The sequence below is a fragment of the Silurus aristotelis genome, assembly GCF_946808225.1.
Source record: "Silurus aristotelis genome assembly, chromosome: 14".
NCBI classification, from domain to species: Eukaryota; Metazoa; Chordata; class Actinopteri; order Siluriformes; family Siluridae; genus Silurus; species Silurus aristotelis.
Window position 1 is genome coordinate 20,852,300 of NC_139587.1, and position 72,089 is coordinate 20,924,388.

At 38.3% G+C, this 72,089-nt stretch overlaps 1 protein-coding gene across 1 annotated transcript; it reads right to left on the minus strand.

Annotated features, from left to right (window-relative positions):
- Positions 1-1,005: 1,005 nt before the first annotated feature.
- ppargc1b (peroxisome proliferator-activated receptor gamma, coactivator 1 beta) lies at positions 1,006-42,250 on the minus strand. Its single transcript, XM_083560726.1, is given in 13 exon segments — positions 1,006-3,056; positions 6,239-6,372; positions 6,466-6,584; positions 6,754-6,814; positions 6,899-7,391; positions 7,966-7,993; positions 7,996-8,029; positions 8,404-8,449; positions 8,544-9,465; positions 10,076-10,189; positions 12,718-12,918; positions 13,676-13,861; positions 42,123-42,250. Coding segments are annotated over 13 exon segments (2,511 nt in total). The 5' UTR covers positions 42,204-42,250; the 3' UTR covers positions 1,006-2,964.
- Positions 42,251-72,089: the final 29,839 nt, after the last annotated feature.

Below are 72,089 nucleotides of genomic sequence, written 5' to 3' on the forward strand. Positions count from 1 at the left end.
TTCACTCATGGAACAGATTTTATGTGGTACTGCACTTTTCCTATATATATATATATATATATATATATATATATATATATATATATATATATATATATATATATATATATATATATATATATATATATATATATATATATATATATATATATATATATATAAATAATTAAGTATACTTTTTGGTCAAACAGTGATTGCTAACATGGAGATGTATTGCATTTAAAGAGGGTTCCCTTTGGGAGGTGGGTTTTTACTTTCCTTTCATTTGGATTATCTCAGTCTGTACATTCGAGGTTGAAACCATACGTTGAAATGTATTGAAGTGCTTTCAAACGCTGAATAAATGGTCAAAATTCTATACGAAATTATATCTTCTATATTTATATATATATATTTATATTTATCTACACCAACACAAATACATAGATTCATATATATGTACTCTATATATCTTTTTTTGTATGGCTGCATCGAAAAAGTTCACTTAAGAAAACAGATTAGACTTTTAAAGGACAGCAGAGGTTATTAATAAAAGCTGAATAGTTCTTTTCTCCCCTGTTGGTTTAAGGCTCTCCTGATGGGACTGTCTGCAAGACCTTCATTTGACCCGTTAGAGTGTCCGAGTACTGACCAACAATCCCCTAATCCAGCAGTCGTATTACATACACTTGCACATTCACATACACACAGATCCAAAAATCCATACAAGTTGTACACGTTCATAACTGCGTCAGAAAGATTTGGTGGCGAAATTATAAATGCCTGAAGGTAATGGAACTACATCTTGTGGATTTTTTGAGTATTTCATTGCGACATACAGGACAGGATCACATTTCGACGATCTCCAAAACATTTCTGGAATAAATCCTTTTCATTAAGGAGAGTGACTATCTCCAATATCATGTATTGCATCTCAAATCTGTTTTAAAAAATATATTACAATAATTGAAAAAGAAACAAATTAAACCCCCCAAAAATTGCTCATTATTGTCTTCTAAAGGGATGTTTTTGTTTTTTTACAACCGAGTTTGACTTTTGAAGCCACGTCCCTTTTTTCGTGCTTCCCTGTATTGCTCAAACTTCAAACCTCACCACGCGCTTACATTCCATTTATACACTTTTTGCTCTAGTAGACACCCTGACACGCCTGGTTTTTTTTTTTTTTTTTTTTTACACACACCGCTGTACAACACGCAATCGTACAATTCATGTTTACATGAGACACAGGGCTTTGTACAGATTATATACCTATGTATATATAGATCTATATATATATATATATATAGTCATGTAAACAGAACATTATCCTCCTTCAGTAGTATATGTACTAAGAACAAACACTCATTTGTAGGTTCATGAAGTCAAATGGTGTGGATATTACGTAAAAAAAAAAAAAAAAAAAAAAACAATAGGAAAAATAGTGTGTACGAATGATTATCTACTGTAGGGTCGGCCGAAAAGGCACATCCTGATAGAGTAGCCTTAACGCTGAATAAGGCGTGTTGTACTTAGTGTGCGATCCATTAAAGTCAAAGGAGGAGTCAAATGATGTAAACATTCAGTTTCCTGGTGTGTACTTAGGAGGTGATTGGTTAAAACAGGTAAGGAAGGTAAGGGATCATGCATAAAAAACTCATTCACGCGCACACACGCAAATTAAAGCACATGGCTTCACTATACAGGGTCTCCGGGATACAGACGCAACCCCAAAAAAACAATTACAAAGCGGAGAGTGTCTGCCCGCTTCACAAACATGAGGGACGAGGTCATCCCGGGACCCGAGGAAACACAGACGGTACACTCAGATACACTTGGGTACACGTTTACACTCCAAACACGGACAGAGAACGATTAAGAGTTTAAAGTACGAGGCAAGAGCTAGAAAAACCCGAAGACCTTCCCCTATTAAACAAGAGAGTAGAAAAACTGAGTATGTGAGGGAGATGTAAACAATATAGAGATACGCCGGTACCTCTCGGGAGACTGAGCTTTTTAAATGACTTTCTCCCGGATTATCCATGGCCCTTCTTTCTACCCGTAGACACTCATCTGATTCTGATGGCTATTGAGTTGCTTTACTAGCGGATGCTAATCAACATTCATATCCTCGATGGGATACATTCTACTGAGAGTTTGCTAACGTGACAGGCGTTTTTGTTTCAAAACAGGACACTACGCATCCAAGTGCATTGATTGCATACCTAGAACCTGACATACTGAGAGCATTAAGGACATGACGGGTAAATGTGAACGGTGCACTTGTACAGTAGTAGTACAGTAAAGTTGGTCAGGTCTTCGGGCTCCATTGCTTGTTATATGTGGCAGCCAGCAGCAAGAACCCAGCCATAGAAGGAGGGGGAGAGGCAAAAAAACCACACGCGCTACCTCGTTTGAGTGCATAGATGAAATAAGGAAGCACTAAAATGACAAAAATTAAAAGACAGATTTTCTTTTTACGTTCCTTTTTGATTTGTAAACTCTACGTTGTACGTTTTTTTTTTGTTTGTTCGCCCCCCCCAACATTTTTGTCAATGTAACACGTTTGAACATCCACAAAGTTTTGCTAATATAAAGCAATTATCATTTATATACTTGTACGACAAAATGGTGAAAGCTGCAGTTCCACCAAAAAAGTGACCAAAAAGGTTACAAAAAAAAAAAACAAAGCGAAAAAAGCAACACGCATACAGATGTCACGGCGACCATACGGAGAGAGAAAGGGTTTGCTACAGAAAGCCAGGGCCGCTCAGAGGCTGCTAGTGTTTAACGTCCACACACTTCTTTCTGTTGTTTCATTTCGTCCACCTTTTCGACTTCCGGCCTCAATAAGAAGGTCCAATTTTTATTTTTTATATATTTTTTACCAATTTCAATGTTCAAAAACATGTAAACATGAGGTGGAGTCTGGGCTGAGGTTGCGAGGTGGCTCAGGAGTGGGGATCACTGAGCTGTCAGTAAGGCGTCTCAGCGGTGCAGACTCCTCTGGGCCTCCTTAAGCAAAGTGTCAAAGTCCAGAGCGTCATACTTGCTCTTCACTGGGCCTGGTCCTGCCTCATCTGAAGAGCAAAGAACAAAGCCTAGTTACAGCAGAACATTTACTTCAGAAACATTTATAAAGATATTGATTCAAACAGGTCATTGTGTAATTATAAAATGGCCATACTTGTGGTTTAATTGATTAAATAATTACTAAAGAAGCCCTTTGGATAAGTTACTTGGAAATACACCTGGAACAGTTAAAATTTAACAATCAAAATGTATGACAACATACATTTAGAGCTCAATCCCTATAGCAAAAATTAGTCCAGCACAGCAAAATATAGTATAGTTTAACTCAGTACTATATTACTGTTTAGTATATTATTGTATAGTGCAGTAATATAGTATAGCATAGCATAGTATGTTATTGTATAGCATAGTATAGTATGTTATTGTATAGTATAGTATAGCATAGTATAGTATGTTATAGCATAGTATAGTATGTTATTGTATAGTATAGTATTGTATAATATAGTATGTTATTGTATAGTATAGCATAGTATAGTATTGTATAGTATGTTATTGTATAGTATAGTATAGTATAGTATGTTATAGCATAGTATAGTATTGTATAGTATGTTATTGTATAGTATAGTATGTTATAGTATAGTATGTTATTGTATAGTATAGTATGTTATAGCATAGTATGTTATAGTATAGTATGTTATTGTATAGTATAGTATGTTATAGCATAGTATGTTATAGTATAGTATGTTATTGTATAGTATAGTATTGTATAATATAGTATGTTATTGTATAGTATGTTATAGCATAGCATAGTATGTTATAGTATAGTATGTTATTGTATAGTATAGTATAGTATAATATAGTATGTTATTGTATAGTATAGCATAGTATAGTATTTTATTGTATAGTATAGTATTGTATAGTATAGTATGTTATTGTATAGTATAGTATTGTATAGTATGTTATTGTATAGTACAGTATTGTATAGTATGTTATTGTATAGTATAGTATAGCATAGTATGTTATAGCATAGTATAGTATGTTATTGTATAGTATAGTATTGTATAATATAGTATGTTATTGTATAGTATAGCATAGTATAGTATTGTATAGTATGTTATTGTATAGTATAGTATAGTATAGTATGTTATAGCATAGTATAGTATTGTATAGTATGTTATTGTATAGTATGTTATAGTATAGTATGTTATTGTATAGTATAGTATGTTATAGCATAGTATGTTATAGTATAGTATGTTATTGTATAGTATAGTATGTTATAGCATAGTATGTTATAGTATAGTATGTTATTGTATAGTATAGTATTGTATAATATAGTATGTTATTGTATAGTATGTTATAGCATAGCATAGTATGTTATAGTATAGTATGTTATTGTATAGTATAGTATAGTATAATATAGTATGTTATTGTATAGTATAGCATAGTATAGTATTTTATTGTATAGTATAGTATTGTATAGTATAGTATTGTATAGTATGTTATTGTATAGTACAGTATTGTATAGTATGTTATTGTATAGTATAGTATAGCATAGTATGTTATAGCATAGTATAGTATGTTATTGTATAGTATAGTATTGTATAATATAGTATGTTATTGTATAGTATAGCATAGTATAGTATGTTATTGTATAGTATAGTATGTTATTGTATAGTATAGTATAGTATTGTATAATATAGTATGTTGTAGTATAGTATAGCATAGTATGTTATAGCATAGTATAGTATGTTATTGTATAGTATAGTATTGTATAATATAGTATGTTATTGTATAGTATAGCATAGTATAGTATTGTATAGTATGTTATTGTATAGTATAGTATTGTATAGTATAGTATGTTATTGTATAGTATAGTATTGTATATAGTATGTTATTGTATAGTATAGTATAGCATAGTATAGTATGTTATAGCATAGTATAGTATTGTATGTTATAGCATAGTATGTTCTTGTATAGTATAGTATGTTATTGTATAGTATAGTATAGCATAGTATAGTATGTTATAGCATAGTATAGTATTGTATAGTATAGTATTGTATAGTATAGTATGTTATAGCATAGTATGTTATTGTATAGTATAGTATGTTATTGTATAGTATTGCATAGTATAGTATGGTATAGTATAGTATGTTATAGCATAGTATGTTATTGTATAGTATAGTATGTTATAGCATAGTATGTTATTGTATAGTATGTTATTGTATAGTATAGTATGTTATTGTATAGTATAGTATTGTATAGTATAGCATAGTATGTTATTGTATAGTATAGTATTGTATAGTATAGCATAGTATAGTATGTTATAGCATAGTATGTTATTGTATAGTATAGTATGTTATTGTATAGTATAGTATGTTATTGTATAGTATAGATTAGTATAGTATGGTATGGTGCTGTGCAGTATAGTAGAGTATGTATGGAATTGTATAGTATATTATAGTATAAGATAAGATAGTAAAATATAATATGATATAGTATAGTAAAGTATAGTGTAGGATAAGATAGTATAATATAGTATAGGATAAGATAGTATAATATAGTATAGGATAGTATAGGATAAGATAAAATAATATAGTATAGGATAAGATAGTATAATATAGTATAGGATAAGATAGTATAATATAGTATAGGATAAGATAGTATAATATAGTATAGGATAAGATAGTATAATATAGTATAGGATAAGATAGTATAATATAGTATAGGATAAGATAGTATAATATAGTATAGGATAAGATAGTATAATATAGTATAGGATAAGATAGTATAATATAGTATAGGATAAGATAGTATAATATAGTATAGGATAAGATAGTATAATATAGTATAGGATAAGATAGTATAATATAGTATAGGATAAGATAGTATAATATAGTATAGGATAAGATAGTATAATATAGTATAGGATAAGATAAAATAATATAGTATAGGATAAGATAGTATAATATAGTATAGGATAAGATAGTATAATATAGTTTAGGATAGTATAGTATAGTGCAGTAAGCCTTAGTTTAGCCCAAAGTAGTATATTACTGTAAATTATTTTGTGTAATAGTTATATTATATGCCTTACATGATAACTGCATTTATTAACAGTTTTACAAATGTTTCTTATATAGTGGTTAGTACGTGCTTATTATCTAATAAACTACTTATTGTTAGCTTATTTTATATCAGAATTAATTCCCAGCTCATCCCCCCATCTTACCCAGGTCTATGTAGCGTTTCCTGCTGAACCTCCGGTTGCCATTTCCAGCGTACTGACCCACAGAGTCAAGTTGTCTGTGCTTCTGACTCAGCTCGTTCTGATTCTGCCTAAAAGTGATGACTCCACAGCGCTCCCTAAACACGCAGACACACCAGTTAGAGTCGTACTTCTTGCACATAGCATGGCTACTAATCCAGGCAAAGAAAATGAGCAGGATTTGAACCTACTCTTTTTTAACGAGCACCCGGCAGTCCTCTGGGTCGCCAAAGGCCCTGAAGCGTTTGCGCAGGACGGCCTGTGTGACGCTGCTCGGCAGATTGTGAATGTAAAATACTTGGCACTTGTCCTGAAACCCCAAAAGGATTACAAGTTGTCATAGACATAGAGGTATTTAGACACACTTTGTGCTTAAATAAGAGTGGGAAGACAATAAACATCGACTGCAACTGGAATAGTATGTTTACAAAAACTAAAATCCCCAAAAGACCCAGTAATGTAGCCTGAACAATAATTACCCCATCCTCTTCTTGTCCATGTGTAGTGTTATTGCTTTGCTTGTCACAGTGGCTCTCACAGCTACAACAAATCGAAAAGAGGAGAATTAAAGAAAGACCAACCTTCACAGAGAACAGATGGAGTATGAGTGAGCTCCTGAACTACCTGCGGTTGATCTGATGGCAGGGAGAGGGGGGCTGGCATGAGTCTGGGCACTCAGAATCAGCCTCAGGAGTGGGTGAGCGGGCAGGTGAGGGCTGTCCTGTCTCTGCAGGTTGGTTTGGGAAAAAGTCAGAGGGGAAATCAGTTTGCTGGGCCTCTGTCTCCTCCTGCCTGGTTTTCTCCTCCATCTTGTCTTCCTCGCCTTCCTGGCCCTTAGCGTAGCAGACAGACACTGGGAGGATGGCAGCAATCCTTTTGTGACTCTCCCCTATGTTTAGCATGCAATAGTCATGGTCTCTGTAGGCACCCTTGTTTTGGCTCTCGCCCGCCGGGCCCATGCGCCGCAGCTGGGCATATAGCTCGGTCTGCTCCGGAAGCTTCCGCAAGTGTGTCCGCACTGGGCACAATCCCTTTCCAGGCGGTTCGGCTTTGCCCTCAGGTTTGAAGAGCTCCTCGTCAACAGGTTTGTGGGGTGGCGTTGTGGGCGGGGTGAGTCCTGGAAAATAAGACACACTTGTAAGCCACATAATAAAAAATACGAATTAATAAAAAAAAAAGATAAAAAAAAGGAGCGCCTGTATTTATTTACTTTCAATAAATTTTTTTGCCGGATGTCCCTTGTCCATGTCACTCATGCATTTCTGCTTTTTTAAAGAATCTAGATTTTCTCTCTGAGCAAATCTGTATGGGTCAGAATGATATTGTAATGTAATTTTATTTACAGTATATACATTAATTTGTAGATAGATAGATAGATAGATAGATAGATAGATAGATAGATAGATAGATAGATAGATAGATAGATAGATAGATAGATAGATAGATAGATAGATAGATAACTTCAAGACAAGTCTACAGTAATTCTGACTGTCAGGTGTACACCAACGCCATGCTGTTCAATAGGTAAATGTCACAGCCAGACTAACCCAGTGGCTCTGATGTAACGGAACACTCTGCTTCATTATTCATTTAGTCATCCACCTTCCCAAACACACGGTTAATCCTGTGAGTACATGGTTTCCCGTGGCACGGGTTTGAATTTACAAGATGGTGTAAGAGAGTGACATTACCTGCAGTGCCACACAGCTCCACACAGAGAGTCTGCTCGACTGCTCGAAGGGCCGGCTTGGATCTCTGATCATGATAAAGACAGAGTAAAGAGTCAGTGGCTTTATGTCCTTATAACAAAGTCTAAACAAAAACATTACACAAAATAAATGTTAATTAACTATAGGAATAGATGTAGCGGATGTAACAGTTCTACAAGTGCCACTTCCTTTCATATCAAATAACTTGTGACACTTCGTATTAAAACAATATGCTATAATTAGCTAAATAAACTGCCTCTGAATCTAGCATTGTGCTTCTGGATTGCTTTAGGGTAAGGTGTAGCATCACTAGGTGTCTCCCAAAAGTTACTTGGGAGGCGTCCAGAGCCATTTAAAAGCCTTCAGACCTGGACCAGCTCCAATTCTAGAGCAGAGTAGGAGGTAGGGGAATACACACACCCTGAGGATTTAGGAGTCAGCGGCAGGCAAAGGCAGGCACGCTTCTCTGCAATCATAAAAACAGAACAGAAAGACATCCTCAGTCATTCCCAAGTTATTATGACGTTAGTCGGGTGTCAAGGTTCCTGTTTGTCTCCTACCGTCATTACAGCAGAGGTCTGGGGTTTCAGGGCTCTTCTGGGAGTCCGCTTTAAGCTCAGTGTTGACGTCAGCGGGGGGATCCATGGCAGCGTGGTGGACTGAGCTCTCCTCCTCACTGGAGTGTCTAATCGAACGTTGTCTTTTTGCAAACCGACTCGGGAATGTGGCTAAGCGACGAGAGCGGCGCACCGAAAACGAGCCCTTGTCTATTTCGGGGCATTTAGGTCGCTTGACAGCCACCTGAGAGCCTTCGTTGACACCAGTGTCTTTGTGCTCAGCTTTGGGTCGAGCTGTGGCTGGCCTGCTGTGGCTATACGGGGGGCTGTGCAGTCTGTAAGGCTTGCTCACATCGAAGGAAGCGACCGCTTCCAGCAGCTCCTTAAGCAGAGAGTGCGCTTTAGCTTCCCGGGGGCGTACAAAAGGAAGCCTAGGTTTAGCTCCTCTACTGGTGCTGATGTTGGACAGAGTGGTGGGTTGGGTAGCAGGTTTAGGACAGCAGGGGGTGGCATTACGAGGAAATGCAGGGGTTTCAGTCTTGGTCTTCCGTGTCACGTTTTCACGCTCTTTGCGGTCCCAGCTGGCCTGCTTGCGTGACGGGACACAGTATGTGTGCATGTAACGGATCAGCTCCACCACAGAGTGGCGCTCCTTCTCTGAAGGGAACTGAGGCTCAAGTGGCTCAGTGCACACGCTGCTCTCCACTTCACTGCTGGACGAAGACTCCTCTTCCTCTTCGTCCTCCCCTTCTCCATCCTCCGAGTCACTGTCCTCATCCTCTTCTTCTTCCTCTTCCTCGGTATCAGCTGCAGGTGTGTCCTCGGTGTTGGCCTCCTGCGTGAGGTGGCGGTGCAGCTCGGTGCAGAGATGACCCGGAGGCCTGAAGGCTCGTGGCTTCCGCTCCACTGTGCATGCTTTGTCCCTCTGTAAAGAGACCAAATGAGAGTATAGAAGATTTGACCAACAAGCAAGCTACGGTAAAAAAAACCCTGTATGACTTGCATATCAATATTTATAATAAATATCCTGTCTCTACCTAAAAATTGCTATGCAGCTTTTTAGTCCTTTAATCTGTCCAGCTCTCTCTCCAGCCAACAAATTAGTACTCACAGATTTAGTGTTTCCGGGTGGAGTCGTACTCCAGTGAACCACAAATATTTCACTCTTCGAAACAATTCATTTACTAAGACGTTTTTGTCCACCGCATGCTCTGTGATTATGGACTAAAGTCGGAAGCATGCTATGAGAACCTAGATGGTGATTCAGGCTTTATGTAAGCTCTTAGTCTGTAGCAGGGCTGCCCTTTACCCCTACGGTAGCCATGGTTTTGCTATGACAGATGGCCACAGTCAGTGCTAATTCTGCTCTCTGGCAGAGCTACAACACATCAAAGCACAAGTCACGCAACGCAATGTGGCCTGCTAATATTTAGTTCTTTCCTCACAGAGGTAATGCATTAGTGTGGTGGCAGAAACAGGCTATTATGGCGCTGCGTAATGGACGGTGTCTTTACCGCAAAACAGACTCTGCTCACCTTCAGAAGAGGACGGCAGGACTTGAGTTGCTGAGTCTTACTAAGCGTGCTGCTCAATCTGTTTAAATCCAGACTCACAGGCACATTCGGGGGGGAAAGCAGGAGCTTTTTCAGCTGTACACAGGAAAGAAGAGAAGGAGAAATAGAAAGAGAGAGAGAGAGAGAGAGAGAGAGAGAGAGAGAGAGAGAGAGAGAGAGAGAGAGAGAGAGAGAGAGAGAGAGAAGAGAGAGAGAAAGAAAGAGAGAAAAGAACAACTAATTAGCAGGCAAGGCACTCAATTCATCTACACAGCAAAACATCATTACAAGAAACGTTCACTGCTTTGATTCCTGTCAAAAAAAAATCACAAACACAATATTAAAATGCAGGTGGCATCTAGACAGGAAAATGTCAAACTGCAATGCTAATTTCAAGCTGTACTTATCATCGCTGCTGTGTTGGAAGACTTTTTCCCCCCTTTTCCGTTTCATCACTAAAACACAACACTGAATAAGAATGAACAGCTGACACGAATTTGCTTGTGGCACTAATTCCCCCCCATGAGATGCCCTGCTGGTAGAGCCAAGGGAGAAATACACATGAGAGAAAAAGACGTAGAGGTAGGAGACCTTTCCTTGTGCTTTCTGAGGCAGTAATCTGGGATCTGGGATGTGCGTCAATGATGAGACCAGCAGGGAAAATAGCCCTCAGCTCACTCAGTTGCTGTATCTTGAGGTAGTGTGTTAGTTTGGCAGATACTCAGTGTCCAATGAAGGAAGTGAAGGGGCACCGGGTGCTTCCAATACACTATACAAAACGCCACCGGCATGACAGGGCCATCTACTCCATGAGAACATGTGCTTGGCTCTCTCCTTCCTCACGGTGCCCAAAGGTCCTCAATGCGCCCCTTGTCTCCTACACAGACGGGCCTCATTGAGGGGGCTGAGACAGGCTGAGAGCACAGACCACCAGATGGCGCTTTAAAACTTTCCAGGATTATGGCTGCCTAGACATAATAAGCCATAAAGCTGTCTGAGGAGGCGCAAGAAGAAGGAGGAAGCCTGCATTAGCTATATGTCTGACTAAACAGAAATACATCTGTCTAGACCATAATGTCAGGAAAGAGCTGTTTTCTTCTGTTTTTTGTTTTGAATAATTTTATGGTGTAGACATGTGCAGAGGAGGGACATGGTGTATATCGGTAGGAGAATGCTGAGGATGGAGTCACCAGGAGGGAGAAAAAGAGGAAGGCCAAGGAGGAGGTTTATGGATGTGGTGAGGGAAGACATGCAGGTAGTTGGTTTGAAAGAGGCAGATGTAGAGGACAGAGGGGTGTGGAGTCGGATGATCCGCTGCGGCGACCCCTAATGGGAGAAGCCGAAAGAAGAAAAAGAAGATCCTTATGATATAAACAAAAATATCCTCCAACATTCAAGCCACAAATGAAACCGTAAGAGCAAATATACGGTGTTCATGCCTACGAAGTGTCTCTTTTTACTTAGTAATATCGCTGCTGCAAGCATAAAGTTCATAATAACCATATTTAAAGGTGAATTCTACTTCCATATATTCTTCATAATCTTTCGGCGAGAGATTTCATATCTCAAAGGTTAGTTCATTTAACCTCTTTTATGTATTCTGAAATCAATCTGCAATTTTCGAGATGCCAGAACTCCTTTTTTTCTTTGTAGAAAGGCAAGACTAAGCCATCGTGCTTGAAGCGTTGCATCCAATACGTTGTTCTTTTGCAATATGCTTTAAATTAAAAATGAATACCATTTGGAGGAACATTCTGACCCATTAAGACATTGATCTGAACATATTTAATCAGTTTAAAAACAAGCCGCTCCTCCCCGAAGCATCTATTGCTTCAGGTTGTTTACCATTTTCTAATTTAGCCCAATTTCATTCAAGCACGAATAAAAGCCAAGGTAGCAGGCATTCAGCTTGCTGCTTTCATTGAGGTAACAATAAGACCCTTTATAACCTTTAACAAAGTGATCTCTTTTTTGCCCTTTTAATAAAAGCCTGAATTTGGACTTTGTGTACTTTTTTTTGCAATAAGACAAATATATAGCCTCTAACATATATTACGCCTGTAACCCATAATTCATTTCATAGACTGAAAAGAAATGCATTCGAGTTGCTCATCATAGTGTAGCACCCTGCTGATTCAAAAGCATCAACAGAATAAAATTAAATGTGTCCAGAATGCTAGGTTCTTAATGCACTCTAAGCAAACAGACAGGCTGTAATAGACTGCAGGGAGCAGGAGAAAGAAAAACATCTGGGTTTTTTTTTTTTTTTTCTTTTTTTTTTTTTTTTCAGCAGAGATCTGCAGACCCTCTCATAAACAGGTGTGAAAACTGCAAAATGGGACTGAACAAGCAAGAAAAAGAGGTCATGGAAAAAGAAAAAAAAAAAAAAAAAGACAGAGGGACAGAGGAGAGAAATCAGGGTGAGAGTCTAAATCCTAAAGTGTAGCTTGTGTTGTGCTCCAACTCCCCGCCTGTGAAAAGGATTCTTATTAGTGTGCTTGCTAAAGAGAATTGAAAAGCCCAAAATGAGAAAAATTCAGACCTGTTTTGCCTATCATACCCATGCTGTGGGGTAGACAGAGGCCCATCCAAATCCACCTTAAACAGGAAGGAAGGGTTCTTACTAGAGACGGGTCTTCTGTCTCTGGGCTCAGCGAGCCTTGGACAGGCTCACTTTCCAAAAGGAGTTCGTCTTCCTCCTCCTCCTCCTCCTCGGGCTCTTCACCCAGCGAGGGGAACACAGACAGACCCCCCACCCCGTCCTCCACAATGCCATCCAGGCTGTCTGTGAGAGCAGCGAGTAGTGCCGCATTCTCCTCTTCTGTCTGTACAGAGACAGAGAGAGATAGAAAGAGAGAGAGAGAGAGAGAGAGAGAGAGAGAGAGAGAGAGAGAGAGAGAGAAAACAGAGGGGGATAAGACAGGTGATGACCTCCAAATGAAGGGCCAGACACTTTTCCATCTGCACATTCTGCTCTTGGGACAGTGCGGCTATCTGATTACTGTGCAAAGATTGATCCGGGGCTTACGTGACCCCATGCCTGTTAAACCGTAGAAGAAAAAAAAATCCTTTTTCAGTTCAACTGTCATGTACATCTATTTATCTATCTCTAAACTTGTCCCATGTTACCATACTCTCATAATGTGTGGAGCTCTAGGAAGTTACGTAGCACTATCTTAAAGAATTTGGTGGCACCTGAAGGTTAATTGAACTTGACGTAATGATCAATGGCTTTCCTGGCACCTAAAATAGAGCAGTGGCTAAAAAAAAATAATCAATGATAGTCCAGAGTTACATGAGAGGAAGAGTGAATTAGCATTATATAAAACAACTCTATTTGATCAGTCATTTTTGACAAAAACAAACACGCTTTTAAACCTGAACTTCAGGATAATATTCTTGACAAGCTGGCACATTGTTTTTTCTTTTAGTTTTTTTTTTTCGAACCACTGGGTTCGGTTGTCATTTTAGTTCCATTAAAGCCAATTACGATCCTCTCGGTGGGAATAGCTACGTAATGCTCTAAGATTAGATCAGAGCTGGAGATTGTTGGCCCAAGGATTGCAGAATGTGGGGTCTGACCTCAAAGAGCTCGACGTCCCCTGTGCTGTACTGTATGGAGGCGGGGGAGCTGTCTGAGTGGTCATTGCACCAGTGTAGCTCGCTGAGGCAGTTCACTGAGTCAAAGTCGCTGGTGTCCAGCTGAGAGAGGTCGAAGTCGGGGAAATCAGTGTCCAGGCGGTCTGAGCACACCTCCTCTTCCCCATACTGCAAAAAAAAAGAGAATAACAAAGTTACAGGCTGACAAGCTAACATCAAAAAGACATTTCCCCTAAAGACTATATCTAATAATATACTTCCTTCTTGAGGAATCAATAAGCAGGCCTGTGGTTAGGCAACTGTATCGTTGTGTCTAGAGCAACGGATATGCGGTAGGTATCACAGGAACAAGTAATAAGTAATAAGAGTCAGCCTGCCCGATCAGCAAAACATCATTACCAATAATTAAACAAAAATTACAACTGAAATTAGGCATGTGGCATATTTCAATAAGAAAATGACACCATGTGTGGGACAGGGAAAAACAAAAAAAAAACATTGGTGAATACAACTATGAGAATGTGTGTTTGCACATGAGAGATTAAGTACTGTGAGAAGGGAAGTGATTTAACCCCCAAGGGAGTGCAACAGAAGAAAAAAAAATAATCCACATAACTTCTTGATGTGTGCAAGCGTGCTATGCAGTCCCCATTTAAATATCTAGAGCTTTTGCTCTTGCTGTCCATGCTGAGGCAGTAAACCTAGGCCCACTTTACTTTCACAGAGGTCAAAGCATGAATATTCTATACAACCACTCAAATGCATTCTTGATGAGCTCTTCCGAAACAAACACCCCCCCCCCCCCCCAATCCTGTCTCTGTTTCACGATGCTGACTACGGCGCCAGTCCAATTTTGATCCGATTCGCTAAATTATATGTAGTCAAGTGGATATGAGGTCTGAGCTTTTTTTTTACTGTTCACTTAGCTTCCTCAATAACACGATCAACAATGTAGAATCACGTATGTTATGCTGTTATTTTTAAAGAAAGTCTCACATGCATGACTAGCTCTTACTCCAGGAATGAATTTTGCGGTAATCTGCTAGCTGAGCATTGCTCCGATTGATCCAGACAAAAAAAAAAAATGAGACTGAGGTGGTTAATGATATTTCGAAATAATCTGGAGATGCTGTTATAGCATCTTCAGATTATTACTTGCTGTGACTAACTGTCGTTAATGGAAATCATTTAAAGATATAAGCCTGCTGCCCTAGTACATGTAGATTGATAAGTGTTGTGGAAGCCCTGGGTGGGTAAATCATTGGGTACATTCGCTGCACTAATGCAGGTGTTCATCCTGTATCCAGAGGCTTCATGAACACACAGACACCCTGATGTTGCTGCTGCTCTTTTTAGCACTCTCCTCACATCCTCCTCACGTGCCCCTGAGTCATCTCGCTCTTCTCCTCCTCCTACAGCTTACCCCATCCTCAGCTCTCAGAAGCAGCCAAGCGACCGCAGCTAATCAATCTCAACATATGCTTGGCGTCTCACATATCCACACGTCCTTTTCTTTCTTTTTTCTTTGACCTTTTTTGGTCCTGCCTTCCGCTTTTCCCCCTCTTTCCCGTCTCTTCTTCCTTTCCTCTATGTTATAGAGAGCCTTGATATCAATCAATAAAATCCTCCTTGGTGCTGGAGGTTTAAGGTCACTCGCTAGGCCTGCACACACATAGCAACACACCTATATTTGTGCATCTTTGCAAGAATATACTGAACATATAGAGCAGATCAGCTCTTATCGCTGTAGAGCTGGCTCTGGTCATGGAGGAGCTAGTTACTGAAGTGTGACTCACATATTAACACTGGTCTTATTTATAGTAGCTCTGGTTTCTCTACCATTTTGCCCATTACTGAAACATTTAGTTAACAACAAGCCAGTTATCTATCACCCTACTAACCTAAATGCCTATATATAGAACATTAATCTCATTTAAAACTCATAACAATCCATATAATGTTATATGCAGCATTCATAGCCTACATATAGCAACATACTATATAGTAGATCATTTTTATTAAACACCCAACCTTCTTGGCCTTGTCGTACCATTAACTGGTGAAAACATGAAACAAGTCCCAATCAACGAGCATCAAGGAACACAAAACACACATTCCTGACCACCTTCTCAATCATGACTGCTTTATTGCTTCTTACATGCAGTCATGTGCAGCAAAGTGACCAAAGAGGTCTACTCATAAACACAGCCATACAAGGTCAGACCACAGGAGGGAAATGCAGAAGGGCAGCTGGCATGTAGCAAGGTCAATGGATAGCCAAAGAACAATATCAGGAGTCAGAAATGTCCTGAATTATTAAACACTCTAACCAACATATAAATGTAAAAACCACGATTTTAGCCTTTAATACTATAGTGAATTAAATGATTAAAGCTTGCTAGCTAGCTAAGATTACACTATTATAAGATATTAGTGCTCTCTTCCGCAGTAGCATGCAAACTTTAGAAGTTGCAGTATGAGAAGATTATCTTGCTGTCTGGCAGAAAGAGTTTAGCTAATAGAATTAAAATGAATTCAGTTTAGGATTTTTTGATTGTCAGATCGCCAGGTGAATGCCTAGCTTGCTAGATTTCACATTTGTAGGATAATAGTGACCTCCTTTTTGGCATTGCTCAGTCTAAACATAAACAAATCTTTTAATTATTCCTCATGAAACAGACTTGCAAACATTAGCAGTTGTGAGTAGCTTGGCATTAGACAGGAAGTGTAGTGGGTAGCCACACTGATACATGTCACACTCATATGAAGTGGTGTTTCAACTGCTGAATTCAGAAGTTGTGATCAAATGTTGATGTTTGTAAATATGGCACAGCCAATGGAAGCCGACACTGAGTGAAATTTTTACTCAACCAAAGACCTTTTCCTAGGTGCTATTCCCAATAGATTTGTTTTAGGGTGCATTTGCATTGTCTGTTTGAAAGACTGAACAGCTATGTGCAAGCATACTTAGTGCTTGTACACAGCTTTTCTTTTAATAATAAAAGGCTTAAGTACCTCTTGCTTTGGCGATTCCTGTCACCAAGTGACTAAATTTGTAAACTGTTCATCCTTCTCCTTCACCCAGTAGCTAATAGGCTCTTATCTGGGTGTCCTGCACCCTTTTAAAATGCAGCTATCTAAGGTACGTTATATATAGCCGTTATCCTTGGTCTTATGACTGGCTTACACAAGCTGCTTGTGACGGGCCAGGCATTAAACACTGCCGATGCCAAATGCAGATGGGAAAGGGCTGAGTGCTTTTCCTAGCCCTTTCTTGCTCTTTCATACACAGACACACTCACACACCACCCACAAGCACATAACCCTTCGGCGTACTCCTAGAGGGAGCCTGATGCTACTACTAAATGGATTCCCTCACAGACTGCTTTACCAGAGGCGAGTCCACAGCATCAAGTTAGACTGGGAAGGAAAAGTTTTTCAGGCTTATTCATGAAATCTTACCGATATATTAGCCTTTGCCAGAGGCACTATTTGTCAGGATCTTCATGCGGCGTGTACTTCCAGTTTTGTGGCACCCACTTCCGGTTCCGCTGCGCATACTTCCGTGTCAGCGGTCATCTTGCCGTTTTTTCCCGCACCTCCCTGTATTTAAGGACACCCAAGACTTTAGCTCGGGGCCAGATTATTTTACCAGCTCCCTAGCCCCTGAGATTATTCTTGCCACCCTGCCTGTTCCTTTTCCTGATCCTGTTCCTGACCCCTGTTCTGCTCTGCTTCTGGTTTGGACTCTGGACTGTTTTTGGGTTTTGTTTTTGTTCTACCTATGTTGCTCTGTTTGCCAGCTCTCTGAATCTTGGACTGTTTTTGGTTTTTGTCTTCCCTGCATCGCCCTGTTTGCCCATGTTTCTGACCCTGGACTGTTTTTGAACTATGTTTTTGCAACGGGTCCAGACCTCCGCAGAGGGCGTCGCTCCACCTCAGACCTCCACAGAGGGCGTCGCTCCGCCTCAGACCTCCGCAGAGTGCGTCGCTCTGACTCAGACCTCTGCAAAGGGAGTCACTCCAACTCAGACCTCCGCATAGGGCGTCGCTCCGCCTCATCACATCGGCCAGAAAGTGCTTGGGGCAGCCACCTGGAGGCTCGTCCCACGCTTCATCCGACCTTTCCCGACCTCCCGCTCTACCCTGTGGCAGTTCGCCTCAAGTCCCGCTGTGTCCGCCGCTGGCACCCAACATTCCTCGTGCCACAGGATTTTCGTATCTGTCCAGTATTGGGACTGTTTTTGGACTGTGTTTTTGCCTTGCCCCATTTCTCAATTTGTCCTTTAAATTAAAGCCTGTTTTCTCTGTACCCCTGTGTGCATCCTGCATTTGGGTCATACCCTCCCATTCACTCAACCAGTCACACCCAAGCTCATTTCTGACATTACTGATTAATTTGATTTTGTTAGATGAACCCCCAAATAGTTGGCACAACCCATTACCTGCTTTAAGCACTACTTTAATGTGCTGTTATCTTATAGTTTTTTTGACCAAGCTTTTTTTTTCCGCAGTCTTGCAAGAATTCTAAAATAACTGCAGACAGATATAGTAGAACAGCTAAATGAAGATCTGGGGCAGCATTTTACGGTGCAAAAGCCATCCTCCACTCTGTCACAAGTTGAAGTATGAGCCATAAAAGCCTTTATTCCAGAGCTGCAGATAGAAAACACCATTTTAACAGTAAATCTTAAAAAATTATTTATCTAATATTAAACCTGGGCTTTCATTTGTGTTTAATATTGGCATGTAAATAGTTACAACGTAGTATATTTCCTAGGAAAAGTTTTTCATTAACAAAACATTGTGACATCTGAGCCCAGCAGGTGGTGGAGTTAAGATGGAAAATGGCCGAGTCCTACTGCCCTTAAACACACCAGGACAGTAATAGGATCATCGTGAACTGGATTCAATTCTTAGAAAAAAAGGACTTGTGATTCTCTGACTGTTCATGTTAGGGATCAAGAGTGGATAAACAAATTCAGAAACTGTACTGTAAGAACATGAATGGCGGCCTTCAAATTTTTGATTTTACTTTTTTTATTCCCTTCGTAGATCACTGCAAAGCTTTACCCAGTAACACTAATGATCACTGCTCAAACTCTGATCAGTTCAAGGCTGTGGTTTTTCAGTGGCGTCTGCTCCCCAAGTGGAAAGTCAGGGCCAACTTTAGCCAAAAACTAGAAATGATCCAAACTGGCTTAGTTTTATTCCAATATCAATTTCTAAGCTCTTCTCTACTCTACATAAGTGCAGCCACTACATCCTTCCTGATGCATCTCATCTCTACATACAATCTAAACAAATTCATCAAATTACAGAAAGGTCAGCCATGACTTAGAGAAAAAATAAAAGTAATTAAAAAAAATGCAAAAGAAACCTTTAGAAAAAGGTCTTGTAAAGCTGTTATATATCATTAAAAGCTGCTAAGAATATAATTTATTAGGTTACTTTCAGTGACTCCCAACATGTTCTGACATAACTGACATTAAATTTAACTTGTGTTTTCACAGTCTTTTTTTTTCACTTTGAGTGCTTGAGTTAGCCATAACAGTTCAGCTCACCCAGATATAATATGGTCCACTTGCTGTTGTTAGAGATAGTAATACTAGAAATACAATGCTGTAGCACCATATGGAGGTTTGTTTGGACACCATGACCACCGCTATTGATGCTTGCAGCTTGAGGAAGACTAAGATTAGAAACCCTAGTTTCCATCTGTTGCCAATGGCAGCCATGACAATGCTGCAGAGTTTTTTTTCTTTTACAATGATATCAGCCTCCTTTGATATATTCACAACAGCCAACTATTTTGAAGCCATTAATTCAACCTGAACCACCTTTCAGGGTGTAAAGATCAGGAGAAATACTGTATATCATTAAATTTTTTTTGAGACAGGACACAGAAAACTTAATGTTACAAGTATAAATGGAAGTAGTACACCATCTAGGGTTAACCCTAACCCTGAGCCTCTAATGCATAGAGCATAAAAAAGTAAGGCAAAAGTGAATATTCATTGGCACTGTATTTCAAATCTAAAGAATTTAGGATTGACTGCATATTTGAAATGGTGTCCTTTATTTTGGACAATGTCAAGCATGTTGCTCACACAGAAGCTCATTCAATGACTTTACGCTAAAGCTAATAATTACCTGCCAAGACTATCAGGAGAATAAAATGGAGAACATGCCAGGAACTGCTATTATTGAGTAATTCCTATCATGCTCTGCAAGAACATGATTCTGAACACATTTATGCAGCAGTGTCTTGGCCTGTCAGTGTCCTCTTAGGGGGAAAATGTTCTGATAGAAACAGCAAAAGAGCAAGCTAGACATTCCAGCTAATGAGATGTACCACAAAAAAACAGACAACCAATTTTTTTTTAGAACCAATTACAGTCGAAGTTCCATTCGTGTTGGCTGTGTCTGAGCTATGAGTGAAAATAATAGTCTGTGTATGAAATACATCACAAGTTTAAATTACTTCAAAGACAGATTGGGTTACCAAACTGCTGTCAATGTCTGAACCTGTAGCCAAAAAACAATGCCATGTTATTCCCACTGAATCTGGCACCATTACGAGGAATCGTATCATCTTTTTAAAGGATGTACACTTTAAAACTTCACACAGTTTACAGAACTAGAGCACAGCAGAAACATAAGCTTGTCTGGCAATGAGGCATAAGACCCCTGATCCAAGTCAGCTTGTATATTACACAAAGATGTAGGAGAGGAAGAAGCAGCAGATTGGACAGATCTTTTCCCCATAGTGAAGCGAGTAGCCGGCTCCAGTTTCAGATCCTTGTATACGACCGTTAGCAGTGTGGCATTAGAGCTACAGCTCAAGCTCAAATTAACACCACTGGGGGCATGTGGCACCTAGGAAATGCTGAGGTAATTGTACCTGCTGCAGTCACGACTATTGCTAGGGAGGTTGGGGGTGGGGTGTTGAGGACAATGCAGGTACTATTTCTAGGCTGACACAAAGACACCGTCTCTGAGGAAACTCAAAAAAGCATAAAAACAATGACTCAGACACTCCAATCTGTAATGACAAGGCAAATGTTATAAATGAGACTAAATGTGGCAAACAATTTATATTGGTCACTGTGGTTCTCTATCAGTTTTCTAGACAGTTCTGGTATGGATGATTGAAGTTACTTGGACAATGAAGGAAAAGACAGAGAGGGTCTGGGATGTGAATTGAGCCGTATCAGTGTGATAGTTGCAAACGGATCCTGAGTCACGACAGCCAAGGAAGATGGCACCAGCCCAGCTCGGACTAATTCACATGCTGGAGTCAGCATCCGTCTGTGCCCTCGCTCTTAGACATCATGGAATGCAGTAATTAAATCAAAACGCTTTTGTAGACAGCTCTCCTCGAGCAGGACAGAAGACAGTGTTAGGAATATTAAATTGTTTTTTTTTTTTTGGAGTAACCATTCTTCTGAGAAACTGCGTTATAATACACTCTGAATTTGCAGTGTCCTTGAGCTGCCTGAACCCTCAGATGAATGGTTGGATATGGGCTTCATTATATGCACAACCCTCATAGCCATAATATTTGAAGGTGGGCTGGGATACGTTGACTTCTAAAGCCTACATATTTCACTTATAGCTTGTAAGGTGTACAGTAATCCCCTGTTTTACAGCAGTTTTAAATTCAGAATTTCAGAGTTGCGTTTGCCACATAACTAGTTTTGCTGATTTTCCCGGTCTCTCGCGGATAGCGCAATAGACCAAAAAACATATATATATATATATCTGTTTATTGGCGGAGGTTTTGGAACGTAACCGGAGCGATAAACGGAAGATTAGTGTATTTACATTGATGGCATCTGTCAGACATCCACTTGACTTACAATGATCTCATTTACACTACTGAGTTACTACTCAGTTAAGGATTAGGGGCCTCGCCCAAGTCGGCTCGGTGGTGCTGGGATTTAAAACGATGATCTTCTTCAAAATCCAAAATGTTAACCAATGAGCGACCACGTCCCAGTCTATATTCTGAGAACCAATAAACACAGGTCACACTTATGTCATACGTTCATTGACTTGAGCTAAACATGTTCGAAGTATTCATTTCATAACATTTCATAAGGTGGAACCATGGCCTAAGTCACATTTGAACCCTCTTTGTCATCAGTCTAGACATCAGTAATCACTAGAAATAATACAAAACATTTATATGAATTTGATATTGATAATTTGATTCTTTTTAAATTCAATTCCTTTTTTTAACATCCCGCTCCAGGTAGCCCTTCTACCTATTTAGTTAATTCACGTCTAAAGTTCTAACATCAGGGATGCTAATTATTTATTACATCCTTCAAGTTTGCCCCGCATTCAGTAATGCAACCTAATAAACATGAACATTTCGATACGAATATTTAACCCTTAAAAAGAGCACATTCTTCCTTGTACTTTTGTCTAAATATGGAAAAAGCTTCTACAGCTGCGGTGTCTTCGCATGCAGCTGTAACAAAAGAGAAAGTTAAAAAGATGCAAAAGGAACACTGGTGGCCAGTTGCAGTGGTGTTAAACACTGCGTTTCACTCCACAAAAGAAAGTGTTTAAATTAAAAGACTGCCTGCAAGGGTGAGATTTTGGCAGAACAAACGCAGTCACGCTGAGTGCCGCCAACATCATCACAAGTTGCTCTTTCGACTGTTAACAGCTGCCAAGAAATCAAGGCACACTATATTCCCATTTCTATTTTAGGGGTGCACTCGGAGAAGAGGGTTTGTTTTGAAACCCAAGAATTGACTGAAGTGCCGAACTGACCTTTGCTTCCCAAAAGGTTGAAAGGACGCCGCTCAGACACAGCTGTTCGACTCACATGCGCAGTTAAATGGCAGTGTTCTACTGCAGGAGACATTAAAAAGTACAAATGCTAAGTTACTACGAGGATTATAAGTTAAATTTTAAAACCAAATATTGAATCATAACACTGTATACCGTATTACTTTATCTGTTTAATGAAAGGTAAGAAGTCTAATGATTGTAATTCTTCACAGAATTTAGCCAGAACTACAGTCAAAGGCACATCTCCACTTTCCCCACAAGTATCTGATGATGAAACTATGTCCTGTTTAAACGTTTTGCTTACAACTCTTACCTTTTCCCATACAGGCCTAACTCTTAATACACACCCAAGCCTTATTACCTTAGCACTATTCAGTTCTATCCAGGTTAAGAATGAATGAAAGAACATCCTAATACTATGGTTGCATTAGGTCAGAATCGGAAAATCATGATTAGTCCAAAGGACTTTTGTGGATGAGCTTTGGACAGGAGGCATCATAAATTCCAGAAGAAACAAAAAGTTGTGCAATCTACTATTTGGATTGCAAAGTGTAACTCCCAGATCTGCTAAAATAAAATGTAACCTTTACAGCCTTGAAATTTCCAGCTGCCTTTGTCGCCTGTTTGTGACCTACACTGTTAATAATTAGATTCAAATAACCCATGTTATCTGCTATGCCCAGTGTTATTTTAAGAGAACGTACCCGGTTAAGAATGACAATGATTTGCCACTTGGGGAGAAGGTTAGAAGGCAAAACAAACGATGTGTGGCTCTTAATGAATCTGTCAGAATACAATAATTAGGGTTATTAGGTTAAGGTCATAAATAGTCTTTAAAGCAAGAGGGATTTTGTTTTCTCTGTCAGTCCCCCATCTCGGTTGTCATGTCAAGAACATTACAGCAGCTTAGATCATGTGCTGATCAGAAAGCCCAGATATCTAAAAGGAACGGAAAGTCCTGTCAGAGTAGCATGTGAATATCACAGTCTGTGTCCCATTTATGCCTTAGTCGGCAAAAATCTCCCACCCAAAATCCTGATGGAAGTACCAGATTAACTGCTTTCTTAAAGTCATCACAAGTCTATTTGCAGGGTGTGGGCACATTCCAGTTATGATAACGGTACGTTCTCAGGCCTTGCGAAGTCATTAGTGTTTCTAAAAACAAAAGATAACCAAATTTCTGGCTATTTATCCTTACATTCCTTTATCTAGTACTCACACATTAGAGCAAGTACAGCTTTCGTTTACAATCAGGAAGGGATGAGAATAGAGTGCGAATAAAGCAAGAATAAACAACACATAAGATGAAAGTATTCAATCTGAGTTCTTAAGTCAATTAAAAACACGTGGCAAACATCTCTCAGAGCGAGGCAGCCGCATACACTCCTTAGATATATTTGAGTCTCCCATACGTACTGGAGCTGTAATAGATGATGGATATTGACACTGTCTGCCCCCCAGCGTTCAAAATGTAGCTTATTAGACAAGCAGTGCCGTTAGCATAAAGCCTGATCAGATGCTTTTACAGCCTCGGAGCCCTACTATGCCATTTCAAAGTCAAGCTCACCCCAATTTCTCTTGACAAATTGCGATTAATTCCCTTTCGGCAGCCCAGCGAGAATGTTTCTTTACATGGACCACTGTATTTCTATTTCTTTGAGTGTGTCATTAATTTACTGCATTCTTGCTGATGTATGGTTGTTATTACTATACAGTTGGCTATTTCATTCCTCTACCATCTTAATAAGTCTCTAATGTATTTCAGCAAGGCAAATGCAATAACTTTAGTGTTAATTCGTTTCAGTAAACCACTCTGCAGCATTTAGTTACCAGACTCCGACACAGCTCTGCCACCCACACCTCCTCCTTGGTGTGCATGGGTGAAGATGTGTGTCCCACAACCGGGGACTACCTGCAGAGTAAATCTCTGCAAAAGGTCAGGCCTTTTTAATGCAAATATCAGGCTCACCACACGGGACACCAGAACAGGACATACTGGGTAACAAAACTCCTCGAATCTCCCTGCATGGCCCTGAGATCAATTGATGCACTGGAGAACCAGTTCCGGCCTTCCAGTCGATTCACCTTTTTTTTTTTTTTTTTTTTACGTCTGTCTTGGCTGGGGATCGAATTAACGTTATCTCATACTCTAGTAGAAGCCATTAATAATACAGACTTGTCCAAGACGGAATCGGCTGCATGGGTTAAAATTATGTTTAGCTGCTCTTTCAGCTCTTATTACCTACATGCACATGCTAGCCAATTAGGACAGTACAAGTTTCCTCAAGCATTGTACTGTTAGAATCATGTTAATTGATCCAAAAAGTGTTCCTGAGATACTGAGCAGAAAAAAAATGTTGTTAAATCTCAATTTCGATTGGATTGGTGAAGAAATAGGATGATGTTTTCATTACAATATCCCTGTTTCTTTGTGATTTTACTCTTGCCTCAATTCAAATTCTGATAATTGTATACCTTCTTTAAATTGGCCGGTAGAAATAACCCCAGGTGGGTCTGTCCCACCTGGGGTCAAACCCAAGCCAGATTTTGGCTGAGCTTCATACACTGAACAACAAAACATATGCCACATTTTAAAGGATTTGCCCTAGCATAGGTATTAGAGGTTGACCGATTAATCGGTTTTGGCAGTTAACCGGCAACAGTAGTTTGATTGCTGAAACACGCAAGGTGCACAGAGAGCGCTATATTATATTTATTTATAATTTATTCATTACAAGTTTATTTATTAATTAATACATTCATATTGTTCCTTTAGCACATTTTCATGATTCAGTACTGTTTTTATTGTTTATTTTTGTAATAAAGTTCAGTACTATTTTTGATCGAGTGTCTGTTTTTTTTTATCAAGTATCCAGCTTAAAATCTCAGTCAAATAATCGGTTTTTGGAAAGTACGATCCAACATGGCCATTCGATATCAGTAAAATCCAATGGGCGATGGGGCAAAAATATCACATTAGGATACTTGTGATACAACTTACAACTTAATCACCAATTACATTAGCTTTGTGTTTTCAATATAAAAAAACATTAGGCACTTTTAAACATAAAAAGAGTCAAATATAATGAATTCCCATCATTTTAATACAATGTTTTATTGCAAAACAGTTTCACTTTTTTGCAATCAATTCAAAATGTTTCCACCAGAGTTTTTCCCTATTGAAAAAATATTTTCGCATCGAATCAGGAAAATGAACATAATCTGACCGAAAACCATTATTATACTGATCAAAACTTTGTCTAGCACCAGTCCATAAATGTGATGCTTACAATTACTCAAGCAAGGATGCACATACTAATACAAGCACTTACAATAAAGTGGATAGGAATTAGTTTGTAGAAAAGCTACATCAATTTCTGTAAGGCTTATTAAGTTTATTTCTATTAAGTTTATTTCTTCTTGGATGTAAAAAAAAAAAAGAACACATTGTGCAGACAATCTCCTCTCTGCAATTTACATGGAGATTGTTTTATCCTGTGTGAAACAGACATAATCATTACATCTGGCTGCATTACTTGACAGACACGTGTCCAGAAATCTAATCCACCCGAAGCTTAGAGCTCGTTTTATATAATATAATCCTATATATCCTTTTTTTTTAATAGTCCTCCAGTTTCCATGTTTCACCATTCACAGTGCACGTCAAGGTTGAAATGTTACTGCACAGCAACCCCTAAGACTCAGTGACGAATCCTGGTCACACAACAACATCTTCTGTCTTCCCTTCATCGGTAGGAGAGATTTAATTAGATGCTGTGTGAATCATTAGCTTCGTTCTCTCCTGCAGAGTTGTTCTCTGACTAGTTTAATAAGCTTGTGTGTGATGAGCCAAGCAAAAAACAAACAAATAAATAAACAAAAAAAAAATCTAGGAGCAACCTGTTTATCTGTGACTCTAAACACCAATAAAATACAAGTAGAAAATAATAGTAAAGTGAAGAAAAACTTGTAATGGACTTTGAGCTTCTTTAACAGCCTTTCAAATTGAATGGCTTGGCTGTGCTGTAGTGTTGAATGTTACTAAAAACTCAAATTTAACACACCCTCAATTTGCCAGACGGGCGGGTCTCGTTCATTGTCTGATCGTTTTTCAATGAGGTTTTGTGCATGTGGAGATAGAAACGCTTCTGCTCGTTGCCGAGAAACTGAAACCCCACAGCAATCAGAATGACAGATTAACTAGGTCAGTCAATAAAGATTATAATTGAGGGCAACTGAGTGTAAAATAATTACAGCTACAACTAGCTGTGGGTAGGTCATGGATCAAAACCATAATAAACGAGCGAGTGGTATAAGTGGGTTCATCGTGGATTTCATTTGTCTTTGTGTTCGTGAATTCTCACTAAGAAACTTTATTGTGTTACCAACCTTTCAGAGCAACAATGCGATACAGAAGCACTGCCTGCTTCGGTTCCCACATGCATACTGTACTCAAAAAACTGCACTGCCCCGAAACAATAATTCCCAAGGTCTCACAATGACCTCACCCGCATGCTGTAAATTTTAACCTGAGAATTGCTGCTATAATCATAAAGATTCTGATGCACACACTTCAACACACTTAGTCCTGTGCTATTTTATTGCACAATTGTGGAAGATTCATGATTTATAATCCTACTAATCCAACGTTTCCTTTGAGTCTGGTTCTTCTCAAGGATTGTTCCTCATGCAACCTCAGGAAGTTATTTTTTTTCCTTTCCTGTCACCTCAGGCTTGCTTATTAGGAATCTAAATCGACTGCTGTAGAGATCCTTTGTGCCAATCTCAGTCTCTTAAAATACTACTGTACTTTATTCAATTGCTGAAAACAGATGCGATGTCCTCAGGCAAGTCATTTCAGCATGAAAGGGGGAAAATTAAAGTTGGTATCAACAGCAAAATAGAAACAACAACACAGCAAAACGTTCACTACCCTATGGAGACGAGACCTATGATTATTAAGACAGTTATATCGCTAAAACCTTTGCCTCTGTGCTGTTCTGCTGAGCACCATTGGAAGGTGCGTCACGTTTGTTTTGCCACAGCACCCAGCTTTTGCCGCTTAACTTTTCCTCCTTCCGCGGCACTGCTTTTACTGATATTTCCCTCTGAAAAAAAGCTCATGTTCAACAGGCAGCTATGTCCTCAGACACACCTGCATAAACCAGGCCCCATGCACATCTCCCACTGCAAAAAAATAAAATAAAAATGTGCTGACATGCACAAGGGCACCCCAGGCCAGGACGTGAGGACACTGACGGCGCCGCAGGGAGGCCAGGCAGAAATGCGCTTCCTGTGCGAAGAGCCGTCTTCTGGGAAATGAAATTCTAGAAAAGTGGTTCTTGTCCCAGGGGTCCCTTATACTTTGTACGGCCTAGATTCTCCAAACGGGAAACCTATAGATGAGGTTCGGAGTATGTGAAGCTTCAGTCATTTCATGACAGCTAGCACATGCAGATTAACATTCACACAGTGTTTTACCTGAAACAAGTATAGAAGGAGAGGGCCCAGGGTTGATTCCAAGGCATCCAGTATTGCAGAAAAAAAAAAGTCTGTCGGATCATTTTCTGAGTCTGAATTACAGCAATATCATGCATAAGGAGTCTCTAGTGACAACAAATACATTAGACAACTTGTCATTAACTTGAGATAATTTGCTATATTAAAAATGGTCTAATTGAATTCTTTGCTCTGCGTATCTACGCTCGCGCATTACACCTCCCTCCCCAACACAATTATAATTTCTTTACTGAGGCAATTAATTAGCTGAAGTGCTCTTCCAAGCCCTGAGGCAAGTGGCTCTCTCTGGTCTTCCATCTCCACTGCCATTTTACGGCACATTCATGACCACATCCACAAAGCAGCAGGGGTGAAGCAGTATCGACCTTTAGCAGATTTTTCTCAAATATCTTATTGGGAAACGTCTTGCATGTAAGTAAAGGAAAGACAAATGTGGGCAAACGCATAAACTTGCATAATATAGTATTCTTTGGATACTGCAATCTCAGGAGAACGAGAATTGAACTTTACAGCTCCTTTTCACCTCTTGTACATTTTGTGTACATTTAGTGTGTACTTGTTTTTAAACCTGCAAACATTCATGTAATGTACCTTTCATTTATTATTCGGTAAGTTACAAGAATGGACGTCCATTAACATACAATGTATGTAAGCAACATTCACATTAGCACGTGAATAGGCACGAAAGGGTAGTACACTTTTTCTGAGGAGGTTGTGGAAGGTTTTCTTTTTGACAGTCTGCACTTTGTAGTACATCGTGTGCAGGCAAATTATTGATTGCGGTCAATTATTCCTCAATTTGTTCCTTTCACTATCTCCTTTGAGAACTTTGTCAGAAGCATCAGCCAATGCATGAGCATCAGCACTTTCACCAAAGTTTATAATAGCACACTTGTTTACATATAACACTTTACTGATAATAATGGTGCAGAGTACACACATACAAACACACCCTTATACACATACACATTCACTCTCAACTTGGTCCCACCCACACAAACAGCGGTGAGCGGGAGCTGCTCCTAGTCGTCTCTGAAGGCTTGAGAAGTCAGAGCAAATGCCGTTCCCACTTCCTGAGTGCTTCGTTTTTTAATAAATGTCAAGGTCTGCTTAGCTCTTCTGCCAGGCAGGAGCCATAACTCTGCCTTACCCACCACCCACCATTCACCACAAGTTCTGTCACTCACACAATGACAGTCTGCGTGACTAATCCCGAACGATCTATAACTGCCGTTTTGGGGATCCCAGGGTCTCAAATCAGTACTTATTAGACGAGAGCTGTAATTACTAACATTTCATTCTCCGTGAAGTAAGACTTCAGTCTCATAATTATGCGGCTCCTTGGTTTTCGTGTGGGAAACAATTAAATGTGTCTACCCCCTAACCCTTTCAGTCATGTATCCCCCCTATAGCTATAAGTCGGCGTCACTCTTGCTGTGGAGAGCTATATATATATATATATTTCCAATGGAAGAAACACAAAATGGATTTATGCCCTACATGAACATCATACAACATCTCAGATTACCCAGCGAATGGCTGATGTCTGTCTGGGCTTCAGCCAATCCAATCAGTACATGGATGTCCTTGAGAGTCTAACAGCATCGCCAGGGCTACCTTTGTGACACATGAACCATCACTCACCTCACCCACTGTTACACTCATCATCCAATCGATGCTAAATCACCAGCTGCTCAGCTCCCAACACCACATCACAGCCTATGCCTCCCACATCAGTCTACCACAACCTCCTGCCGGTTTGAGTCCAACATGTAAATACATCCGCTGAAGATTTATCATTGCTTAGTGTGACTGACTTACAGGCTGAGAGACTCCACTCTCAGGCTACGACGTCTCATGCCTGCGCTGTCTGAGGTGACCGATAAGGGAGACGCAGGAATGTGCAGAGCCAATCTGCCAGCTTCAGACAGCCATCAAGGCTGCGTTCCCTCGTTTCTACTCTGCAACGTAGATGGCATTTGTGCTCTTTTTATTACAAAGATGTAGAGTGATGTGCGTCGAACACTGCACATGCGCGTGAGCAGGACAAACCATCTGACTCAGCTGGCTCAAGGACGTGTAGCAACATCCGCATACAAATTTGACTTTTAAGGAGTTGCCATTGTTCTCTTTTAGCTTAGAAATGCTATTTTGCTTCAATAAATGTATAGAAAATAAATAAAATGCACAAAATGTATTAAGGGACATGATGCTGGATGTTCAACGGAGAGTTTTACTTTACGTTTGACGGTTTGAAGGCACTGAAAGTGCAGGTGGGGCAGTCAGTAAGAAAGATTACACAAATGTGAGGAGACAGCTTAAGACATAAGCCTATAAGGAATTACGAATCTCCGTTTACCTAACTAGGCTTCCATTGTGTCAATATCCTCTCAGGAGACAGAAACAGCAGCACAACCTTCCACAAATTTACTTAATGGAAGAAAAGTTGCTCAATTTTGATATCCTATTACAATACGACGATATGATGTTTCTCTCAGACCGAAAATGAAATCTAGGAAGCTAAAGAAGGATCTGTCCGTCTATACTTGTGTGTAGAAATAAATGTCCGCAGAACTGATGAGAAGAACACATTTGTTTACACAGCAGAATAATCCACTGAACTGCAGCAACTATGAGAACCACGACACAAATCTGTGCAGTCGTGCCGCACGTGACCCGTTCGCTTCAGACACAACCGAAGCCATATTTGGAATACAAGCTGGACTGAGATGAATGGAAACAAACAGAGAATTAGGACAAGCGTTCTTTACAGAAGAAAACGGCAGAGGGGGAAATGTACACTTTAACAAATATTGTCAGTCTGACTAAAGAGAACACGGACGATAAGCAGGGTATGACATCATGGCAGATATCTGATACAACTGAAATAGATCAAGACAAGCATGTGTGCTCCTCTGAACATGCAGGGCTACTTTGAACTTCACAGCTGTCAGATCAAAGGGGCGTGTTCCTTTGAGTTACACATAAAAAAAAAATAATAATACAATCCAGTTCTGTCTTCCTGATACCTGCCACGTTTAAATTCAATTAAGCTGATGTTACATCTTCACATTGGGACACCAAATATATGTACATTTTAAGCTGGTAAACAAAGCTGTATGAAACACCTGGTCTTCCTGATCAATCTCGGCTCGATTAACAGAGGACATACAAAAGGTATTCTTATTTTAGATTTTCAAATTAGGGATGTAAGCGAATGGAAATTTGGATTGAAGAGATAATGTGCTCTAAAAAAAATGTAAACAGAGATACAAAAAAGACACAAGTCCTTTGTTAATTTGTTCGAAAATATTGCAGGCAGATAAAAGTAACCAAGGGAATTTTAAAGGTGGAATCTCAGTGGTTAGTGGACCATGGATCAGAAGAGCATGAGTTCAAATCCCAGCATCACCAAGCTACCATTGCTGAGCTCTTGAGCAAGGCATTTAACCTTCAACTATGCAGTAAGTCACTCTGGATAAGGGTGTCTTCCAAAATGCAATAAATGTAAAAAAAAAAAAAAAAAATTAAGAACTCTGAGATGAAGTTGAGGAACTGTCAGAGCAAGAATTCACATTTCTTGTAAATACCATTTCTATTTTCCTTTCAAGGTTTCCATGAGCAATAAATACATTTATAAATAATTCTGGCTTAGGCCACACCCTCTTCGGGTGTAAATCTGAATGCCGGTACTATGCATACCAAACTAGATTCTCCAAACGGTATCTAGTATCTAGAACTAAACAGATATACATAATAGTAGTGCTTTACACCCCTACTCGAAATGAACTGGACAAATAATATTTCAGTCCTTCAATAAAACTAACCCTGAGGTAAACGGATAATGCCTGCTACTGGGTTTGGTTTCCATTCATCTCCTCCGCTTGAAACCATAAACGCATGTAAAAACTGTTTCACGTCCAGTTGTTCTGCAGTAAATCTCAGTCAGTGGGGTTAAAAGTGGATCCAGCTGCCCCCAGCCAAAGGTGGTTTTCTGGCCGCAGTAAATAATATATGGCTGTGAAGCGTGGCCACTCTATCACACAAGTGACCTTGCATCTCTACACTGAAAGCCACCACCTCCAGAGTCACCCGATGGGTCTCTGTGCACTGCCGGTGTCTTTTTTCACAAGAGACTTAATCTGCAGAGGGAGTAGACCAACCGCTAGGCCAATCAAGCAACCAGTATGTGGGAACGTCACAAACCCGAGTGACCCAGCAGCCTGGATAGTCACATTGAAATTTTTCCCTGTAAACATCTTTCCTTGAAAAGGCTTTTGTGTGTGATCTTGGGCAATGTGCAACTGTGTTGCTTTTCTTTGGTGGGTTTTTTTTTTTTTTTTTTTTTTTTAACTATGTACTAGTTCAGAGATAAGGACAGTTGCACAAAGTTGTGAAAGTCCTTTTGGACTTTGTGCCAAGCACAAGAGAATGGAAAGGGGATGGCAGGTAATCCATCTCTGTCCCTTCTCACCCCAGTCATCAGCAGATTAGCAAACCCAGCTGGAGGTCTCTGTGTCACTGCCTGTCGTCTGGACGCAACTCTTATTCCAGGCAGCTTCTGTTCTTAGCAGAGAAGAAAGCCTGCAGGGGGTAAAGTAACTCCTCTGGCACCAAAAGGCAACCATTCCACTAATAGCAGCTTTGGGGTACTATTAAGGGTCAGTTCCTTACATTCCACAAAAGATGAATTTAACTAAATTATAGTTGTTTAACAACTTATTTATTAATAGTACATATGTAGAAACTTAACTAGTAACTCTCTCTGTTTAATGTAAAAAAATATGTATAATATATGTTACCATAAGAGCAGTATATTTTAAGAATAGAGTGGGAATTTACACCTATAGGGCTCCTGTCAGTGTGAATTAGTGGGTGTTTGCCAGGAGATGAGGGATCCATTTATGCATGTACCAAGCTATTGGAGAACATGATGGCTTAGTCATTCAGTACGCCCTCATATTTCCTCTCCAAGCCATTTCCTGTCTATCTAGCTATGTGTAAAGAACACACTGTAACGAACGTAAGTTATGGAAATCGGGCAGTTGTTTTTTTTTTTCCCCTCTTCACTTTACAATAGCTTTGAGCCAGGAAACTATTTCCTTAAGGTTTAGTGAATAAAGCAGGAAACTGTCATTGCAGTTCCCGGGTAATGTCTGAACTATTGTTTGAAATATGAGCAATTCTGTAGAGACACACTACAGACGCACTACTAGAACATTCTCTTAAAAAAAGACGTATTTTGTAGGTCTTAACAATGCGGTCTTTATTTGGCCTTTGCGCCAACCTTGAGCTACTGGCAAGCCACAAATGTTCTAGTGTGCTTCTTCCATATTAATGAGTCTTCAGCAAGAGACGCCCTAGAGAGCCTTTCTCCACTCTATGGTCTATCTCTAAATCAATAGTTCTGTGGTGGCACCTCCAAAACAAAGCCACACTCTCCACATGAAAGAACAACTCTGTGTCCTAGTTCTAAGTAGGTGGGATTTAAACCATAACACTACTTGGCAAGAGTGTCAACAGCATGTGACTGGCCTCTCGTATCCCACCATGCTGGCAGATTTAAAGGGCAGTTAGATAAGCATGACTTCCATTTCTTATTAGTGTATTTAACATTATGTGTTCCTGGTTAAGTTGTCTGATAAACGCTATTGCTATTATATATTTAGAATGTAGTAATTATAGCAGCATAGTAGCCCAAGAGGTACAAAATCTTCATAATCAGTAATCCATTGAAAACCAAAAACAAATATTCGAAAATCTGTCGAGTACATCAAGTTGTAAATGCGTTTTTTCCTTCTGCAGAATAACCCCAGAAGAAGTATGTCCAGAGAAATCAATAAGCAATCACTGCCAGGTTGGATCCCTTGGAAACCTGCACCAATGTTAGTCTTTCTCATGTGGGTGTGTACCTGAGGAGACTCATTCCTTAAACCTCTTTCATCCCTAAGGTAATGTCTGCATGACCAAGGTTTAAAAAGACCTTCCAGCAAAGACAAATTTTTCAGTCATTAAAAATAGACAAATACAAACATCAGATCTGATCAGAGTGAAAGTGATGCAGTTTGTGTGATCATATAAAAAAGCCAAATATTCGAATGCATGCAGTGAAAATGCTAATGTGAGCAAATGAGACTGCTCTGTCTTTTTCAAAGACCTAGTGAGGCTGGAAATAGGGCCATGCGTACCCTCTCTGCATCAGGGAGCTGCTGCAAAAGCACACGGAGTGCTCAGAGAATACACGGGAAGACTAATGGAACAGATGAATGAAAAACGACTGCAGAATTCAAGCTTTAGACAAGGAAGAAAACTAGCAGAGAAGAAATGAGGGCTCAGGAAGGCTTGGCCTAATGATTATTTAAAAAGCTCATTTGACTATAGCAGCTGAAACCAGAGGCCTGTCAGGGGGGTTTAACACTAATTGGTTAAAAAGCCAGCCATTTCATGCATAATAATAGAGAAATGTTCATCTGCCATAGATGACTAATAACCACGTGGTCATAACCGATCTCCCAGCTCCACCAAATATTTCCTTGTATAGCTGCATCTGTCTACTTTCACAACATGCTACATATTTGAAATGCTTGCTGAATAGAAACACACCTATTCCAAATCTCCCATCAAAAACACTTTACAAGTCTCTACTAGTAAAGGGCATGTTACTGTTTCAAGATCAGAACAAACTGTCATCATGAATCTGCACTTTACACAAGGCTGAACAGAGCGGGACAAGAAAATATTTACGCATTCGTGACGCCACAATAGTACCCAGAAAAGTACTGAAATCGATTATGCTATACAATGAGCATCTGTAATCCTCCATTCTTTTAAGATGTTCTAGTTCTGAATCGCTTGGGTAGCTAGAGCTGGCAAGTGGCAAAACGACTCAATTCATTTTGTATGTGTGTACGTGACAATGACATTTGAATATGAAACTTGATTGATTCTATGCAAATGAGGTATGACACTGCAAAAACCACTTAACACCTGGCTCGATGATGCATGTACTAATCTTATAGTGGTCTGTAGGCTATTCAATTTTGCCTTCCTTGAGTTTCACCTCAAAACTAAAACAAATACTGGACAATGCACTGGAGTGACAAGTAAAACAAGTGAGACTAACTTGTTTAGAGTTCACATAACACCAGACACTATACCCCTCAACTAAGCTTGTAATGGGCTCAAGTAAAGCCAATCCTATACCAGCTAAGAAAGTGGCAAACTGCAGAGTTGTGGTCATTCTAGCACTAACCAAGTCTGCAAAAGCTGAATGTTCAGTGCTAAATTAGGTCACAGGCATAGAAGGAGAGGTGGGGGTAAAGGGGTGAGGGGGTGGATGTGTTCACCTGTACCTGTTCCGTTGGAGACTCATTGTCCTGCCAGGTTGCTTCAATAAAGATAATGAAATTGTACAGGTTTTTTTTTTCTAGGTGTTGGCAGAAGGCCCAGGAAGTCAGAAGTTCACTTCACTACTCGTGAGACACAGCTCCACTGAAAGACTTCCGCAGTTTAGTAATTTTCCGCGAGCGGAACATCGTGTCTGGAATCACTACTGTTTTGTTACTTTGGGAGGAGCCAGTCCTCTTGCCTCAGCCATCTCCTTGCTCTCCTTGGCCTGAATGGAAAGTTTCACAGAGGCACGAGTAACAGCCTGCACCCTTATGAATGTTACCAGTTTCCATAAACCAAGAAGCAGCATTTACCAAATCCCTGTAGCCCACAGCAACATGTTTATCTGCCAACTCATGTCCTCTGCATTCCTGTGGGTGTGACCCCTCGTGCTAATCATATGCTACGTGCGCCTTTCCTAATATGTCAGTGGACAAAACTTTGCAAAATGCAGAAATAAATGCTGCGTAAAAAAAGTTATTTATGTTGTGTGGGATTCACATAATCCTGTTGATTTATCTGAAATGACTCATTAGCTTCATAGATTTTTTTTTGCTGACAAATCTTTGGAAATGTCTTTGGCGAAGGATTACAAACCCATCAAATCCAATATTTTCCGATTATATGGTGCAACCCAGGTTGAACTTAAGGTTAATTACACGCAGCAACTCTGCTAACTAGTGTGTTAATAACGTGCTTCATAACTTTCCGTTGTCCCACATGAGGCTTTACCAGTCTGAGCTTGCCCTCCCTTGATGTCATTGCCATGGCGGGGCTTGGTGTGCTGTTCCTCTGACAAAACGAATAACGCGGAAATTTCCTTCCAGTTGAGTTGTTTCACTATTGTGGATTATGCAGGCTAAAACAAAGGCTATTCTCATAGCAGGAATAACCAAAAATTATAATCATTTTGTCTAATAAGATAATAATAATAATAATAATAATAATAATAATAATAATAATACACCAGTCTTTATCTCTTAACCGGCTGTACGTGGGGTTTTTACATTTCATAATTTGTAAGGCACATATCTTTTAGAGTGGTAGAAAATATATGCCTTGATGTAACTGGCTAGCTTTCCCTCATTATAAAGGATGATTCAGGCTTTTACTGATCACTGATCTTTGGAGATCACACAGAAAAAAAAGAATGTTGAAGGCTCCAGATGCAAAAGGAGCAATTACTTGCTTGTAATTACTGTATGCTCTGTGCTCTACACCTAATTACATCAAATCCTACTGTGGTATGTTCTACCCTCTTGCACCAAAATGACCTAGGGACAGACTGCAGTCTGGTAAAAAAAAAAAAAAAGCGCTGCGTGCATTTCTTTGACACCATAAGCAGGCGGGGGGAACGATACTGTTAACGGACGACACACCTGTGTCCTTTTTTAGATTGCAAATTTGCTTGCTCAAGCCAGCCTGGCCTCGCAAATGATGACCAATCCAAATAATGACCTTAACCGCCTGGCCTCTCTCAGGTGGGTTTCAACTCCAGCGCACCTGCGCTCATCAGTCTTAGAAATGCGGATCCTGAGTACAGTATTATTAATAATTAACACTAATGGAGAAATCGCATTACCATTGTTCTGGACTGAAAAAGCTTAGCAACAGGCAAATATCGGCTTAAATCAGTGTGCAACACTTTGAAACAATTAATTAACTATTCAGCACTATATTACACCTTATAAGTGGTGTAGAAACTCTTCTCCTCCTCAGAACAGCTTGTTAAAATGTGAACGATCTGCTGAGGCAAAATCTAACACCAGATCAGTTCAAGCACCCAGCAAAAAAAAAAATACAAATAAAAGTATAGATAAAATGTACAAGCTGCACACTCACGTTCCATCACAGATCTTTCATTAAAGACAACGATCCCCATTTATCAAGCTGGATTTAAATACAAATCATTCACGAGAGCATTTGCAAAAGAAATGTGGTGTTAGTGAATATCTAGCTAGTACAATTCACACCTTCCTGTAGTAGGTAGCTGCAATATTATTTATACAGGTTTGAAAAGCATATTTACTTCTATTATACATCTGCATGTAATACTAATTTTGATATGAAACTATTTTTCATCGAAAAAACTATCCATTTATTTATTCTAATAAGACTAGCTGCATTAAAGGCTGTTTTAGCATACACATTCAAGGCCCAATATTCATTAATACTATGAGGAAGATCACAGACAGAAGAAAACCCGAAACAAAATTTAGATTATCTTTAAAACTGATGCAGTGGGAAAGTTTTTCACTTTATGTGAGACTTAGGAATGAAGACTCGAAGGAAAGGTTAACCTTTGGATGCCAGATGTCAGCCTACGATGGATTACTCTGTATCAATTATTGATGTTTAATCCTCTTCCAGTACACAGTAAGAATTGGACATAGATCCATAGCGCGCACACACACACACACACACACACACACACACACACACACACACACACACACACACACACACACACACACACAAGCAAGACACACCTCTCTGAACCCCGAATGCTCTGCTCAAAACTCTAAAACAAAATACAAAGGGATTGGATGCAGGAAGCAGATGCTCTTCGAGTGTCATCACACAGCATTGACAGTGGCCACAAACGCATGAGGACATTTACCGTAAAATGGGGTGAAGATGGCAAAGACGAGACCAGCAGGCGACATGTAACGTTACCTAAATACACTTCGATTTGCGTGCTGCGTTCGCAAATTCAATATTACACCCATTCGCTTGCATTCCAAATGAATGTCCAAAGATATTACATTTCTGGCAATTTGCAATCAAAATGCAATCAAATGCAATGAGCCAGCTTCCTGGCACAATGTCATTCCCCGTTTGTTAAACAGCCACGTTTCGTCGTTTCCATCATGACGTTTGGCCAAGCTTCACACCACAATGAGTGGCAAAAGAGGTATGGAAATGCTTAAGTAAATCAGCAGCCACTGAGTCTATTGTGTCTGCCATTCTTTTTAAATGATGTCCTATCTGCTTGTTTACAGTGGAAAAAATGAGCATAATCATTCTCCGTGGAATTGCACCGAAGTTTCTTGCACGGCGTTAACACCCCGCCGAGCTGACGGACGATACAAGTTAAGCGTGCAAATACATTTTTTCGACTCTCGTCAAGCCAGGTGACTCAGCCCATATCAAGAAAGCAGTACACATAACACTGCAGTACCACACATCACGACAGCACTGTTGGTCTTCGAAAGCCTGTCAGCCTGAGCGCTTCTGCAGCAGATTTTTACACCTACAGCAAAAGAAAATCCCAAAAGGATTCAAATTTTCAATTTACATTGATCGTTGTATGGCACTATCAGTTTTGGTTTGATCTTTTCCTCTTGTCTTTGTCAGGCTTGGCTTCTGTACTGTCTGCTACACAATGACCTTCAGCTATATGATCCCCTGTAATTGCCCATTCCTCATAAATCATACAGTGTGTGATCATCTATGATGGAAAATAACTCGTTAAATGCGTGATGAGCTCCGTTGCAAGAAAAAAAAAAAGTGGTGTACGCTCAGGTTAAATCAAATGTCAAACTTGCATGCAGCCGTTTCATCAGCATTTGTACTGTATCTACACTGACCTACATGTACACACAGTACATAGGCTATGTATAGACGGAAGCCAGTTAGATCCTGCTGCCATTTAGGCTTTGCTTGAGATTAAGCAAAACAGAAACACAAAATAGAAGCGAGTTAAATGGCAAGCCGGCGATCCAAGATTTAGATTAGAAGGCTCTCAACTATTCTTTTGGCTGAGCTGATAAAGGAGAGTAAAACTCTGTGGAAATGAGTTGTCATGCTGCACTTTCTGCTAACAGGGAACGACTAGTATAGGGGTTGCCAGATTTGGACTGTTTCTACTACAAGACAATCACATTCAATACTATACCCTCACTACAGCTGCTACTTGATGTAGGGATATCAGTATTATAGCATATTTGCAGATTAGTTCTTTTCCAGATCCAGCAACTATAATATACTGGTTCTCTGGAAATTTTGTGCACTACGTACAACTTTTACTACATTAGCAAGTAATATCGAAGTACACAAATACTTCCTGAACTCTGAGAAAGCCCACACAATATACAACACAAAAAAACACACTTTTTTTTTTGCACCCAGGGTTTTTATCTTCCTGTATATGCATGCGATTTCCATTGCTCAAATTGTCAACACGTGCATTCTAAGATGCTTTTCTGCGAACCACGGTTTCACAGCGTTACATTTAGAGTTGCGGTAACCGTCCCGTCTACTCAAACCCTAAACCTCTTTTCTCTCCCAGGCGTTTTTTTCCGCAGAACCACGGTTTTCTTTTAGATTTTTGTTCCCTGCATATATTCTGTGTATAGCTTCAGTTTGATCCACAAAGAACAGTGTAGGTACAGGCTTCTATTCCAGCCTAATTGAAGAAAAAACTTGGAGTAAAAACTACCAATCAGTAGTTGTAGAAAACGGTGAATTACACAAGTGATATAAGGTGTAACTTGAAAAAAGAAAATTGATTGCATCCAATTCCACCCTTTGTGGATTTGACAGCAGGCCCGTTCTATGGATCGCTATAGATGTTTAATATGAGCATGCCCTGTTTCTCTGCATTACTGGCAAATCCACTGATTGTACAGAGGTACAGGTGTTCCTATTAGTGATGGGTCATTCATTTTAAACCAGTCTTTAATGTGACTCAGAGGAGCAAGCCATCTCAAACAATAACTTGTTTATTTTCTACTGGACACGCATGAGCAAAGCATCGCAAAATCTCTGTAGGTTATCTACAGGAAACAGAATTAAGTAGTTTCCCTTGTTTTTCTGGTCTGAGTATTTCGTTCTTTTATCACGTGACTTCAATAGACACTGTGCAGTTATATATTTGTATATAAATTATTAGAACTATAGTCAAAGTTTGTGTATGGAGACGTGTTTGGGGATCTGCTCATTTTATTTGCGATCAAAGGAACAACGAACCAAATGACTCGAAAAAATTTGTGCATTTTGATGAACAGAGATTCAAAGAACCATGTCTAGGAAAAATTATCCGATCATTCCGTTTCTATTAAAGTGGCCGCTTAGTGCACATATATTGCGCACGCACACACAGACACACACACATTATATATATATATATATATATATATATATATATATATATATATATATATATGCCACAATCCACAAAACCCTCAGTATGTTTTCTTCTGCATCTGGCAACCCTGTGCAAATCGTGATCAAGTCGAGCTGCTCCACTTTTGCGCAACGCAGTGGAGGGAACAGGAGAAGGGACGGGGCCAGTGACGTCTCTGCACTTCACTAGGTTGCACGCCAGGGGCGAGCACGTGACTGCAGCAAGTTCGTGTCACGAGGACGGAGTACTATTTTACACACACACACACACACACGCAACCCAAGCGGTTTTACCCGGTAACCCAGCGCGAGCGTAACACAATCGTTTTCTTTTCAAATATTAATTATTGCTTAATTTATTTATATTTCTATCCATGCATCAGGGTTTTTCTTTCCCCATGCCTTTTTAATATGCGGTTATGTATGTTCGAAAAAAAAAAAAATCCAATATATTGTGTCTATGCTCAATTTTAGATCGCATGAAAAAATAAATAAAATAAATCTCTATGCGCATCATTGCTGTAGATTTTCACGAACCGAGTCACACACACCTCCAGCAATATCTAGTTGGTATTCGAGTCGACTCTCGCATTTTTCGACTGCACTTCCTTGCGATTTCATCACGCACCGGCGTGGCGGATTTCTCTCTCCAGCGCGTGAACTTTTCTTCACTTACGCAATGATGCGCAATTTAGACGCACCTTATAGATTTCGCTTTTCCTGTAAGGTAGCCTATGGATTATATATAAAGCAAAGCATCAGGTGACTCATTAAAAAAAAAAAAAAAACAGGTCCAGGAGGTTCAGCTTGTTAAGCCTGAGGAGATAGTTAGCAGGGATAAGCTGGAAGTATGAATGGGAGCGTGCGTTATAAAAGGCGCGAGGTAGGAAAACAAAACAAAAAAAACACAGACAACCTCATTGTCACCAAAAAAAAGAGCTTCACTTTATATTTCCAATAAATTTTTAAGTTCTCCTGCACGCATGCCCAATGACCACGTCTGCATTATTAATCTACATCTGCCTATAGGAGAAACATCTCCATAACGTTTCCTCCAAAAGTCCAGTTTTTCACTTTAGATCAGTTTGTATCGTTTTCTGGATTGACAGCAGTGAAAGTGGCACGCGCGTGGATAGAGAACGAGCTCATCCCTGGAGCACATGTCTGGAGTTCAAGTTCACCAGTCTCGTGCACCCACGTGTGCGCCTTTTCTATTCTTCCTCAAACTAAGTTCAAACTTTTCCAAACTCGCGCACGCGATCAGAATCATCCATGCAAAAATAAATAAATAAATAAATAAATAAATAAATCTCCTGCTTGGAGCATGGAGGATTGATGATTCCATTGATACAAATTCAATTATTTCTTTTAATTTTTTTTATTTGAATCATTTCCTCCACGTGCAGCGCAGACGTCAGCGGGCACCCGAGACGCCGGCGGCGCGCGAGACACAGACGCTCTTACAGCATCGCTCGGGATCTCGAGCCGCAGCCGCTGTGCAAAATAATGCAACCAAAAATAAAGAAAACACCGAGCCGGATCGACAGCTGCAGCCCTGTTCTTATAAAGGATGAACGTTTCTTACCGGGCTTCCGGAGTTTTCTGTCAGGTAATTGAACACGAAGGAAGAGAGCTCCTCATCCAACAGCGAAACGCAGTCCGCCATCTTCTAGAGAATGAGAGCTGAGGAGCGCGTGAGCGGCGCTATTACGAGTCACTGCGAGGCGCCTGTCCGCCTGCAGGGGGCGCTTTCTATTACACGACTATTACAAAATTCCAATTTTGTAACGCAAAGAAAGATCTATTTCGTAACACCGACCATCAAATTAAAGCGAAAAAAACGGAGTGATGGAGAAACTGCATTCATATAGGTTTACCGTATGATACGACTAGAAAATGAATACACATATACTACACTTGGTAGTGTATATAATGATGTGTAAGCTTAGACGTCAAGGTTTTTTTCTTAGATCAAGAAATGTAAAATGAACATATAGGATGTTTGATTTCTGATCGGAAGGTCATGGGTTCAAATCCCAGCACCATCTGCCAAATGCTGTAAATATACATTTCTTCCCTAAGATATGGGCACAATGTTGGGAGCACACAGTAGTTTCGAATGTCTTTGTATGCTGTAGCTGATTCAAATGTTTACTAATCTTCAAGCATGACAATTCCCCTGTGAACAAAGTGACTTCCATGAACAATTAGATTTACCAGGGTTGGAATGGAAGAATTCGACCGCACCCCAGGCCTCCTCGCCTGACAACAGTATCTGACTAGCTCACCGATGTGGGTAAATGAACAAATCCATACAGCCAGAACACTCTAGAGTATGGAAGCCTTCTCAGAAGCGTGGAGATTATCAAGTCAAGTCAAGAAGCTTTTATTGTCATTTCAACCATATATAGCTGACGTAGTACACAGCGAAATGAGACAACGTTCCTCCAGAACCCTGGCGCTACATTTAACAATATAAAGCTCCATAACAGAAAACTGAGAGCTAAGGACTAGTAATTGTCCTCGCCACATAAAGTGCGTCGTGTGCAACCTGGTGCAAACAGTGCAAGACAACACAAGACAGTTTAGGAAAAATACACAAAACACAAAATAGAACAGCCAGTAAACCTGCTGTATATTACACAGTGCAGTGTGTAAGAGAGAACTGAGTACTGAGTACAGGAGTGTACCTTGTAATTAACAAAATGTAAACAAAAAGATGTACAAAAACAGCATGTAAACAGCATGTAAACAGTTTGTATAATGAAGTGATCTAATATGAGTGGTGCTGAAGACATGGATGTGTGAAGTGAGTATGAGTTATTATAAAAATGAAGGTAGAACAAGTTCAAACTTAGTCAGATTTTAAATAGCTGGTGTCCACATTCTTTTGATTATATAGTGTATATCAAGGGGGTGCCTTGTTTTATTTATTTATGTTTTTGTGGTGTTTTTGTTTTGAATCACATGATCATAGATCATAGTTATGAAGGTTGTCATGGTAATTATTTAGTTATCATAGTTGAAGGCTGATGATCAAATATTTTACGGGAATTGAAAAGCTGTGTTTCATTGGTAAAACTAAATTCTTCCTATAAAACGAGGAACTGCTGTTAATGTAATATACAGTGGTGTTTCAAATTGAAATGGAGCCTCTGATGAATAGATAAGGTGATCTAAGACAATTTTCATAGCATGGTGGAAGACGTTCAAGTTCAACTGAGCTTTATTTTGTCAAATGTTTCCAGTATCCAGGGTAAACCACAGACAATGAAAGTCATGCGCTACACTGGCACACCCATTCATAAAGTTAACATAAAGCACTTAAGAGCAAATGAATAGAGACACCATACAAGTCACCAATCTAAGTGACTGTTTGATTAAGTAATTGAAAGGATTTTGCACAGCCAGTAAGAATGCAAAAACTGGACTCTGCATTTGGCCAGGAATCAAACTCAGGCTTCGTACAAGGCAAGCGAGAATTCTACAATGGCATCAGCAGTGTTTCTGAACCAGGGTTCCTGATTCAGTCCTGTGCTTGTGTGCGTGTTAGTATTCTAGATTTCCTTTATGTGGATTGGATAATCCAAATTGCTTCTGGGTTGGACTGTGATTATAAAATTCTGGAATTAAACACGTGAATTAAGATCCTAATATTAGAATAGTTGAATTGGGCTCATGAAATAAATCTGCCATGATTTTTCATGTCCCATTCCATTTAAAAGCGGTCTTTGGCTGCAAATGATGGCTGCAGGACATGATCGACTGCATCCACAAGCACAGTCCATGTCTTTAGAACATTTCTAGCAATATAGATTGATGTGTGAGAAAATTGGAAAAACTGCACAATGAACTGCAAACCAAGTTCGATCTAAAAACCCTTAATAGGATTTTAACTTCTTCCTCTGTCTCAGTGCTTCATTTACTCATCATCAGATGACTCATTTATACAGCAAGGATGGGTGATTTTCTTTTTTTTTTCACTTCTACATTGGTCTAACCCATATTTAGACTGGTCTACAGTATATTCATCATAAGCACCTGCATATCTAGCACATTTTCCCCAAAAACAATTTACTAGCATTTATAAAGTTATTAGCTCATTAAAATAGTTGCGTTGGCTTTTTAGAATCCTGGAATTAATTAGACGGATACCTCTTGTGTTTCCTGAGAGTTGCTTACGTCTGGGAATCGTTGACCAGCTTTCACTAATGGTACTGAAGTACTTTGCCATTTTCTCATTGCCCAGCATCAACTAAACATCTTGAGATGCCATGTTGATCTTTTCATTGCAGTGAGTGTGACTCACTTGTTTACTGCTCCAGCACAGACCAAAACATACAATCCACCTTGATTTTAGTCAGAAATGCAAAAAAAAAAAAGAGAGAGAGAGAGAGAGAGAGAGAGAGAGAGAGAGAGAGAGAGAGAGAGAGAGAGAGACCTATACACCGCATCAGGAATGCCCATTACACCAAACGTTAATAATAGATCAAAATTGACAAGCATGTTAGAAAAGAGTGCTGTGATTTCCCAGTCAAATCAGAATGTGTCCTCAGGCCAATAACCCACTACAGCATTTTGTCTGTCAAGCTACCAACACAATTTATGCTGTCAAATGATTCAGGTCATAGGGATTAATGTGTACTAAATATTAGTGCCTGAAGTGTCAAGATTTTGTTTCATTTAATGACCAAAGGAAAGATTTCAGCCTTCAAATAGGTTTAAATTAAATTTAAATGGTACTCAAATCTTCTGAACACATTTGTAGGGTTTTTTCTTTTTCTTTTTTTTTGTTGTTGTTAAAATGCCCTCAAATTAAAAATAAGGAATTACATTATTTCATTGGAACAATCTAGATCTAATCTATTCAGGAAATCTGTGCTGGCCTTAATAAAAATACTCATTACAAGTCCCATTAATATCTAAGTGTGACCAGTTAATTACTTTCACAAAGATTTAGGCTTCCTCGTTTAACTACTACTCTGTATCGATGTGTTAGTGCTACTGCAAAAAATATTATCTGTATTTATATAGTAATATCAGTTGTATAATAAACAAAAATATATAGTGTATTCATGGTTTCCTTTCTTTTCTATCAAAGCAGATTAACAAATTCGGTATTTGTTAATAATAACATAATAATAAACAATTCTAGTATTTAAAAATCCACTGCTCTAATTAACAGCATAAAAACTGCTACAAGTCAATCCTTGGACCATGCACTTGAAACTATCATTTATTTCTTAAAATCTAAAAAGCAATTGGAGATACAGAAGTAATGTATAAGAGCATATATAAATATTATATAACTGGGTGTGCACATTATATTTAGTATAGTGTTTGTGAGAGGTTCTGATACATTGTTCTGTTTCATTTTCCTCCATTATATTTTTCTATTCCTCAATGTTTTTATTCTGTTTTATTTTCATTACGTTTTGTTTAAGGACAAATTTCATTTCCGAGGTCACTACTGACACAAATTGGCTTGGTACACTTCTGGATTATATTTATTTATAAAATGTTCATTTACTACTAAAATGACTTCTCTAACTCTGAATAAATGAATTTCAAAATAAGAACTTTTTTAATATGTGCATATCCGTACACTTTATTTGATTTGAAAAACCCTTTAAAACGTGGAAGCAGGGGACTTTTGACTGGTAGTTCAAACACAATTCATTATTGTTCATCATCTGCAGCATGTCAGCCGCAGCAAACTTGAAAAAAAAAAAGGACTGTCAGTAACAGCTGCAAAACAGCAACTCCGCATCTGGCTTATTTTCGCGCAGCCTAATCACTCGGTTACGAACAGCTGATGAACCAACAGCCGAACTCCAAACAAAACTACTGCACAACTCATTCATTTTTGTTTTCTTTTGTTGTTCCTACAATGATCGTTCATTGTCTTACAAATATCTCCAAAGCAGTCACATCTCACACATGAGCCATGTTTGTGACGAAAGATGATGTTAATGATTTTGAATCTCAGTGACAGAGATCTATTTTCAATATCGCATATTTGAAATTAATCAAAATTGAACAATAAGGTGTGTAGAGTTAACATAACCTTAAATGCTTGAAAGTGATTGTCCTTGGTCCCCGAACAAGGATTAATCTTTGATCATGTTGTTTTGACACATCTAAACCTTGAGAACTGCTCTGACCGCAGAGCTGACCAGAAACAATAATAAACCAGATTAGTGATAAGCGGGATCTGAGTGACATGACTTTGCTGTTGCAACAACGAACTAAGAATGAACAAAGGGCCAGCAGGTGACATTTAGGAATCCGAGGTCATTTTAGAACTCTGACAGTAGTCACAACCCCACTGTGTGTGTGTGTTACTTATAGCCCGAGTGTGCATATCACCTGTTACAAGGCTGTGAAAGGTTACACAAGTGAGTGTCTGGCCCTTTTACACAACTGGCAGAATAGAGAATTGTGCTGTCTGTGAGTATCAATCAGTGGAATACCCCACTTCCTCAGTCACATTATCGTATTGATTTACCCATGAGGCTTGGGCTTTTAGAGGTCAACTGTGATATGCATTCAACCCTAGTTGTCTACAGACAAAATACAGTTTGTACATTATTTTCCAATGCTGGTTGCTGGTTTTAGGGTAAAAGTTAAATCGCACTTTAACATTCGGTGATGCCTAATCGTTGTTCAGTTCAGAGCTCAGTTCAGAATCAGAGTCGATTCAGCTTCACATTGCCAGATTCAAATCAATCTTTTGGTATAAGTACATCAAGAGACATTAATTAGAAAGATTTTGATACTGGTCAGAATGTAAATTTAAAAAAAAAGCTGTGTAATGGTTGATACAGTTAATTTAAACCATGAGGTTATGTTTATTTCATGTTTTGGAAGGACTCACCAGTTTTGGTGCTTTGTAGCAGAAGATAAATCTGTAACTTGAAGATTCCAACACCACTGCTTGAGAACCAGCAATATTAATATAAATATCATTTGCTGTGTTGTTGCTCTTAATCATTATTATTTTGAACACAAACATATGTGTGCAATTTTATATCAGCAAACGTATCATTCAAATCACGTTTTATAGTAATCATATAATCTTAATATAATGAGTCTTTCATTAAGAAAATATTTATTAAATATTTTCTAAAGGACTTTTGGGTATCAGTTGTTTAGAAAGAGGACATTTGTGAGAGAGCTCGTGCTTTTATGGTTTTTTTTTATTTTATTATTTTTTTCAGTTAAATAAATCATCTGTGACACAGAATGTTGTGGTTAGGAATAATTTCCTTTCCGCAAGCGTGCACAATAGAGTCAGTGTTATATCAGGAACTTGATTATGAGAATCAGGGTTAATTTCTGATTTAATTTGTTTTAACTAAGTGAGGTTACCAACTGTTCAATGATTTAGACATGTGTGCAAACTGTTCTTAGCAAGAATGAACATCCACTGACATCTTTATGGTGTCCAGCGATCTCATGGATTTCATATTTTGGTTGTCCAAGCAGAATGAATCTGAAGGGAAGAGAAGGCTCATATAGAATAGCTGGTATCTTGGTTTTCACTGGTTTTCCCATACAATTTTGTTCAGTTGTCCTGCACGCACTGTCCTGATATATTTATTTTATACTTTTCTTACTGCCACGTAGCTACTGCTACTGTGTTTTTGAGGAAATTATACTGTACAGGCGCTATTGAGAAAAGACAATAAAATGCCACTTGAGTTGATTAAACGTCAAACAGTAAGATATGTCATTGTTTACTTAATAAATATGTTTAACATTTACAAATAATTGCCATTGGGTTTATGTGTCGTTGTTTGATGTATTTAACGACATTTCCTACTGTCTTTATTTATTACTTCTCTAAACCGTTGTGTCGATTTAACAAATTCATTACTATTTTGCCCAGCCAGGACTGAAGGTTAATTTAAGCAGTGCATGACAATATATGTTCCTGCATCACAAAATAGGAAATGTTGAGTCTTGTCTCAGAATGGGAATAACTTATTGCAAAAGTGCAGAAGTTGTCTTGGATTTTCCTAGTCACAAGACGTTTCATTTAAGCGTGAGCATGAAGAATAAAGCAAATGCATTTTTATCTGCCAGCAGATTTTACATTCATGACCTTTTTTGGGTTCATTTAGAAAAGAAGGTAATGACTTCAGTATTTTAAAACCCTTTTGAGAATTCTTTAAAAATGATAAAGACTACAGTGGTTGCTAATTTATTAGAAATATCTTGTTCTAGGTCATTTATTTTACCGTAAAACCTTGTAGTGGAACAATACAGCCCTTCCAAAGGGTAACCATTTGTACTAATAAAAACAAATGGAAAATAAATCTGCTTAACTGTCATATCTCCATAACTCTCACTAGGGTTTTGGTCATATAAAGTGCAACAAATAAGTAATTTGGTCTTATATCCCTTGCATTTGATTTGATCATGCTGGAGTCAACATGAAAACGGATTGCTGATCTTTTCCATGTGTGGTTCTCATAGGGAACCAAAAGTAATTGAACAAATGGCTGCTCAGCGTTTTTAGGGTCAATCTTTGCATCAGCTAATTTAAGCATGATCCAGAGCATGTTATGTAGCATCATGAATATATTGAATAATAAGCATATTTTTACAATAAGAAAATACTGTTGGGCCTAACAGAGATCCATCAGTAAAAAGAAAAAGCCGGCATCTGGTAATATTTATGGGCCATGGACAGTCATGGATTTATACGGATTTTGCAACTGAGCACTAAACACAACAGTCTTGTTTCTTTTCATTACAGTAGCCTGAAATAAAGGTATTATGGTTATGAAAAGATTATTACATGGTTCACCCAGTGTAGTAAGTCAATTTGATTTAATTTAAAGTTACATTTATGACTGTAAACCCTTAAATCTCAGTGGACCCATTGGTGGGTTCAAAACTTCATGCATTCGCTATTAGTTATTTAAGTTACAAGTGAAATCATAATGGTTAGAGAATAATTTGCTTTAAGATACATACATGAATAAAAAGATGAAATTTTAGGGAGGTAGAACTCATATTTATGTTTTAGTACCAGCGGCAGGTAAAATATGAGCTGCTTATGTTGCCTTGCTTTGTCTTTCTCTGTAAGTAGATTACTGTGTAATGTCCCTCATTGTTCAAAAAACACTTATAGTTTTACAGCAGGTTCATTAACTTTGTTTGATTCCAAGTGGAAACAGCAATAGAAAATGGAGTTAAACAACTTTTAGATTGTTAAATTGCTGATTTATCATTGTTGTTGTAATGACCTCTGATGTCTATACAGCCGCTCCCCTTTGTTAATTTTCACACAAGATTGTATACTTAGATTTAATTTCTTGAATAGCCTGCTTTCCTAATAGTCTCTTAATGGGAGTTAATTTCCTGAGTAGAAGTGAATTCCACGTTAAAATTTTCATAAAATGCGTTGTACTTAGTGGGAAAGTTTGAATGGGACTGGAAGGCTGTTTACTCTAACCTTGTTAGAAGTACAGTGTTGGCAGCCTCAAGGACGACCTAAGCAAGCACCAGAGGAAATGAACCATGTAATCAAAGAAATATCTTTTCGTTCTGTTTTGAGGGTTGAAGTTTAACTAAACAGTACTGTGCAGTAATGGAGACTTTTAAGCACACTGAACTGTGTATAAAGGGCACAAAATGTGCCTCCGTGACAGGAGGAAAGGTCGGAGATACTATGGACATGCAAAGTAGCGAAGGCAGGCTGTGCAGCGATTGGTTAAACATGCTTCTTTCTGAGAGGCTGGAATAAGAGGGTGTGTATGAAACAGGGCAGTCCTTATATTTGCTGGAAAGCCATATCCAAGAGCCAGCATGTGTACAGCTGTCACATGACTCGCATGAGTGCCATTTTAAGTAGGAGCAGTGAATTTGCCTCTGTCATGCTAGTTTAATAAATGAATGGCTGTGCAGGTCAGAATAACTTTTAAAATCATCTGTTTTACACAATAGAACAGGGGTCTGGAATAGGCTCTACATTTGAGGTTTCTTGGCATGTAGCCATTTGATGGTGTCGTTCTATTCAAAATAGACTCAAGGGCAGAAAGAGGATGTAAGGAGAAAATGAAAATGGAGAGTTGACATGCTGTGAGGGGGAAGCAATTTAAACAAGAAAGAAGGGGATAAAACAATTGTGGAGGCTTTATTTTCTTCTAACAAAAGTATCTGGATAACTATAGTATTGCAGGATGATAAATGACAAAAGTGCCTCAAAAGATTTAGAGGGCTTACTTGCAAATCAGCATCAGACAATGTACTATTTTTGGACTTCTTTTGAGACAAATTGAGGTAAAGGTTGCTTGTGTGTGAAATTATGTATAGTATGTTTCCTTCTGTGCAGTAAACTGATCTGTTAAACCCACACACAAGTGCAGTCTCTTGAATGGCAGTAAGATTAGTTTTTGTGATGTGAGTTCATGCTGCTATGTACTGAGGCACTTCTCCAGACAGTGAAGGGCAAACTGAGGTTATAGTGTACACACAAAATAGCACCATCTTAACAAACATTTCCAGACAAATATAGTTTGGGGCACATGTAAGAATAGTCATCCTGTATTTGATATCGTTGTGGCATGTGACGAAACTTTAAAAAGGGGCTCAAAGGAAATGCACATGCACCCACCCTTTATCTCTCTTTTCCTCTCTTTTCCCCCTTTCTTTCTTTCTTTCTTTCTTTCTTTCTTTCTTTCTTTCTTTCTTTCTTTCTTTCTTTCTTTCTTTTTCTTTCTTTCTGTCTTTTTCTTCTTTTTTCACCCACACACACATAATCATACACACGCATACACTCAAAGTGTAATCTGTTGACACATATTGAACCTTATTCTAACATGATATTCAATATAATAACTTATGTAGTGCCAAACACGCCCTTAACCATTGTAGCTAAAAAGTACTCCTTCCCCTTTGGTTTTATTTTCTTCTTTGTGCACCTGACTTGTGCAAACATCTCAGGGATTTTGCCTGTAAATAAAAGTCAAAGACTCTCTACGTTTAAGAAAAAATTTCAGTTATTACACACAAAAGATTTGGAACTTCTTTCTACAACAGTAGAGCAGACCAAACCCTTTTTTCAAAATACAGGCTATATTAAATAACCTGCAGAGTGTTGCAAAGGCCTACATTTACCATCATTGTTTATTAAATAACTTGCAATTTCATTTTAATTTGTGCTTGACAATACATTACTAAACGTTTCCGGGTGTCTCACCTGGCCTGGGCCTGTGACAGCTTTCCTGGTGTGCTCCTAATATCTTCCTTCCCTGTTTTTTACATTCAGCTAGCCCTGAGGTTCAGCATCAAAGTGCACATCAAAGCAAAGTGCTGGTTTGGGACAAATGCATGCGGAGGCCATCTACAATGCTCGAGGATGACACAAACTGAGGTTCCCGTAATGTTTGTGTATATTGCTGCATGTGTAGAATTCCTGCCTTTGTGTCCCGATTTGGTGGATTTATTTTCCCGCCATCTCTCGCCCGGGAGCTAAACACACAAAAAGCTAACACCGGCTTGGTCAGAACACAACAGCTTTGCATGACAGGAAATAAAAAGGTTTTTTTTAGTTCACAGTGTCTAAAAATTTAAAAGTAACTATTCCAAGTGCACTTTAATGTCCCATGTTAAATTAATATGTACTGTAATTCAACTGGAGGAACTAGCCCACACATAGTCTAGAGAGTAGGCCAGAACAACAATACATGTGCTAATTAAACACAGGTCATCTTGCTGCATGCATTATCAGGAGCTCCATTTAGCCCAGCCTCCAAAAATAGAGGACAGACCCAGTGTCTTTTTCAGCACATATCTGCCCCCATTCATGCCAGGTTACCATTAGTGATCTTCATGGGTAGGTTTATTGCAAATGCTTGTATAACTCTTGTGTTTTCTTGTGCTAATGTGTGCTTCTCACATGTTGTATATTTGAGGCCACTGGTCTTCCTAGATGTCAGTCACTTTTAATCAGGTTACAGTCGTTACAGGCCTTTGAGAAGCACTAGTGTTCCAGGTTCACAATTTTTTGGGGAAATTGCAAACAAGATAAAGGTTAAAAAAAAGAATATGGCTCCATGGTGGTGCAGTAGTCTCAATTTTACTCCAGCTTGAGCAGAACTCCAAATGATTCCACAGTATTTATAGCCTGGAGTCCAAGATAGCATATTTGGTGTTGCCTGCATGCTTTCTGGGGCAGCTAGGGCAGTTTAAATGCCATATGTAGCTGGCTTCATGTGTCAAAACTGGTTTGTGTTTCATTCCAAAAAGGCTTTCAAGAGACATATTTAAGCTTTATTTTTTATTTAAGTAGTCCTTCCTTAGCATGAAAAAAAAGCTTGACCTGTTCTTGGCATCTGGACAGTTAGTTTCACCAAACATTCAGATGAAATGCACAATGCCTCTCATAAAACCTGACAAAGGGTTTTTTACTAGTTGGATATTTCTATCATGCAGTTCATCTCCTAGCAGTTCATTAGGATTTAGATCAGGTGACTGGCCAGGGATTAAATGATAGATAACATTCCAGCTGACTATTTACTCTCTAAACAATGCTTACAGAGTTTGGATGGTGATTGTCTTGTTATATGGTGAAGTTAGTTAGCCAAGGTACAGACAGAATTGAACTGCAAAACCATGAATTGGGACACCTGACCTTTCCTATCATATGTGGTTCTTCTCCAAGCTGTTACCACAAAGCTGGAGGCACACAATTGTATAGGATGTCTTTGTATGTGGTATAATAAAATTCTCAAACCTGGTCCAGCATGGCAATGCCCCTGTGTACAAAGTGAGCTCAATGAAGATATAGTTTACATGGTTTGGAGAGGAAGACCATGTGTGGCCTGCTTTTGATTTGGGATGAATTGGAACACTGACTGCACCTCAGACCTCTTTACCTCATCTACATCACTAACTGACTTTACTAACGCCCCTGTGGCTGAGGAACACAAATGTCCACAAGCACACTCTAAAATCTAGTGGAACATCTTCCCACCATACTTTTGACCAGGTGGCCACAAACCTTTGCAACTTTTGGCAGTATAGTGTGTGTATGTGTGTATACATATACATACATATAACTACATATAACACAAAGCAATGCCTGGGTTTCAGTTAACTCTGATCTCATCCAGGGTTTTGTTTTAGCATGGGATTTGCTGGTCTCGGTGGGCTGTTATGTGCGCTGACCCTCCACCTGCAGAAATGCTGAGTGCACAGCAAGATCCATCCCGTGCAAACTAGGACATGTGACTTTTGAAGATAAAATGGTTACTCTCCTGACCAGCACTGCATTGCTCACTGCTTAGATGTCTCCTAAGACACAATTTTTTTTTAGGGAGTGGTACTGAGGATAAAGAACAGGGAGAGCATAACTGAACTCAAAGCGCACCCATTCTTTTCACGTACACAGACAAATGTGCATATGCAAGCTTGCACACGTTCAGGAAACACACTCACATAAATATACAGTATAGACCCACGTATAAGGCATTTTTATAACTCAATGGCATTCAGTGGGCACATCATGGCTGCAAGCGATCTCATAAACACAGGGAATAGTGGTGTGCCTGAATGGAATGTGAGGAGGAAAATTGGGGGCTGTTTGTAATACTGCCTTGATATATGCAATTTTTATACCAATATTTCTGAACTTTCCAGCACTGGAAAGAAATAGCAAGAATAAAAAAAAATACAATTATGATTGACACTGTCACCGTTTCCCTGCGGATAGAGAGGCAGGCCAGGTCATACCAATATTCAGCACAGGACCAATAGGTTAGATCTCATCACCGCCCACTCTCATGAATCCCACACAATGGCAGATGATTGCCTGAATGCTCGATCATCCCCAAAGGACAAAATGATAATGAAGGCAATGACTGCCATAACCCTTTGCAGTCTGCGCTTTCTCTAAGCCCTTGTGCAGCCGTTAGCAGCACAGAGACATGTTTGTGCCCAGAGACACAAGACATGATAAAATAGCTAGCTTATCACTGAGCCACACGCCTTCCACAGTGAACCTCTGGGTAATTGAATTATGCACAGGGCTATTATCCTGATTATAAGCGGAATTGCATGGGCAGTTTGGTAACTCGATGTATGTGTATGTGTTTGGCTTCTACCTCAGTTCTCACAGTGATGTTTCTGGAGGTCTGCTGCAGTGGTTAGTCATGCAAAGATTATACAACAACTGGTATTCACTCCATTCCACCGCACACTCATAACAAGGGGAATGGGCTAAATATAAGCATGAGCACTAGCATTTGTTCTGCAGTTCACTGCAAAAATGCAGATGTTATACCTTTGGCAAGGGAGAGTTTTATAGCATGCTAAGCACAAAATTGAGGCAATATTTAGGTGTGTGTGTGTATATATATATATATATATATATATATATATATATATATATATATATATATATATATATATATATATATATATATACTTTGTGAAAATGCCCTTTTTTCCTTAAAGTTGAAGATGGAGATGTGTTTCCCTTTTCTCTTTACAGCACTGTCTTTTGTAACACTTGTAAGCAGGTAGTCAATTTCCATGAAATAGCAATGACAAGCGGTTATTGAAGCTTGTTGAAGTGCAAAAGATTGCTTTAATTGCTGCTGCACACTTCATAAAACACAGCTCAAATTTACTGTATTAAGTAGATACCAGCTTATAAATGCAGATTTCTGTACATGGCTTCACATAAAAAAAGAAGCAATAAAAGAATCCAGTTCACTTTTTTTCCTTTTCTTTTGTGCAGTAAAGTAGTCAGAGCTCTTTTCGGAAGCAGCTTTGCTGCAACATTCAGTGAGTGCTCGGCTTTTCTTTTTCAGTGCTGTTAGAAAAATCAAAAATCAAAAAGGGATGAACTGAATATTCTTTTTCCGTCATGTTCACAAAGTTAAAACACTCGCAATTCACTCTTTGACCCCCAAAAATTATGCTTTACTCTGATTCTTTAGGATTTCATGTGAGAATTTCAGTACATGCTCCAGTTAGCACAAAACGTAATATTGCATAATAAGAACACAGGTTCAAGGAATGCAATATACAATTTAATAGACTTACATTTTATTTTTACAGTTTTTTAACACGACACGTTTTTAATGAGCAAACCAGACATGATTGTGACAAAACAACCCTGAGATGATGTGAAAACTCAAGAAGGTACCCAGACTAAATAGGGAACTCTGGGTGACACAGGATAGTACGGATACAGTTTACCATTACAGTATACAGTTACAGAAGGAAATTCCTGAAATAACGTTCCCAGCAATGCGCCAAAAGATATCTGCTTCAGTTCCAGTAATGGCTTTTAATTCAATGTTTTTAAAATGTTCAGCACACACAATTCCTAGTTTGTTACAAAAAAGTATATGTAGAATGTTTTGTAGTTCAAAGTGTTTTTGGTTTCTTTACACATGAACATTCTAGGAAACACCATATTCAGGAAAGGTTTTGCTGAATGGCTTGGCTGACATCATCCTGTGTATATTCCCCTCAAATATGTTCACACAGCAAAGTAAAATGCTTTAAAAAACAGATAAATAAAAAGTGTTAAATTATTTTTCAATTAACAAAATGGAAAGTAATTTACCAGAAGAGAAAACCAAATCAAATCAATATTTGATGTGACTAGCTTTTGGCTGCAAAACAGCAGCCAAACATCTTAGAGAACTAACCACAGATCTTCTGTGGATGTAAGCTGCCTCAAATCTAATGTCAAATGTCTCTTCATGTAATTCCAGATAGACTCAATGACACTGAGATCAGGAGGGCCAAAACTATTACCTCCAGGAGTCCATGTTCTCTATGTTGAAGTACGTTCCAAATGATTTTGGCAGAAGGTTTGGAGTAGTTCGTAGTTAGTAGTTAGTAATTCACCAAATACATTAAAACTCAATGTAACAAGCCTGGTTTAAAAATATAAGAAGTAGAAATTACAGATATGTGTGTAAAAAAGTGTGTAAAAAGTACTGATACCAGAAAAATCTACAGTTCTTATTTACAGTAACAAAGTCTTCCACAGCCTCAGCTTATTAGCAGAGTTTGGCTGTTCCTTACCCAATTTAAGCATCCTATACACATGTTTCTGTTTTAGATAATGACCGTGTTTCAAACTACATATGAAACTGATCATTAGCACCTGCTTTGTATAGTTGGTTAATCATACGCCTAACTCTGATCCTACAAAATCCCTCACTTTTTGCAAGTGTGCAAGGTGGTCACATCAAATATTGATTTGATTTTGATTTCCCTTCTGTTCATTTACTTAAAACTTTCCACTTTTACTATTGAAAGCATTCTTGAACCAATATTTAAATGTACATAATATAATCATTAAAATACTTTTATGTTTAAATCCATTAAAACAATGGTTAACTCGAACATTGTTTTCCCACAACTTATCCATTATAGATTCTGAAAAATGAGTATTTTAAATGTGTCCAATTTAACTGAAACTGTAAATGATGAAATATATATGATCCTCCACAAGTTGCATGTTCAATAGGGAAGTTGCATCATTTACAAATTTCCTAATGATTGCTTTCCTTATTTTCAATTTTATTTTCAGTGATTCGCAGTATTGACTGACAATGTCTTCAAAATTATATTGAACTATATGGAACTAAAACAAATACATCTTAATTAAGTCTTTGTGACCATGCACTATTTCTGTCGACGAGCACGCAAAAATCACCTGATATTAAAAGCTTACGAAAACATAAACAGTTTACCAAACCTGCTTTAGATAATTATACTTGGAAGAAGGGATATGGTATAAATGTCAGTTGGTCAATATAACAAGTCCCATGATAGCACTCCTGTAATATGTTAATATAACCTTTTAAGATAAAACCTTTCATTTAGCATCAGCATATGTATTTCTTCCTGTTTGAGAGTGTAGCAAGGAGCTAATGTCAGATAGAAAGTAACAAGAGAAAGACAGGTTGAGCCTAATTAAGAGGTTTAAAACAGGGATTAGTCATCTGCTATAATGCTGGGACGCACACTCCCAATAAAACCCTGCTCTCCATCGCAGCGATTCCGTTCACCTGCTGCAATAAAATGAATGAACAAAGCTTAGGTCTTACATGAACGACGATGTCCATACTAATAGAATCCTTAACACCAGAGTATTGAACTTTGATTTAGCTATTGTGGTTATGTAGCTAGGGAAGATTTAAACAAGGAACCTTGCAGCTGCACAAGAAAAAAAAGGACTGGACTTTCCAGTCTGAGTAAAAGATTAAACCATGAACAACACGATTTTAGTGATACAAAAATCCAGATGAGGAAATGAACCTGATTCATCCATGAAGAAGGAAATACAGGGGGATTACACACCAGCAGTCCTCAGCAATGCCAGACACTCACATGAAGCAGTTATTCATAAAATAATGAAATGCTGTATGTAAGACCATTAAAATCAGCATCTGCTTGGCTATTGTGAACATTTTTTTTCTTTTTGCTTTGGTGGTGCTTTTTTTATTTGTACCTTTAATATCTATCTTTCATGTGGAAATGTGAACATGATGTATTTATTCATTAGTATTGTAATGTACGTATCAAATATTCAAAAGCTGCATAATGGGACCATGATTTCCTTCTTGGCAAAAAGCTTAAAAGGTACACCCAATAGATCTTTCTTTGTAATGTTCACATTCTTAAGTTACAAAAAGTATGTGTACACCTGGGACAACCCTATCGACAAGGAAAGGTGCAGTCCAGCACCTTTTTTCTGAGCGTGTCTGTTTAATACCACCGAAAGAAAAGGTCTATATGAAATGTCTTCCAAAATAAAATCCACTCACTTTAGTAAACAACCCAAACAAAACCTATTGTACAAGGCTGTCAGCATCCGATTATATATATATATATATATATATATATATATATATATATATATATATATATATATATATATATATAAAGCATGCCTTAGTTCTTACAGCACTTCATGGGGTTACTGTTGCAATGATGGTCTGTACAATTCAAGCCATAACCCTGCGCTGTTGCAATGTTACACTTACTGTTTCTGGTACAGATCTGCTTTATAGCCTAAAAAATAAAGAAAGCCACGACCCTTTTTCTCCAGAAACACTTTAACTAGATCTGTTCCCCTTAAGTTCTGTGGAACGGTAATCAAATAACAATGTCAGGAATACCAAGATAACGATTTGAGTATTATTAAAATAATGGTGCAAAAGGTTAGAGGCATGTCTGCCAAGCAGGAAATAGATACACTTCTAATTGTATTGGCTGGCTTTTTATTAGTATTGAAAAACAGGCCACAATATCTTTAGAGATATGATTGTTTACTTATAGTAAATCAATTGCCAAAAATAAATATGGCTATGTTACATCCATAAACAGTATCTCCAGAAAGTTCACAACATCAATTGTAGGTATTATATGTATTTATTTAATTATACTGTTTACTGTGCTGTTTGAATTTTTCAAAATACAAATTGTTATACTTTCTTTCAGCTTCTCCCATTAGGGGTCGCTACAGCGGATCATCCGTATTCATGATCCGCATGTTCGATTTGAAATATGTTTTACGCTGGATGCCCTTCCCAACACAACCCTCCCCATTTATCCGGGCTTGGGACCGGCACTAAGAGTGCACTGGCTTGTGCAACCCTAATGGCTGGGATTGGTTCCCTGACTGGGGATCGAACCGGGGCCACAGCGGTGAGAGGTGCTTAATTGCTAGGCATTCTCTACCCTTGGTTTGACCATCTAAATTAGGATTACTATAACTTTTTTCTTAAAGTTTTTCTAGAGCAGTTACACTGAATGGACAAAATATCTGTCTTAATACACAGTATGGACAAAATTATTGGGACACCTGACCTTTTAATTCATATGTGGGTCTTCCCTAAACATTGGGGGCACACAACTCTATAGGATGTCTTTGGATGCGGTAGCATAAAATGTTTATTTCGCTTGTCTAAAAGACCCAAATCTCAACCCTATTGAGCACTTTTTATATGAACAATAGATATAACTGTTCATTTTTAAATGTTATTAAATGCACAATCACTGATTTTGAGAGGTCTTACAAATTAAAACAGCAGATTAGATTAGCCTTGCTGTTAAAGTGTTATGTCTTCTTAGGAACAAAGGCAGTCCAACACCCAGGTCAAAATCATTACTTCCACTAATGATGTCTGTGATTGAATTTGCTTTTTATTAACATAAAAATCTAGTTGCAATTAAGAGAAACAAACATATTCCTGAGGGGAACCTGTTCCAGTCAGGCACAAATGTGACTGTGGAAAGTCATTACTTTCCACAGTCACATTTAATATGAAATGAAATAAAATGAAATAAAATGATGGGTAGTCTTTTTTGGAATGGCCAAGTTAAAGCCCAGGATTAAATTTGTCACATTTTATGAAAATTGTTGTTCATCAATGTTCTTTATTTAATTTAACAGAGTTGGAAAATTAAACATATTGTCAACACAAAGCTATAATTGCTGATTTAACCATCAGTATATATAATTAATTTATTTATTTTATACAAGAGAAAGCAAATAGAATAGCCAAATTCCTCACAAAGACTTTTGAGTCTTCTGAAATAATATTGTCATGGGAATCCCAGCAAATAGCAATTAGTGTTTATGTTTATTTAATGTTTATATCTGTAAAGAGTCATTTCAAAAGAACTGGAATGACCATGTTTTATTATACTACAATTATGTTGCATCACACACACAAAAGAAAAAAAAAATCACTAGGCAGTGAATAGACTGTAGATTGGAATGAAGGGGCGTTAGTATTGGTGAAGACTTGACGTACATAATTATGTGGAATATCACCTCAAATGTAACTGGAATTTCATATTCTCTGTGATATTCATCGTACTCCATATCTATGGCAAATCTCTTTATGTTATTGCAATTCGTAATGTTGTGATGACCTATTATTGTAGTTCTTTCTTCTTTTGCAATACCATCATTCAGAGAATGTGAACTATTTTATGGACCTATATGTCATGCCCTCGATAATTATCTTCTCCACTATCCAATAGGATTACTTACAAGTGTTCGATAATTGTGTCCCATGTTGTTTTTACGAGGATAGTGGCAGAGTTTTTGGACCTGTTGAACCCTGTGTATCTCTGGAATGCCATACATTTTTATCAGTTTCTCTCTTCATCTATATCAAAAGAGTCACAAGTCTTGCCCTGTTACATTCAAGCTAGAGTAATGCAAATATATAAGCCTGTAGGTTCACTTTATTCTGTTTCGGCTCACAGAAACCTTTATCTCTGCACTGTGGAGTTTCCTCCAGAGCTCACTCAGTAATAACATAGAGCGCTTCTCCTTCTTTTGGAACTACAGCTTGTTGCATCTGTTGTGCTCTGTAGATGGTCATACCAGTAGATAGGACTTTGCCTTCAATGTTTCACAAGCCAGCATACAAATCTCCCCACTCCACTTCCAGAACCTTTTCGATAGTTTTTCTCTATTTAAAAGTCCATTCATGGTGTGATTGTATTCTTTACTGTAATAACCTGGTTTGAAAGTTTTCCATAAATTCTTATCTGGCCCAGAATAATTATCAAGTCCAGAATCAGCCCAGTGATAAGTTTCGAGGAAATGTTTCAGATTGTGTTATCACACTACAAAGGTAGAACTCATAAAAAGGAATTGTTATTTACTGGGATTGCAATGACAATATTTTAAAAGCTCAAAAGTCTTTGTGAGGAATTTGGTTATTCTCTTGTGGGTCTTTTCTATGTGGTTTCTCTTGTATAAAATAGATAATCTGATTATGTATTTTGAGGATGCTGTTGAAAGCATTTCTTAAGTCTAAGCATATTCCCAATTAAAAAGGAAAAATTTAACCTGAACAACAAGCATTTTAATCTTGTGAACTTTCACAACACCGGCATTTTTGGGAAGTGACATTTTTACGTTTTGAAAGACATTTAAACATCTTCTATTTATATGTTGGTCTTTTCCACTTTTGGGAATTCTACATTCCCTACATTACTGTTGAACAATACTATCTGCAAATAGGGGTACAAGTAGGATTTAGCCCTTGCCTTATCTCTACATTAGTCCTTCAGTCTGCCCACCTCCTCATCTGTACAATCTGCTCAATCAGTTCAAGTCCTTAAGCTTGAACTTCAAGTTAATGGCACCATTACTGTTATTGTGCTTAGCATATATTTGTTAACTAGCTGATTTGAGTTTGAGTCCATTATTTGCTTTTTCCATTAATTCTATGCTGGAAATCTCATAAATAAAACACTGAACATCCCTGGGAAATGATGATATGGCAAAGAAGCAATGTGAAACGTATGTCCTATATGTTTGTTTACATTTTTCCAATTACATTAGCCTATTAAATGCCATTAGAACTACAATAGCTAACTGCTAATAAACAGAATAACAGATATAAACAACTGGTCTATACATTAGCAACCAAATCAGTAAGGGCATAACAAATATTTCACTATAAACATTTTTATTGTGTTTATTGTGTGGACTTTTCCTTTACTTGTAAAAAAAGAAAAATAATGGATAGGTCAACCATAACTGACCCATAGAGTAAAAAAAATACTCTTACACCACGGTTAACCTCTGAGCTTATTTCTTCAAGGCATTAATCCATGTATGAGTAGGCATAGATATTGTTCTGCCTTTATGTACATGGTAAGCCCAGCGCTATGAGGTACTGTAGGTCAAAGGTCACACCGCAGCTTCTTCTATCCCAATGAGAAAAGCATTTGTCAGCAACCTCGATCAGGAGAGCGCTCTTGGCTCAAGGACAACGGCTCCTGGTGGAATGTTAGTTCCACATCACTGCCTTAACATTCCAGAGATGTTGCCCCATATTTAAGAGTCAGCAGCTTTACCAGGGTGACCTCTAAGCACCATTTGCATCCAGTAATCACACAAAAAGCATGCCGCAACAGCAAGCAGGTTCCAAGCAGGTAGAGATTGGGATATTCATTAGAAAAAAAGTCAATCTAGAATACCTAAGGGATAAGAATCGAGTTAGATTTCTAGGTTAGTGAAGGAGCTCTATATCCTCTAGACCAGCACTAAGAGCTGCATGCCCACTGATCAATAACTCAACTGGGTTAGTGGATGGCTTGGTATATGTGCTAAACTCCTATCGAAGTACAAAGTAAGAACATTTAGTTTCTTCTATAGTTTCAGCTTTTCTTCAAGAATGAATAAGCATTCCAAAGCAGTGCCGGTAACAAAATGCTGTCAGTAGAATATTGTATATATACATCATTTTGCATATATTATACTGTAGATTTTATATATATATATATATATATATATATATATATATATATATATATATATACATATAAAATCTAGAGTATAATATATGCAAAATGATGCTTTCCAATACATTTCTATGAAACACATTTCACAGCCACTTCACACTTCCATGTCACACATTTCCTGGTTTCTTGGGATCTGTCACACACATCTAGCAGGCATGCTTCCAACCAGAACATAGCCTTGTACAGATCCTGGGATATTTAGACAGTTGGAGTACTGGAATTCAAAACAGAGCTCATCACACTCATGTGACTGCTTCCCCTAGCTGTCCATGCATCCATTTTTTGCTGCCAAACAGGCCACCATCACTTGTTTTCACAACTGTGTGCAAAGGTTAAATCTACCTCTGTTTGTTTAATATACACATGCAGATAAGATCATGGAAAGCAAACCTTCTCACATGCTCTTTAACCCTTTGCAGTTGAAAGAAAGTCTTTGCAGTGCGTGTTGACGTCTGATCCACGTAGGTAGCTCTGTTGACCTTTTTAGATGGCATAAAGTGGAAGAGGAGTAAACATTGCCTAATCTTGACCTACATGAGACAGTTGAGCTCAGTTCATCTGTGGTTTGCTAGTAATCCAGAAATTTTCAGGGTTCACTGTTGTAAATTCCTGATGTGCACCGGAAAAAAAGACAAGGCTGAGCATATGCAAATCATTACAACATGTAATTGATCAGCCCAGTGTCACGGCATTTCGTGATTATAGTCACAAAATTATTTTTTCGTGTCACTAAGGACCACTTTCTACGTAATGTATTTTTTTAGCCCCTCCGCCAAAGTTTGCTTTTGCTTTTTTATAAACAGTGGTTACTTACAGTCAAAATACAGTAAATATATTCTCCCAGTTAATTATGGAGTCTGCGTTAATTAGAATCACACACATTAATTACAGTATAACCCTAACCTTTAACCTAACTCTAACCGTATATTTTCTGCTTTATTCTATTATAAAAATGGGGAAAAAAGATTACCTTTGGCATTTCTATCAGCATTACCCATGATCCAAAAAGTCTTACCCCATTACACTAAAGCTAGAATAACGCAAATATATAAGCCTGCAGGTTCACTTTATTCTGACATGAAAAAAGAGAGAAATTTGTGTCCATGGACACAATTTAATAGATTGAAGTTTGTGACTATATCACAAAATGGAGAGACTTCTGACTTTTATGACGTTTTCAGGTTAGAAACACTACACCATTTTCCAATTGTTTTTATACCAAGCAGAATGAAGCAAATGTTGGGCCAGGATTTCTTTTTGCTGGGTATAACAATAAGACACACACACAAACACACACACACATAGAAAGCAGGTGTCTCTGACAGGCTCATTTGATTAACTCAGAACAGCATTCTGGCCGGAACTGTGTGGTGCTCGGAGAATTAACACAATACGTACAGGCCTCTGAAGTCGACCTCCTGTCACCCAGAGAGCACTATTTGAGACAACACGAATAGAACAGTCTCTGTTTGCTGTTTATGGTGAACAGGTACAACTACACAAGCGGGATTTGTTTAAAGTTTAAACATATCAAAGTGCACACAGGCAGGCTCTAGTCTGGTGGTTATTAAACAGAGCAGGAGGAGGTGTGGGGTACTCACAAACACACACACACACACACATATGCCTATTGTAGTCATGTGATTTACTTTGGAAAAAGCTTTCTGTCACAAAGGAGGAATAGATCAGAGTGTCCTTTGTGGTATGTAGAGAACCCCAGCTCACTTATGGTTCACTTCTATGTCTCAGCTGCAGCCAAAAGAAAGCTCAGTGCCAGGGTAAGAAGGTTGTTCATGGGTAGAGATGGTAACAGATTTCTTGCAAGTGCAAGGCCGAAGATAAGAATAGATCTGGATCCTGCATGATTTATTAGATCTTAGTTTACGACTGTGGTCCAGGGATAATCCATCTGCTCTTTAGCATGTTTACTTTTTGCATAGACTACAACAAAGGACTGCCCCTACAGTGGTAAATTTCCAGGGCCTTTACATAACATTGCAGATTCTGGTTGTTTGTCTTCAAACTTATTAAGTAATTTATCCACCTGGAAACCATATCAAAGTTTAGGGATGCATCCGTATGTAGGGGTTAGGAGTTGAGGGGATAAGAATGGTATATCTGGCTAGTCCGGTGAGGAGCCAAAAGGGTCAAAACGTTCATTTCCAGTCAATTCATACAGGGCCCAGGGATCTGTACATCTTAAAAAAATGTTATCCTCTAGTCAGTCAATCATAATCTAAAGCATCTAAAACAAAGGTGCTTGATTTATTTTCTTTTTTAACCAGAGTACTATGAATACCAAAATTAAACATTGTCGATTGAACTAGAAATAGACAATCACATTTTAAATAGCACACTACCTTATTACATTAGCATATACTGTACATTATATTACAGCACTGTTACTTTATACAATGTGGTATTACATATTTATAATTAAATAATAAGTAATTTATAAATTCCCAAAGATTATAGAAAACATAATATGACCTGGGTGGACTAAGACAAAGTTCACAAGATTCTGTGTAGATTAACTGTACATCATCTATTACAGACTTTTAGACTGTACTTAACACATGCATGATGAGCAGTGAGTGACAATGTGTGTATAAATATGTACAATAAAGTTTATATATTTTTATATAGTTTGAGGCCTAGTCTAGCTAGCAAGGATCACGCTTATCCTGAAGTAGCTCTTTTTATGAATTTAGCAAGAAATACACATTTCTCATAAGTATAAACACAAATAATAAAAGATTCAAGGCCAAATGTGTTTGAGTTTAGGCATATAAGAGTCCTGATGCCAATAGCAAGTTTATTTTGGGCCATAAGTGGTCAAAGTGGTAAAATACTATAGGCTATATATAATGGTTTTCATTTCTATATGATAGAAATGGCAACACAAACAACTACTTAAGATTGCTGTGCTGGGCAATGCAGGAGAAAGGAGATTATAGCTAGCTATGCACAAAGTGCATAATAACACTCAAATAAATAAACACTATATAAATTACCAAGTTGTGTTGTAATGCATGCTGATTATGTACATATTTAATCTTTTGCAGCTGTAGGCTGTTTAAAGAGAGAGTTATGGCCGAGTTCTGGCAGCCAGACTTCATCGCAGTGGGCCATTATTCAATTACTATATGTATAAAAAGTAAGTCAGACCATAAAGATCCTTCATTGAGCTGCTAATGTGAAATCATGTCATTGCACCTCCACAAATATCCTTCTATATTTATGTACATGTTTATGTAACAGAAAACAAAAATTGGTATTTGACCAAGGCGCAAATAATACATGGATGCAAACTGGTCCTCATACTGAACAGTTCCACCATGTCCTTTTAAAAAGTGGTATACGTACTAGGAAGGGGCTGTCACCCAGTAACCTTCTCACAGCACTTGCTAAAGTATTTTGGATACTGAGAGTTAGCAACAAAGCATGCTGATCTTTCAGAGAGTCTGGCACTGAGCACTTTTATAAAAGGGAGAAACGCTCCCCTGTTCGCTGCTTTGCCCTTTTGAAATCATCCTTGTGCAATAAGCCAGAACATCATGTCCCTTCTTTTTCTCACAGCACTGATCAGTCACGGAAGACGAGCAGTGTAGCCTTGGCAACCTCGGACACCTCAGCCACCTAGACATCTGCCTAGCTTCTCATTAAGCCTTGCAAACTGCATACATCTATCACATTTCAGAATTTTAGCATATCCAGACATACAGTATATGAGCACATACACACATACGTACCCAGAACAAACCGAGAACGTTTTGACATATGGGCACATTAGCAAGAAAAGGTCACAAAGAACATTACGGGCTTCACAGTTTTCAGAATTAGTGAGTAGGTCAAAAATGGGCAGGTGTATACCAATGAGTGTATGTTTTACTGTTGCTTTTTTTTTCTTCAATATTTCAACTGGATGTGTCCTCATTCCACTTCCTCCTAAACCTAACAGCAGCAGCAATGCAATTATTTGCAGATCTTGCATATAGCATTATGCATGTGTGTGTGTGTATATATATTTATATATATATATATATATATATATATATATATATATATATATATATATATATATATATATATATATATATGATGTGACTGTCATGTGACTGACACTAAATAAGCTGCGATAGAGATTGTTAAGACATTCAGGGATGAGACCAGAGCAAGGTATGGACAGATGTGGCATCATATCCTAGGACACACATGCTAAGTAGTTTTGAGTCTGACAATCATTTTGTCATAACAATTTTATTATGTCATAAATCTTTTTTTTTTACATGATTCAAGATTCAGAAAAAAACAGCTCTACAAATGGCCACAAACAGTTCATAAAAAAAATATTTATAAAAAAAAAAGGAACAAATATTTTATATTTTTAAGTCATTTCAATGCATAACATATTTCATTGTATGTCTTTTAAGAAGCCTTCTTAATTACTGAATCCAACCCCTGTTTAGTGTTACAACTAGTGCTTATGAATTACATGAATTAATTTGCTGTCAAAATCTTTGGGGTCAGAATCGTTGACCCCAAAGATTTAAACCCATCATTATTTTTACAGTGTATGACATGTATATATACTGTGGCATTGCCAACCAGAAAGCATAAAAAACGCTGCACTTGCTCTTTTATTGGCAAACACAGGTTTAATACAGGAAATATTAGCGAGGAAGAAAAAACTGTCGGTATTAGACACATCAAACACAACATGGTTTACTGCTACAGCCAATAGTGGTACAGAAACAATTCACCTTCAAAACCATCCAAGTCTAACAGATAAACGGCATCTGCAAGGTCTCATAGTTATCCAAAAAATAGGCACCTGTTATGCAAAAGTGCAGTGATACATTAAAATGTCAGTTATTTTAGAGCATGAGTTAAAGGGGAAAAAAACGTGTAAAATTCAATCTATTTAAAAATTCTGTTTGTGATGACTGAAAGCTAATTTGTATAGCAAAGCCAACTATCTGACTGATCACAGTTCTAACCATCAGCCATGAAAATCACACTAAATTACTGAATTGTATGCAAATACACAGATTTTAGGTCTGTTAATTAAAACAATACAACCCATAATTCATGAGTATTCAATATATTCTTTTATATGAGGGGTGTTAAAGTCAAATCAGGACTTTTAATTTTACAGGTACAAAAATGGATGCTAGTGTGGCGGTTCTACACGTAGTAGTAAGTGGCTAGTGTGTCCTAAAACTAATAGACAGCGCACACATCATGGGCCATGTGTGGACATGCATGGAACAGCGTGTGGTGCAGAAGTTTCTTGTGAAAGAAGGCATAAAACCCATGGACCACTTCAAAAGACTTCAAGCACAGTACGGTGTTGAGACGATCAGCCGCAGTAAGACATTTGAATGATGTAAACATTTTAAAGATGGCCGTACGTCCATCAGTGACAAACCTTTAATCTTCAGTTCCTTCATTTTATAAAGTCCCTGTTTGACTTGAATGCCCCTCTATGGGTTTCAGCATCTATGCCTAGAACATACTTTACTTACAAACTCACCAGGGAGACTATTTCTGATATTTAATATAGTTTTTTGTAATTAAAGTATATGCAATTTTAAACATATAGTAATAATAATGTTTTTCTGGGACTGCTTATCAAAATTCTTAAATATTGATTGTGGAAATCAGATCAAGGGTCCCTTACGAGGGAAATATCAAGGTCCGTGACGTCGGAGTGACGTGGGGCCGCTTTCCCGTGGGCTCACCACCTGCAGGAGGGACCGTAAGGGACGGTGCTGTGAGGATTGGGCAGCAGTCGAAGGCGGGAGCCTGCTTAGACTGCTGCCCCCGCGACCCGAATTACGGATAAGCGGGAGAAAATGAATGAATGATGAATGAAATCAGATCTACTCCTAATTTCTAATTAAAACATCTACTTTCCTCAAGCCAAGAGGCAGACATACTTTCAGGATAGAGGGTGGATATGGTATTTTCAGTGCATTTGAAATTAATAAATCACAATTGACTGGGGATTTCCAGTGTCATTGCTAGTTGGATCAAGCATCCTTCAAATGAGAAATGGTTTGGGTATATTTTACTTTTATATTTATGGCATGTAGCAGACACCCTTGTCCAGAGTGAGTTACAAAGGTGGTTTACATCTCTGTCAATGAATAAATCTACACTGGAACGCTAGATTATAATCGTAAGAAAAATCAGCCTATAACTCTGGGGGGTTTTTTTGTAAAAAAAAAAAAGACTCGGAAAGCAAAAACTCGGAAAAGTGCAAGTTTAAGTGTTTGAGGTAAAGGTAGATCTTCACCCGCTGCTTGAAGATTTGGACATCTGGGTGAAAACCTGTTAGCTTAGGAATAACCTATTTTGTGAAATAGGTTATGTGTTTTTAGAGAGGTTAAAGTTTATTAGTAATATGCATGTATAATTATTCATTTCTCTGCTAATTAGACTGGCAAGTTGGCATATACCATGGATACTTTAACCTAGAGTTGGTGTTTGATTAAGAAAAGTGGGAAAAAACCCAAAACATATAAAATACTCAAGCTACGTACTAAACATGACCCAAATATGGTCTCTTGATATAGTTGTTGAAATGTAGGTGGCTAATGGATGGCCGCTACAAATAAAAATAAAGGCATAAAGGGAAAATAAATGGCATGGCATGACATTATGGGTCTTAAAAACCTGCACTCAGCTGAAACTTCTTGCCAAATCTTGCACTCAGCCACTGCAGGTCTCCTAAAAGCAGTCTAATGCATTATTGAGCAGCATTGCTTGAGTCACAGGTTTAGAGCTGTAAATAGCCAGCAGACATGCTCTATACACTTGTAGCTCTCAGGGAAACCATTAAAAACAATTGCAGGATAGGATCGCTGTGTCTATCTAAAATGTAAGATCGGCACCACAAAAATGGATTTTTTTTTTTTCTACCTTATGAAAGAAGACTAAGTCATCTTTTCTAGGCAGTACTCAAATAACCAGCATATCATACACACCATATAGAACTTCATAAGCCAGTGTATCAATACAAGAGATGTTTTCTGCCCCATTAGAACACGCTGCCTTGCAATCAGTGGAATAATAACGATGAGATGAGATTGAGGCAAACATTCGAATTGCATGCCTTCAGGCCGCTAATATGCATGAGGAGCTCATTCAAAATCTAATTGCAAACTTAGTTTAAAGGTGACTTTGATCACTGGAGGTCAGTCTTATCTCAGGGATATAATGTTTAAACACGCTTTAAGAATGATTACAAGGAACGATTGTGAGGCCCGTGTTAATGGTTCCCCTTGAAGCAAGCCACAGCCGTAAGCAAATACAGCATCTGGGCTGACCACCATTAGCCTGAAGGACAGGAGGGGGTCAAACGGTTCACGGTGGCACAAACAAACATTAACGCGGAACCTTGTTGGCTTTGAGTTCACCTGGGAAGCTGTATAGGGTTTAACATTTACAGTAGAGGACAAGAAATGACCTCTGAGCTTCCTGGAAATTTGCAACTGTGGCAGGGCACATGAGCTGATGTCACAGCATATTCCACTGTGGGGATTATATTCAGGGTCATGTGGATTGATACACATCTGCAAGCTTATTTTTCTTTGTGTAGATTACTGAATATATCTGTGGGAAGGACTTCGTGTGGTGTGTTTGACTAAATATCATTTGAGCCATTTAAACCAGTACAAGTAAATCAGTCTGAAATCTTTACACTCAAACATTCGAAAATGAAATTCCTGGGAAGGTTTGTAATGGTTACATTGGTGCATTTGTTTATTGTTTTAATGAGTATGCTTGGTTGGAGTTTTTCCAGCTACCTTGTGTTGTGGTGTCCTTAACGAACTTTAATGTGTCCTGATAAGGGGCCGAAGCTGCGTATGGCTAGTGAGCAGTGAAAAGCTGAGCCAGCCATCCTGTATTCACCTCCTGCGGTGGAGAACGAGGATGCTTCATCTCGTGGGATTAAGAGCTCAGCCATGATGAGTACATCTGTCTCTCATTCCAAGACAAAAATAATGGACATGGAAAGAGCGAGAGAGAAAGAAAGACTCTGATGCACCACAGCAGACATACCTCATAGTAGTAACCGTATTTCTACAGAATTTGCTTCAGAACATGACAAGAACACATGACTGAAAGGCTTAGTAAGGCAAGCAATCCCCCCAAGGCTGTGTAGTATTGATCCAGTGAGTGGCCTGGACAAGCTATTGATGAAGTAATCATCTAGGCCATAGCCTTGTTTCCGAACGACCCCCTCTGTGCTTTATGATTCATCACTTAAATCTTATGTCTTATGCTTAATCTAAGCCATCTTAGATTAATGAATGCACGAGTAAATAAAAAGCTAAATGTACCACAACAAAAGAAAAGTTCTGACACTCAAAAATAATTCGCTCTAAAATGTTTTTTGATATACACATTTTTTTTTTATACATAAACAAAATTGACATCACATTCAAGAGACTAATTTTTTATTTAAAGCTTTGGATTTCATATAATGTTATGTATAATGTTTGAACGAGATGTACGAGCTTAAGACTAAAAACTGGTTCCTTAATACATAACACATAACACATAACATAAACATATACAGTGCCTGTTGAAAGTTTGGAAACAGCCAGCCTTTTATCATTTTTGAGAGATACATGCATGGTCCTTTTGTTTATATACAACAAGCTCAATCATTTAACGTCATTCATTTTCATTAAACTGTCCCCTTAGGCAATAACAGTGGGTTTTGGATGAAATACATTTAGCTGTGTCATGTTCCACTTTTACAAGTTTCTGTTTATATTTGGAAAGCATGCAAACTCATTATATACATGCAGGCTAAATGTATGCAGAATGGTGACTGAATAGGGGTGTAACGGTACACAAAATTCACGGTTCGGTAAATACAACAGCATTAAAAGGTACACTGGAATCTTCTGGTTAAGGGCCTTGTTTAAAAGCCCATCAGTGGCAGCTTGGCAATGCTAGGGACATGAACTCCCACCCTTCTGATCAGCTAATCAACGCCGAAACCATTGAACCAAAGCACCCCTACAGACCAGTTCTTGCCTTAGACATTGATTTAAACAAACAAACAAACAAACAAACAAACAAATAATTAGCCCTTTTATTTCAAACTCCTTGGGACCTAATTTGTTCTATTGTATACAGTAACTGGTCTGTTGCTGCTTTTTTCATTCTGTAAAAAAAAAATCTTAGTTTTATTGTCAAACCAACTGTTTTT